General features: G+C 45.4%; 2 protein-coding genes across 2 annotated transcripts in view; one reads left to right on the top strand and one right to left on the bottom strand.

Moving 5' to 3' along the window:
* Positions 1 to 27829: 27829 nt before the first annotated feature.
* On the top strand, positions 27830 to 44694 carry ramp1 (receptor activity modifying protein 1). The gene is made up of 3 exons (XM_041200060.1): positions 27830 to 27927; positions 42492 to 42630; positions 44123 to 44694. Exons 1-3 carry the CDS (start codon positions 27885 to 27887, stop codon positions 44376 to 44378), a joined length of 438 nt encoding a protein of 145 aa, XP_041055994.1. The 5' UTR covers positions 27830 to 27884; the 3' UTR covers positions 44379 to 44694.
* A 20424-nt stretch (positions 44695 to 65118) lies between these two features.
* Positions 65119 to 70305, bottom strand: part of ube2f (ubiquitin-conjugating enzyme E2F (putative)) — a 179205-nt gene continuing 174018 nt past the window's right edge. The window contains exons 8-10 of the mRNA XM_041200601.1: positions 67981 to 68013; positions 67071 to 67133; positions 65119 to 65433 (exon numbers count right to left, since the gene is read on the bottom strand). Of these exons, the coding sequence (XP_041056535.1) occupies positions 65383 to 65433; positions 67071 to 67133; positions 67981 to 68013 (147 nt within the window). The 3' untranslated portion in view covers positions 65119 to 65382. The remainder of the gene's footprint in view (positions 65434 to 67070; positions 67134 to 67980; positions 68014 to 70305) is intronic.

The raw sequence follows: 70305 nt of genomic DNA on the forward strand, positions 1-70305 counted from the left end.
CATTTGGTCCTTTGTTCACTGCAGAACTCCTGCAGCTGTCAAACTGCTCAGTCCACCTTGCCCTGCATCCCAATAAAACCTGTACTTGCTCCCGCCCTGGACATCGCCCCAATCTTTGTTTCTTTAGGACAGAGGGACACAGACTAGACAGTGTCAGCTGGTTTAGCCACTCATCGCTAGACCTGGCCGGACTACTCAAGCACTCTCAGGTCCTGCTTTCCTCTGCCAAAGTTGTTCATTACTCTGGGATCATCCTGGAGAATGAGGATAACTGCCCAGCTGCTTGATTCCCTTTACTGTTTCCCTTGCCCCTTCCACCTTCACCTCCAGTAACAAATATAAGAAGCTCATGGGCTTTCCACTAGGATGGAGATTATCTGTTTAACTGCCTCTGCCACTTCCTTCCCCTTTCCCATGAAGATATGGCTTCCCCACCCTCACCCTGAACCCACATCACTATTTTATTTGTCCTCTCTCCCCTCACTGTTTCTCCGAGCTGACTGCGCCCTTGAGACCAGTCTTCAACTCCTTTAATGCCATCCCACCAAGCAGCTGATAACTCCACCTCCCCAAGCCATTTGACATTGTATGTGGTTCCCTCTCCTCGGGTACTGACCACACGCCCCTCCGCCCACCCACCCCCACCAACTCCTCTTCAAATCTGCCTTAACTCCCCCCACTTCTCAAAAAAATCCACCCTTAACCTCTCTTTCTTTACAAACCACCACCCCCATCTCCAGCCTCCCTTTCCTCTCCAAAGTCCTTGAATGTGCCGTCGCCTCCTCCCAGGTCTGTTCCCATCTTTCCCACGACTCCATGTTTGGATACCTCCAGTTGCGTTTCCACCCCAGCCACACCACTTACTATCCTCAGTGACTGGCATGTACCCTTCTTGACTCTTCATCCACCTTTGACAAGATTGACCGCACTACTCTCCTCTAACGTGACTCCTCTGTTGTCCAGCTCAGTGGGGCTAACCTTTGCCTGGTTCCAACCTGCTGTTACAGTTTATTTAGTGCTTCAACAACATCTTGGTATGTAATCGGAGTTCCAACTGGAACTGAGCACAGGGCAGTGAGCTTAATTGTCCCAGAAACCCCGGTCCATTTGGTTGTTAATGGGCTCCCATTCAAAATGAGCACTGCAGCCTCTGTCCCAAGGCTGTCAGTGTTATTCTCGTAATTAAGGTGCGTACTTGGATGGATCCCCAAGCCGAGTATTCATCAACCTGCAGCCAACACTGTCCATCAGCCTATCAAATCGGGAAGATGAGCAGTTGCTGTGGCGATAATTTAGCCAATCACTCATGCTAACTGGAAAGTGTTGGCCCCCAGGGATGATTTGTGCACTGAGTGAAGTGATACCTGGATAGGAATCAGAATGGTTACCCAATCGCGGCCCCTCACAATGCATTTTGTGCCACAGCACATATTAAAGAGGAGATAACATTCTGTTTCTGACAGCCGTCTGGAGTTAATTTATTGCCCTGCTGTTGTCGAGGCACCATTCAAGGTTAACTCGATGTTCCCGGTGACAGCTGACTGACTCATGTTTCCCCAGCGCCCAGTTATAAAAAGTGACCAGCTGCATTTTAACAAGGCCTTCCAGGCTCTAATCTCCTGGGCCAATGCCCGTCATGAGCAGCTGATCTCTTTGCTCTGGGAGACGGTGAGTGGGGTGACGTGGGCTCGTCTGAGTACAGACTGTGAATTGTATAAATATCACTAGCCCCTGGAGCACAGATCCACCGCAGTACACAAAAACAGTTCTGCCACATCATGTCCATATGGTCACTTGGTTGGAGCAGCCCCTCTTCCCTGGTATCTCCTCATAAGCCTATACCTTCCTCTTCTTAAAATGTTTATCCAAGTTCCTTTTAAAAATGCAACGGTCTCTGCCTCAGCCGCTCACCCAGGACAAAGCAGCCTCTGCTCCAGCGACACTGCATGAATAGATTGCTGCAAACTTCTCTGCTCATCACAGTTTATAATTGATTCCCACACCCACCCCATCACTAACTCTCCAAACAGAGGAAATTGTCTTTCCATATTTAGCCTGCTCTGCTCCAGTGAAAGTATCACCAGTTGTATAGAGTCTACAGCACAGGACCAGGCCATTCAGCTCAACCCAGCATTTACACCACACCTGAGCCTCCTCCCACCTCAGCCTTTCTTCCTCATGTTTTTTTTTAAATCATTGGGTGTCACTGGCTAGGCCCAGTATTTATTACCCATCCCTAATTCCCTTTGCCCAGAGGGCAGTTACAAGTTGACCACATTTGCAGTGGGTCTGGAGTCACATGTAGGCCAGACCAGGTAAGGACAACAGATTTCCTTCCTGAAAGGGGATTAGTGAGCTAGATGAGTTTTTAACAACAATTGCTTCCCTTGGTCATCATTAGACTTATATTTTTATTGAATTCAAACTCCACCAGTTACCATGGCAGGATTTGAATCCAGGTCCCCAGAGCATTATCTTGGGTCGCTGGAATACTAGTCCAGTGACAATACCACCACACCATCTCATCCCCTATAATGCATCAATGCCATCTGCCTCAATATATGAATCTCTCCTCATAACCAGAGTCTCCCAATCCTGGAAAATCTGCAGTGTACATTCTCCATGGTTTAAAGTCCTTTGATGCACTTTGGGGACAAAAATTGCACACAGACCTCAAACTGTAGCCTCACCGGTGTTTTATATCAATTGATAATTGGTTGAAAAAGTAAGTTTTATAGAGTTTTTAGATTCAAAGTTGTTACTGTCAGCAGTTTGAGTAGCTGTCCTTCTACATCTCTACCTGGAGATGGTGGCGTAGTGGTACTGTTGCTAACCTAACAATCCAGAGGTACCAGTGCTAATCCTCTGGGGACATGGGTTCAAATCCCACCACACCTTAAATTCAACTAACAATCTGGAATTGAAAGCTAGTCTCAGTGGTAACTGTGAAACCATCATTGTTGTTAAAAACCCATCTAGTTCATTCATACCCTTTAAGGAAGGAAATCTACTGTCCCTTACTTGGTCTGGCCTACATGTGACTCCAGACCCACAGCAATGTGGTTGACTCTGAAATGGCCAAGCAAGCCACTCAGTTCAAGTGCAATTAGGGATGGGTGACAAATACTGGTCCTTGCCAGTGACAACCACATCCCATGAAAAAATTATAGGATTTTGTCTACAGTAATTATCTTGTGCTGTTGGACCATTGGTTGAATGTATCTATCTTGGAATGTGTGGGGAGCAGTTAGGAAGTCCCTTGGCTTGACACACAGGAAATAAAGCAAGCTGAAGTTCACCATCATGTAATAAGCGATTAATGTACTTTGGAAAAAAAGGAAATAAAAGGGGCGAAGAGAGTTTATGAGAATAAATTATTGTGTAATATAAAAGAAAACACATATAGACATATACATATTTTATATATGCATATATATCTATATATATGTATACATGTGTATATATATATGCATGTGTGTGCATATATTTGTTTATATATATATATGTGTGTGTGTGTGTGTATCTATATATGGTAAAAATTAGTCAAACACTGGTGAGAGCGTTTAGGGATCAAAAAGAGATCTTGTGGAGACAAATGATGTACTAAACAACAACATTGCATCTGTCTTCACAACAAAAACTGTCAACCATTTGCAGAATCATTGATGGAATTATTAAAAGATATATTGACAGATCCATTGACAGAAGCATGACAGGGCGATTTACAGCAGAATTGACTGATCCAATGACAGAACCAAGGACAGGTCCGTGTCAGGTAGATATTACTCTGGTGAGGGTGTTAAAGAGAGTCATGGACAGAACCATGGCCAGCTCCACGAAAGGATCCATTGACCGGATGATGGAAAAATCCATTGGCAAAACTAAGTTGTGGACAGATCCATGAACAAAGCTACAGAGAAACATTGGCAGAAGCATGGATGTAATTATTGATAATTCCATAGACAGAATCATTGCAGATCTATTGGCAGAAAATTACCCTGGTTAACAGCACATGAGAGAGAGACATGGGTAGAACAATGGACTAGACTATTGACAGAACCATGGACAGTTACATGGACAAAACAAATAATAGGCCAATGGACAAAGAGTCAAGAGAAAAAACTGACAGAATCATTGACAAATCCATGTATAAATTCACGTCTGAACTGGAAACCACTGGGCAATTTTGACTACACTATGTCCAAAATGCATGTCATCATCATGAAGGATGAGGATACGCTTCACAGGGAGCTACAGGGTTGAAGCAAAGGAGAGCTAACCAGCATTCAAGGAGAATTAGCTCTAGCACTTTAACCCAGCCCCCACCACACCTATAGACTGAGCCATTAACAACCACATGGGCAGACCCTGGAAGACAACAGTAAACAGTGCCAGGTGTAGAACCAGAGAGACACAGACAGAGCTAAAGACTGCATTAGATACAACAATGCACACAAGAGGAAGTCTTTCTACAAAGTCACAGATAAAGATATAGACAGGATCAAGGATAAAACCATAGATACAGGCAGGGCTACATACGAAGTCTTAGACAACGCAGTGGTCAGAGCTGAAAGTGACAGATAAAGTCAAGGCAATACAAATAGTGGAATATTCAAAGGACAGAAATGGTGTGATACAAAATCAGCATATACCCCGACAAGCCAAAGCTTCCAATTGTGTAGCTCATCAACAATGGCCAACAAATGAGGCAAGTGACAGTAAACAAAAACACAAACTCAAGGTAAATTGAAAATCTAGCATGCTGAGGGAGTCATAAAACTCAAATGTGAATGGGCACATGGGGAACTCTAGGGAACATGTGGCAGAGATTAAGTGATACATGTGGTCGTCATAAACAAAGGACAGGCAGAAGGTAATTGGAAACTGTTCAAGTCTGAGAGTGAGAGTCCAGGCAGAAGACCACGTACAGACAGCATAGGGTAAACATGGAGTAGCCGCTAACCAATGAGCAGCTACGGAGTCAGTAGCATAGAATGGGTAGGAGAAGAATAATACTAGGAGTATTGTCCAATGGATTGAATATAAGAAACAGGAGCAGGTGTAGGCCACATCCTCCTTCAAGTCTGGCTGAACTTTTACCCCAACTCCACTTTCCTGTCCTATCCTCATATCTCTTGATTCCCAAAGTGTCCAAAAAAATCGGTCAATCAATCAATTGAACCCCCAGAATTCCAAAGATTGATAAACCTCCAAGTGAAGGAATTTCTCCTCATCTCAGTCCTGAGATTGTGACCCCTAGTTCTAGACTCTCCAGCCAGGGGAAACAGATTCTCAACATCTAACCCTGAAAAGCCCTTGAAGAATTTTATAGGTTTCAAAGAGATCGCCTCTCATTCTTCTAAACACCACAGAATAAAGGCCCATTTTACACAACCTGCCTCACAGGATAGCCCTCTCAGCCCAGGAATCAATCTAGTGAAAGTTCGTTACACCCGCCTCTAAGACACCAGCCTTAGGCAGGGAGACCAAAATTACACACAGTTTCCAGGTGTGGTCTCACTAAAGCCCCAAATAAATTTTTTTAATTCATTCACAGGATATGGGCTTCACTGGCTAGGACAGCATTTATTGCCCATCCCTAGTTGCCCTTGAGAAGGTGGTGGTGAGCTGCCTTCTTGAACCGCTGCAGTCCATGTGGTGTAGGTACACCCATGCTGCTGTTAGGGAGGGAGTTCCAGGATTTTGACCCAACGACAGTGAGGGAATGGCGATATATTTCCAAGTCAGGGTGGGGAGTGACTTGGAGGGGAACTTCCAGGTGGTGGGGTTCCCATGTGTCTGCTGCCCTTGTCCTTCTAGATGGTAGTTGTCGTCAGGAGTTCCTTACTCTAATACTGCAACCCCCTTGCAGTGAAGGCTAATGTTCCATTTTCCTTCCTAATTGGTTGTTGTACCCGCATGTTAATTTTCCGTGATTTGTGTACATGGACACCCAAATACCTCTGAATCCCAACATCCCCTAACATTTCACTTTAAAAAAATATTTGCACTTCCCACCAAAGTGAATAATTTCACCTTTGCCCACATTATGCTCCGTTTGCCATCTTCTCCCCCAATCGCTTAACCTGTCCATATCTCTTCACAGCTGCGTTACAACTTTCTCACAGCCTATTTTCTCACTTAACTTTCCATTGTCCACAGACAAGGATATATTACACTCAGTCCCTCATCCAAGACATTGATTTAGGTGGGCTCAAACACTGATCTTTCCAAAGTCCACTAGATACATGCTGCCATTTCAAAAATGACCCATTTCTTCCTGCTCTCTGCATCCTGTCCTATAACCAATCCTCAGTCCATGCCGTTATCCCCAATCTCTTGAGCCCTTATCTTGTGTTACAACCTGTTGTACTTTAGCAATTGCTTTCTGAAAATCCAAATATACGACACTCTCTGGTCCCACCTCATCTACTCTGCGAGTTACAACCCCATAAAAACGTGGTTAGATTTGTTAAACACGATTTCCCTTTCATAAAATCATGTTGACACTGTTTAATGATATTGTGATTTTACAAGTGCCTTGTTACCATATCCTCAATAATACATTCTAACATTTCCTCCACTACTGATATCAAGTTAAGAAGGTCTTGTGGGGCAGTGGGTAGTGACCCTGCCTCTGAGCCAGAAGCTTTAGGCTCAAGTCCCACTCCAGGACTCGATGGTCAAGGAAGGGGTGTTCACAATGTTGACAAACAGGTTGATTATCATAATGGCTCCAACACATGCCAGTGGCAGGTGATAAGAGTAGGAGAGATTCCTGGTCAGCCACGTGATGGAAGGAACATTGGAGCCTCTACCATCACGAGCCATAGCTCCAGACTACAACATGCATGTGTAAAAGTGTGTGTTGCTACTGCAGCTGGGACGACTACTCAGCTCAGATGGTTGGTGTGGATCAGGTTGGTGCCCACAGCATGGGATGTGGTCCGCGTTCTGGCGGGGGGTGGATTCGGGACCCGCTTCCTTGCCCTACCCGTGGTGGAGGTTGCAGTGCTCTGGGTTGGACCTGCTGTCAGGCAGAGAACAGAGGGAGAAGATGATGTCAAGTTAGTTGGTTTATAATCTCTGTTTTTCTTTCTCCCTCCTTTCCTGAACAGCAGAGTAACATGTGCTACCTTCCCATCCCCAGAGGCTTGTTCCAGGATTGAGGGAATTCTGGAAATTCAAAATCAATGCATCCACTGTCCACCGCCTACTCCTTTAGAATCCTATGATGTAGACCATAAGGATGAGGGGATTTGGTGGCTCTTAGTCCCCTTAATTTCTACAGTACGTTTTCTTTACGAACATGAATTACTCTAAGTTTCTCACTCTTATTAGGCCCTTGGTTCCCTACAGTATCCAATATGTTCTTTGTCTCTGCTGCTGTGAAGACAGACACAAACATTTCCCTACCACTTCCCTATTCCCCATTATAATTTCTCCAGTCTCTTCCTCTAACTGACCCAGGTTTACTTTAATTATTCTCTTTCTAATGCCCGCAAAAGCTCTTACAACCTATTTTTATATTTCTTGCTAGTTTATTCTTATATTCTACATTCTCCCTCTCTTACCAATTTCCTGGTCACCCTTTGCTGATTCTTAAAACCTTCCCAATCTTTAGACTTACTACTCTTTTTGGCAACATTGTAAACCTCCTCTCTAGTTAGTCATTGTTGGATAACTCATCCAGCGGAGTTCTTATCCTTCAAGGGACGAATGTATGTTGAAAATTATGAATTATTTCTTCAACTGTTTGCCATTGCTTATGTACCGTCATACCTTTTAATCTAATTTCCAAATCTACCTGAGCCAGATTGTCTCTCATACCACCATAATTAGCTTTTTGAAATTTTAAGATCTAACGGCAGGATTTTCCGATCCTGCCAAAGTCAATGGACTTTCGGCTGGCTCACCACATCTGCCCTAGCCCGTCCTGCTGTGGCGAGGCCGGAGAATCCCAGCCTGAGTTTCAGGTGTAACCATGTCACTCTCAACCTTAATATGAATCCCATCATATTAGGATCACTCTTTCCCAGAGGATCCTTTACCATAAGATTCCCACCCTATCTTATCACTAATACCAGATCCAAAACAGCCTGCTCCCTGGTCGGTTTCTCCTTGTTATTGTTCTCAAACGCATTCCATGAACTCATCCTCCAAGCTACTTTTGCCAATTTGGTTTGGAAAGTGGAACATCACGTGATCTGACTGTACCAAATATGAGCTCAGATATTCGCACCATGGGTATTTTAGGGGCTAGGCTAGAGGAGGTGTCCTCAGGTGGTGAATCACTGAGTGCAAGTGGGCAGGGTGTTAGAATGCCATAGGTGTCTGCTGCCATTTTATCTTTAGGGGACCACTATTGGCAGGAGCTTTCAGAGTGTCGTGTCACTTCTGCACTCTGCTTTCACACAGAGGTGCAGGGATGCTGAATCGCAGTCCCAGGAGAGTGACCTTGGATGCCATGAGAGAGGTACCTGTGCTCCTGTCTCAGGATGACAGCGTTCCTGGTCCCCCACCACCCGCACCACATTGCCCTTGCTAGTGCCGCACAGCTAACTGGGCTAGCCTGCCCCGGCCCACTCTAGGCTATAGCTGCATCCACAAGGTCCAGAGCTGCTCAAGGAGAAACCTATAGAGGGCACAATGAGAGACAGGAGAGAAATTATGGCCAGGGTCAAGTTGAGGTCTACAGCAAGAGGGCAGCTTTTGCTCGGTGGGTTAGGGGAAGGGGCATAAGGGGCAGAAGCAGCTGAACAAGGGAAGTGCAGGAGCTTCTTGCACATGTTGTTGGAGGTGAAGGTGAAGGAAGCAGAGAAGAGGGGTTTAATGAGATGTTTGGCGATGGAGAAACTGGGGGACATCTTTGCATTCCATCATGGTCACGGGTTAAGTGATCAGTTTTGGCAGAGCAGAGCGGGACACAATAGTGTTCGATGTAGCCCAGCCAGATCTGGTGAAGAATGGTTAAAGCAGCTGTGCATCACAACTGTTTGAATCTGCATCCCTTGGACTTGTGTGAACGGAGAGTGAGACTGGACCAAGGAGATCAATCGGTGTGGACAATATTAAAGGTATTGCCACTGAGGGGTGACATCAAAGGTGGAGGTGTGGGTGTGATTGAATAGTTCAGTAACGTTGGGGGCAAATGAAGAGCCAAAGGTTAGGTAGTGGGGAGTTTGAAATTACAGTGGGGAGTGAAGAACATTAGGGGAGAGATTTCTGTTTGTGAGAGACAGATGCAGGAGGAAGTGGAGTTGGAAGGGCAAAGAGGGATATGGGTGGTGGAGGAGACAGTGAAGTGATCAGAGATAGCCTGGTCTCGGATTTGGGGTTAGCCTATTGGATTTGGGGTCACTAGGATTTTCCAGTGAACCACGTGTCCCATGAACCCATGGAAATAAAGGCTCACTCTAAGTTCAGGGTCACAATGCACATCGCAATGTAACCATGTGTTTCAGGATTTACCCATGGGGTTCAAACTCACCATGTGTGTTTTAGAGTGTCGTTGTGCACTTTGAGGTCACACTGGGGGTCTTGTGGGGCTCAAGAGTCAGTCTGTTGGTTTACGAGGTCAGTCTGATGGTTTCAGTGTCAGTCTGGAGGTGGTTTTAGGGTCAGTCTGTTTGTATTAGAGTCAGTCTGGGGGTTTAGGGTCAGTCTATGGTTTTTTGGGATCAGTCCGTTGCTTTTAGGCTCAATCTGTTGATTTAGGGGTGATCTGTTGGTTTTGGGAATCAGTCTGTTGGTGTCAGTGTCAGTCTGAGTTTCAGGGTCAGACTGTTGGTGGTAGGGTCGTACTGAGTGGTTTAGGGTCAGTCTGTCAGTGTTAGGGTAGGCTTGAGAGTTTTAGGGTCAGTCTGTTGGTGTTAGGGTCAGCCTGAGAGTTTTGGGTCAATTTGTTAGTATTAGGGTCAGTGTGGTGTGTGGTTTAGGGTCAGCCTGAGAGGTTTAGGGTCAGACTGTGGATTTAGAGTCAATCTGGGAAGTTTAGGATCAGCTTGTGGGTTTAGGGCCAGCCTGTGGGTTAGGGTCAGTCTGGGAGGCTTAGGGTCAGTCTGTGAGTTAGGCTCAGTCTGTGGGTTTTGGGTCAGTCTGAGGGTTTAGGGTGAGTCTGGGAGTTGTAGGGTCAGTGTGTGGGTTTAGGGTCAGCCTGAGAGGTTTGGGTCAGTATGGGAATTTTAGGGTCAGTCTGTGGGCTTAGGGTCAGTCTGAGAGGTTTAGGGTCAGTCTGGGAGTTTAGGGTCAGTCAGCAGGTTTAGGGTCAGCCTGGGAGGTTTAGGGTCAGTCCGTGGGTGTAGGGTCAGTCTGGGAGGCTTAGGGTCAGTCTGTGGATTTAGGGTCAGTCTGGGAGGTTTAGGGTCAGTCTGTGAGTTAGGGTCAGTTTTCGGGTTTAGGGTCAGTCTGTGAGTTAGGGTCAGTCTGTGGGTTTAGGTTCAGTCTGTGAGTTTAGGGTGAGTCTGGGAGTTGTAGGGTCAGTATGCGAGTTTTAGGGTCATTCTGAGAGGTTTCGGGTCAGTCTGTAGGTTTAGGGTCAGTCTGGGAGGTTTAGGGTCAGTCTGAGAGATTTCGGGTCAGTCTGTAGGTTTAGGGTCAGCCTGTGGGTTTAGGTCAGTCCGTGAGTTTAGGGTCAGTCTGGGAGTTTAAGGGTCAGTCTGTGTGTTTAGGGTCGGTCTGGGAGGTTTAGGGTCAGTCTCTGGGTTTAGGGCCAATCTGGGAGTTTTAAGGTCAGTCTGGATGTTTTCGGGTCAGCCTGTGGGTTTAGGGTCAGACTGGGAGTTTTAGGGTCAATCAGGGAGTTTTAGGGTCAGTCTGGGAGTTTAGGGTCAGTTTGGGTGTTTTATGGTCAGTCTGTAAGTTTAAGGTCAGTCTGTGGGTTTAGGGTCAATCTGAGAAGTTTAGGTTCAGTCTAGGAGTTTAAGGGTCAGTCTGGGAGGCTTAGGGTCAGTTTGGGAGGTTTAGGGTCAGTCTGTGGGCTTAGGGTAAGTATGGGAGGTTAGGATCAATCTGTGTGTTTAGGATCACTCTGGGAGTTCAGGGTCAGTCTGGGAGGTTTAGGGTCGGTCTGGAAGTCATAGGGTCAGTCTGGGAGGTTTAGGGTCAGTCTGTGGATGTAGGGTCAGTCTGGGAGGTTTAGGGTCAGTCAGCAGGTTTAGGGTTAGTCTGCAACATTTAGGGTCAGGGTCAGTCTGTGGGTTTAGGGTCAGTCAGTGCGTTTTGGTTCAGTCTGGAAAGTTTAGGGTCAGTCTAGGAGTTTAAGGGTCAGTCTGGGAGGTTTAGGGTCAATCTGTGGGTTTAGGGTCAGTCTGGGAGGTTTATGGTCAGTCTGTAGGTTTAGGGTCAGTCTGTGTGTTTTGGATCAGTCTGGGAAGTTTAGGGTCAGTCTGCGAGTCAGAGGGTAAGTCTGGGAGTTTTAGGGTCAGTCTGTGGGTTTAGGGTAAGTATGGAAGGTTGGGATCAGTCTATGTGTATAGGGTCATTCTGGGAGGTCAGGGTCAGTCTGGGAGGTTTAGGGTCAGTCTGGGAGTCAGAGGGTAAGTCTGGGAGTTTTAGGATCAGTCTGTGGGTTTAGGGTCAGTCTGGGAAGTTTAGGGTCGGTCTGGGAGTCAGAGGGTCAGTTTGGGAGGTTTAGGGTCAGTCTGTGGGTTTAGGGTCAGTCTGTGGGTTTAGGGTCAGTCTGGGAAGTTTAGGGTCAGTCTGGGAGTCAGAGGGTAAGCCTGGGAGTTTTAGGGTCAGTCTGTGGGTTTAGGGTAATATGGGAGGTTAGGATCAATGTGTGTGTTTAAGGTCACTCTGGGAGTTCAGGGTCAGTCTAGGAGATTTAGGGTCAGTCCGTGGGCGTAGCGTCAGTCTGGGAGGTTTAGGGTCAATCTGTGGGTTTAGGGTCAGCCTGTGGGTTTAGGGTCAGCCTGTGCGTTTAGATTCAGTCTGTCGATTTAGGGTCATTCTGGGAGTTCGGGGTCAGTCTGGGAGTGTAGGGCCAGTCTGAGAGTTTTAGAGTCAGTCTGTGGGTTTAGGGTTAGTCTGTGTGTTTTTGTTCCATCTGAGGTATTTAGCACCAGTCTGAGGGTTTAGGTTCAGTCTCTGGGTTTAGGGTCAGCCTGGGAGTTCAAGTGTCAGTCTGGGAGTTTGAGAGTCAGTGTGTCAGTTTAGGGATGGTCTTTGGGTTTAGGGTCAGTCTCTGGGTTTAGGGTCAGTCTGAGTATTTTCGGGTCACTCTGTGAGTTTAAGGGTCAGTCTGTGGGTTTAGGGTCATTCTGGGAGTTGTAGGGTCAGTCTGGGAGTTGTAGGGTCAGTCTGGGAGTTGCAGGGTCAGTGTGTAGGTTTAGGGTCGGTCTGTGGGATCAGGTTCGGTCTGTGGGTTTAGCATCAATCTGTGGGATTAGGGTCAGTCTGTGGGATTAGGATCAGTCAGTGGGTTCAGGGTCAGTGAGTGGTTTAGGGTCAGTCTGTGGGATTAGGATCAATCTGTGAGTTTAGGGTCAGTCTGGGAGATTGAAGATCAGTCAGTGGGTTCAGGGTCAGTCTGAGTGGTTTAGGGTCAGTCTGTGGGATTAGGATCAATCTGCGAGTTGTAGTGTTAGTCTGGGAGATTTAGGCGCGGTCTGTGGGTTTAGGGCCAGTCTGGAAGGCTTAGGGCCAGGCTTGGAGGTTTAGCTTCAGTCTGTGGGTTTAATGTCATTATTAGAGGTTTAGGGTCAGTCTGTGGATTTAGTGGCAGCCTATGCATATAGGGTCAGTCTGCGAGTTTTAGCGTCAGTCAGGGAGTTATAATTTCAGTGTGTGTGTTTAGCGTCAGTCTGAGAGGTTTAGGGTCAGTCTGTGGGTTTGGGGTCAGTCTGTGAGTTTTAAGGTCAATCAGTGAGTTTAGGGCCTGTCCGTGAGTTTTAGGGTCAGTCTGTGGGTTTAGGGTCAGTCTGGGAGTTTCGGGTCATTCTTGGAGTTTAAGGGTCAGTCTGTGGGTTTAGGTTCAGTCTAGGAGTTTAAGGGTCAGTCTGGGAGGCTTAGTGTCAGTTTGGGAGGTTTAGGGTCAGTCTGTGGGCTTAGGGTATGTATGGGAGGTTTATGGTCAGTCTGTAGCTTTATGGTCAGTCTGTGTGTTTTGGATCAGTCTGGGAAGTTTAGTGTCAGTCTGCGAGTCAGAGGGTAAGTCTGGGAGTTTTAGGGTCAGTCTGTGGGTTTAGGGTAAGTATGGAAGGTTGGGATCAGTCTGTGTGTTTAGGATCACTCTGGGAGTTCAGGGTCAGTCTGGGAGGTTTAGGGTCAATCTGTGGGTTTAAGGTCAGCCTGTGCGTTTAGGGTCAGCCTGTGCGTTTAGGGTCAGCTTGTGGTTTTAGGTTCAGTCTGTCGATTTAGGGTCATTCTGGGAGTGTAGGGCCAGTCTGAGAGTTTTAGAGTCAGTCTGTGGGTTTAGGGTTAGTCTGTGTGTTTTTGTTCCATCTGAGGTATTTAGCACCAGTCTGAGGGTTTAGGTTCCGTCTCTGGGTTTAGGTTCAGTCTGGGAGTTCAAGTGTCAGTCTGGGAGTTCAAGTATCAGTTTGGGAGTTCAAGTATCAGTCTCGGAGTTCGAGTATCAGTTTCGGAGTTTGAGTGTCAGTCTAGGAGTTCGAGTGTCAGTCTAGGAGTTCGAGTATCAGTCTAGGAGTTCGAGAGTCAGTCTGGGAGTTCAAGAGTCAGTCTGGGAGTTCGAGTGTCAGTCTGGGAGTTCGAGTGTCAGTGTGTCAGTTTAGGGCCGGTCTGTGGGTTTAGGGTCAGTCTGAGTATTTTCGGGTCACTCTGTGAGTTTAAGGGTCAGTCTGTGGGTTTAGGGTCATTCTGGGAGTTGTAGGGTCAGTCTGGGAGTTGCAGGGTCAGTATGTAGGTTTAGGGTCGGTCTGTGAGATCAGGTTCGGTCTGTGGGTTTAGCATCAATCTGTGGGATTAGGGTCAGTCTGTGGGATTAGGATCAGTCTGTGAGTTTAGGGTCAGTCTGAGAGATTGAAGATCTGTCTGTGGGTTCAGGGTCAGTCTGAGTGGTTTAGGGTCAGTCTGTGGGATTAGGATCAATCTGCGAGTTGTAGTGTTAGTCTGGGAGATTTAGGCACGGTCTGTGGGTTTAGGGCCAGTCTGGGAGTCAGAGGGTAAGTCTGGGAGTTTTAGGGTCAGTCTGTGGGTTTAGGGTAAGTATGGGAGGTTAGGATCAATGTGTGTGTTTAGGGTCACTCTGGGAGTTCAGGGTCAGTCTAGGAGATTTAGGGTCAGTCCGTGGGCGTAGCGTCAGTCTGGGAGGTTTAGGGTCAATCTGTGGGTTTAAGGTCAGCCTGTGCGTTTAAGGTCAGCCTGTGCGTTTAGGGTCAGCCTGTGGGTTTAGGGTCAGCCTGTGCGTTTAGGTTCAGTCTGTCGATTTAGGGTCATTCTGGGAGTTCGGGGTCAGTCTGGGAGTGTAGGGCCAGTCTGGGAGTTTGAGTGTCAGTCTGGGAGTTCAAGAGTCAGTCTGGGAGTTCAAGAGTCAGTCTGGGAGTTCGAGTGTCAGTCTAGGAGTTCGAGTGTCAGTCTGGGAGTTCAAGAGTCAGTCTAGGAGTTCAAGAGTCAGTCTGGGAGTTCGAGTGTCAGTCTAGGAGTTCAAGAGTCAGTCTAGGAGTTCGACTGTCAGTCTAGGAGTTCGAGTGTCAGTCTAGGAGTTCGAGTGTCAGTCTGGGAGTTCAAGAGTCAGTCTAGGAGTTCAAGAGTCAGTCTGGGAGTTCAAGAGTCAGTCTAGGAGTTCAAGAGTCAGTCTGGGAGTTCGAGTGTCAGTCTGGGAGTTCAAGAGTCAGTCTGGGAGTTCAAGAGTCAGTCTAGGAGTTCAAGAGTCAGTCTGGGAGTTCAAGAGTCAGTCTAGGAGTTCAAGAGTCAGTCTGGGAGTTCAAGAGTCAGTCTAGGAGTTCAAGAGTCAGTCTAGGAGTTCAAGAGTCAGTCTGGGAGTTCGAGTGTCAGTGTGTCAGTTTAGGGCTGGTCTGTGGGTTTAGGGTCAGTCTGAGTATTTTCGGGTCACTCTGTGAGTTTAAGGGTCAGTCTGTGGGTTTAGGGTCATTCTGGGAGTTGTAGGGTCAGTCTGGGAGTTGTAGGGTCAGTCTGGGAGTTGCAGGGTCAGTGTGTAGGTTTAGAGTCGGTCTGTGGGATCAGGTTCGGTCTGTGGGTTTAGCATCAATCTGTGGGATTAGGGTCAGTCTGTGGGATTAGGATCAGTCTGTGAGTTTAGGGTCAGTCTGAGAGATTGAAGATCTGTCTGTGGGTTCAGGGTCAGTCTGAGTGGTTTAGGGTCAGTCTGTGGGATTAGGATCAATCTGCGAGTTGTAGTGTTAGTCTGGGAGATTTAGGCGCGGTCTGTGGGCTTAGGGTCAGTCTGGGAGTCAGAGGGTAAGTCTGTGAGTTTAGGGTCAGTCTGAGAGATTGAAGATCAGTCAGTGGGTTCAGTGTCAGTCTGAGTGGTTTAGGGTCAGTCTGTGGGATTAGGATCAATCTGCGAGTTGTAGTTTTAGTCTGGGAGATTTAGGCGCGGTCTGGGTTTAGGGTCAGCCTGGGAGGCCTAGGGCCAGGCTTGGAGGTTTAGCTTCAGTCTGTGGGTTTAATGTCATTATTAGAGGTTTAGGGTCAGTCTGTGGATTTAGTGGCAGCCTATGCATATAGGGTCAGTCTGCGAGTTTTAGCGTCAGTCAGGGAGTTATAATTTCAGTGTGTGTGTTTAGGGTCAGTCTGTGGGTTTAGGGTCAGTCTGTGGGTTTAGCATCAGTCAGGGAGTTATAATTTCAGTGTGTGTGTTTAGGTTCAGTCTGTGGGTTTAGGGTCAGTCTGTGGGTTTAGGGTCAGTCTGGGAGTTTAGGGTCATTCTTGGAGTTTAAGGGCTAGTCTGTGGGTTTAGGGTCAGTCTGTGGGTTTAGGGTCAGTCAGGGAGTTATAATTTCAGTGTGTGTGTTTAGGGTCAGTCTGAGAGGTTTAGGGTCAGTCTGTGGGTTTAGGGTCAGTCTGGGAGTTTAGGGTCATTCTTGGAGTTTAAGAGTCAGTCTGTGGGTTTAAGGTCAGTCAGGGAGTTATAATTTCAGCGTGTGTGTTTAGGGTCAGTCTGTGGGTTTAGGGACAGTCTGGGAGTTTAGGGTCATTCTGGGAGTTTAAGGGTTACTCTGTGGGTTTAGGGTCAGTCTGAGAGTTTTAGGGCCAGTCGGCACGTTTAAGGGGTCAGTCTGTGGGTTTAGGGTCAGTCTGTGGGTTTAGAGTCACTCTGTGGGTTTAGGGTCAGATTGGGAGTTTTAAGGTCAATGTGAGTTTAGGGTCAGTCTGGGAGATTTAGGCTGAGTCTGCAGGTTTATAGTCAGTCTGGGAGTTTAGGGTCAGTCTGAGAGGTTTAGGGTCAATCTATGGGTTTAGAGTCAGCCTGGGAGTTTAGGGTTATTCTGGGAGTTTAGGGTCGGTCTGCAGGTTTAGGGTTAGTCTGCAACATTTAGGGTCAGCCTTTGGGTTTAGGGTCAGTCTATGGGTTTAGGGTCAGCCTGTGGGTTTAGGGTCAGTCTGTGGGTTTATGGTCAGCCTGTGGGTTTAGGGTCAGTCTTGGAGGTTTAGGGTCGGTCTGTGAGGTTAGGGTTAGTCTGCAATTTTTAGGGTCAATCTAAATGTTTAAGGTCCGTCTGTGCGTTTTGGATCAGTCTGGGAAGTTTAGGGTCAGGCTAGGAGTTTAAGGGTCAGTCTGTGGGCTTAGGGTCAGTCTAGGAGTTGTAGGGTCAGCGTGTGGGTTTCGGATCAGTGTTTGGGTTTAGGGTCAGTGTGTGGGTTTAGGGTCAGCCTGTGGGTTTAGGGTCAGTCTGTGGGTTTATGGTCAGCCTGTGCGTTTAGGGTCAGTCTTGGAGGTTTAGGGTCGGTCTGCGAGGTTAGGGTTAGTCTGCAATTTTTAGGGTCAATCTAAATGTTTAAGGTCCGTCTGTGCGTTTTGGATCAGTCTGGGAAGTTTAGGGTCAGTCTAGGAGTTTAAGGGTCAGTCTGTGGACTTAGGGTCAGTCTAGGAGTTGTAGGGTCAGCGTGTGGGTTTCGGATCAGTGTTTGGGTTTAGGGTCAGTGTGTGGGTTTAGGCTCAGTCTGTGGGTTTAGGGTCAGTGTGGGAGTTTAGGGTCAGTCTGTGGGTTTAGGCTCAGTCTGTGGGTTTAGGGTCAGTGTGGGAGTTTAGGGTCAGTCTGTGGGTTTAGGGTCAGTCTGTGGGTTTAGGGTCAGTCTGGGAGTTTAGGGTCAATGTGGGAGTTTAGGGTCAGTCTGTGGGTTTAGGGTCAGTCTGTGGGTTTAGGGTCAGTCTGGGAGTTTCGGGTCATTCTTGGAGTTTAAGGGTCAGTCTGTGGGTTTAGGTTCAGTCTAGGAGTTTAAGGGTCAGTCTGGGAGGCTTAGTGTCAGTTTGGGAGGTTTAGGGTCAGTCTGTGGGCTTAGGGTATGTATGGGAGGTTTATGGTCAGTCTGTAGCTTTATGGTCAGTCTGTGTGTTTTGGATCAGTCTGGGAAGTTTAGTGTCAGTCTGCGAGTCAGAGGGTAAGTCTGGGAGTTTTAGGGTCAGTCTGTGGGTTTAGGGTAAGTATGGAAGGTTGGGATCAGTCTGTGTGTTTAGGATCACTCTGGGAGTTCAGGGTCAGTCTGGGAGGTTTAGGGTCAATCTGTGGGTTTAAGGTCAGCCTGTGCGTTTAGGGTCAGCCTGTGCGTTTAGGGTCAGCTTGTGGTTTTAGGTTCAGTCTGTCGATTTAGGGTCATTCTGGGAGTGTAGGGCCAGTCTGAGAGTTTTAGAGTCAGTCTGTGGGTTTAGGGTTAGTCTGTGTGTTTTTGTTCCATCTGAGGTATTTAGCACCAGTCTGAGGGTTTAGGTTCCGTCTCTGGGTTTAGGTTCAGTCTGGGAGTTCAAGTGTCAGTCTGGGAGTTCAAGTATCAGTTTGGGAGTTCAAGTATCAGTCTCGGAGTTCGAGTATCAGTTTCGGAGTTTGAGTGTCAGTCTAGGAGTTCGAGTGTCAGTCTAGGAGTTCGAGTATCAGTCTAGGAGTTCGAGAGTCAGTCTGGGAGTTCAAGAGTCAGTCTGGGAGTTCGAGTGTCAGTCTGGGAGTTCGAGTGTCAGTGTGTCAGTTTAGGGCCGGTCTGTGGGTTTAGGGTCAGTCTGAGTATTTTCGGGTCACTCTGTGAGTTTAAGGGTCAGTCTGTGGGTTTAGGGTCATTCTGGGAGTTGTAGGGTCAGTCTGGGAGTTGCAGGGTCAGTATGTAGGTTTAGGGTCGGTCTGTGAGATCAGGTTCGGTCTGTGGGTTTAGCATCAATCTGTGGGATTAGGGTCAGTCTGTGGGATTAGGATCAGTCTGTGAGTTTAGGGTCAGTCTGAGAGATTGAAGATCTGTCTGTGGGTTCAGGGTCAGTCTGAGTGGTTTAGGGTCAGTCTGTGGGATTAGGATCAATCTGCGAGTTGTAGTGTTAGTCTGGGAGATTTAGGCACGGTCTGTGGGTTTAGGGCCAGTCTGGGAGTCAGAGGGTAAGTCTGGGAGTTTTAGGGTCAGTCTGTGGGTTTAGGGTAAGTATGGGAGGTTAGGATCAATGTGTGTGTTTAGGGTCACTCTGGGAGTTCAGGGTCAGTCTAGGAGATTTAGGGTCAGTCCGTGGGCGTAGCGTCAGTCTGGGAGGTTTAGGGTCAATCTGTGGGTTTAAGGTCAGCCTGTGCGTTTAAGGTCAGCCTGTGCGTTTAGGGTCAGCCTGTGGGTTTAGGGTCAGCCTGTGCGTTTAGGTTCAGTCTGTCGATTTAGGGTCATTCTGGGAGTTCGGGGTCAGTCTGGGAGTGTAGGGCCAGTCTGGGAGTTTGAGTGTCAGTCTGGGAGTTCAAGAGTCAGTCTGGGAGTTCAAGAGTCAGTCTGGGAGTTCGAGTGTCAGTCTAGGAGTTCGAGTGTCAGTCTGGGAGTTCAAGAGTCAGTCTAGGAGTTCAAGAGTCAGTCTGGGAGTTAGAGTGTCAGTCTAGGAGTTCAAGAGTCAGTCTAGGAGTTCGACTGTCAGTCTAGGAGTTCGAGTGTCAGTCTAGGAGTTCGAGTGTCAGTCTGGGAGTTCAAGAGTCAGTCTAGGAGTTCAAGAGTCAGTCTGGGAGTTCAAGAGTCAGTCTAGGAGTTCAAGAGTCAGTCTGGGAGTTCGAGTGTCAGTCTGGGAGTTCAAGAGTCAGTCTGGGAGTTCAAGAGTCAGTCTAGGAGTTCAAGAGTCAGTCTGGGAGTTCAAGAGTCAGTCTAGGAGTTCAAGAGTCAGTCTGGGAGTTCAAGAGTCAGTCTAGGAGTTCAAGAGTCAGTCTAGGAGTTCAAGAGTCAGTCTGGGAGTTCGAGTGTCAGTGTGTCAGTTTAGGGCTGGTCTGTGGGTTTAGGGTCAGTCTGAGTATTTTCGGGTCACTCTGTGAGTTTAAGGGTCAGTCTGTGGGTTTAGGGTCATTCTGGGAGTTGTAGGGTCAGTCTGGGAGTTGTAGGGTCAGTCTGGGAGTTGCAGGGTCAGTGTGTAGGTTTAGAGTCGGTCTGTGGGATCAGGTTCGGTCTGTGGGTTTAGCATCAATCTGTGGGATTAGGGTCAGTCTGTGGGATTAGGATCAGTCTGTGAGTTTAGGGTCAGTCTGAGAGATTGAAGATCTGTCTGTGGGTTCAGGGTCAGTCTGAGTGGTTTAGGGTCAGTCTGTGGGATTAGGATCAATCTGCGAGTTGTAGTGTTAGTCTGGGAGATTTAGGCGCGGTCTGTGGGCTTAGGGTCAGTCTGGGAGTCAGAGGGTAAGTCTGTGAGTTTAGGGTCAGTCTGAGAGATTGAAGATCAGTCAGTGGGTTCAGTGTCAGTCTGAGTGGTTTAGGGTCAATCTGTGGGATTAGGATCAATCTGCGAGTTGTAGTTTTAGTCTGGGAGATTTAGGCGCGGTCTGGGTTTAGGGTCAGCCTGGGAGGCCTAGGGCCAGGCTTGGAGGTTTAGCTTCAGTCTGTGGGTTTAATGTCATTATTAGAGGTTTAGGGTCAGTCTGTGGATTTAGTGGCAGCCTATGCATATAGGGTCAGTCTGCGAGTTTTAGCGTCAGTCAGGGAGTTATAATTTCAGTGTGTGTGTTTAGGGTCAGTCTGTGGGTTTAGGGTCAGTCTGTGGGTTTAGCATCAGTCAGGGAGTTATAATTTCAGTGTGTGTGTTTAGGTTCAGTCTGTGGGTTTAGGGTCAGTCTGTGGGTTTAGGGTCAGTCTGGGAGTTTAGGGTCATTCTTGGAGTTTAAGGGCTAGTCTGTGGGTTTAGGGTCAGTCTGTGGGTTTAGGGTCAGTCAGGGAGTTATAATTTCAGTGTGTGTGTTTAGGGTCAGTCTGAGAGGTTTAGGGTCAGTCTGTGGGTTTAGGGTCAGTCTGGGAGTTTAGGGTCATTCTTGGAGTTTAAGAGTCAGTCTGTGGGTTTAAGGTCAGTCAGGGAGTTATAATTTCAGCGTGTGTGTTTAGGGTCAGTCTGTGGGTTTAGGGACAGTCTGGGAGTTTAGGGTCATTCTGGGAGTTTAAGGGTTACTCTGTGGGTTTAGGGTCAGTCTGAGAGTTTTAGGGCCAGTCGGCACGTTTAAGGGGTCAGTCTGTGGGTTTAGGGTCAGTCTGTGGGTTTAGAGTCACTCTGTGGGTTTAGGGTCAGATTGGGAGTTTTAAGGTCAATGTGAGTTTAGGGTCAGTCTGGGAGATTTAGGCTGAGTCTGCAGGTTTATAGTCAGTCTGGGAGTTTAGGGTCAGTCTGAGAGGTTTAGGGTCAATCTATGGGTTTAGAGTCAGCCTGGGAGTTTAGGGTTATTCTGGGAGTTTAGGGTCGGTCTGCAGGTTTAGGGTTAGTCTGCAACATTTAGGGTCAGCCTTTGGGTTTAGGGTCAGTCTATGGGTTTAGGGTCAGCCTGTGGGTTTAGGGTCAGTCTGTGGGTTTATGGTCAGCCTGTGGGTTTAGGGTCAGTCTTGGAGGTTTAGGGTCGGTCTGTGAGGTTAGGGTTAGTCTGCAATTTTTAGGGTCAATCTAAATGTTTAAGGTCCGTCTGTGCGTTTTGGATCAGTCTGGGAAGTTTAGGGTCAGGCTAGGAGTTTAAGGGTCAGTCTGTGGGCTTAGGGTCAGTCTAGGAGTTGTAGGGTCAGCGTGTGGGTTTCGGATCAGTGTTTGGGTTTAGGGTCAGTGTGTGGGTTTAGGGTCAGCCTGTGGGTTTAGGGTCAGTCTGTGGGTTTATGGTCAGCCTGTGCGTTTAGGGTCAGTCTTGGAGGTTTAGGGTCGGTCTGCGAGGTTAGGGTTAGTCTGCAATTTTTAGGGTCAATCTAAATGTTTAAGGTCCGTCTGTGCGTTTTGGATCAGTCTGGGAAGTTTAGGGTCAGTCTAGGAGTTTAAGGGTCAGTCTGTGGACTTAGGGTCAGTCTAGGAGTTGTAGGGTCAGCGTGTGGGTTTCGGATCAGTGTTTGGGTTTAGGGTCAGTGTGTGGGTTTAGGCTCAGTCTGTGGGTTTAGGGTCAGTGTGGGAGTTTAGGGTCAGTCTGTGGGTTTAGGCTCAGTCTGTGGGTTTAGGGTCAGTGTGGGAGTTTAGGGTCAGTCTGTGGGTTTAGGGTCAGTCTGTGGGTTTAGGGTCAGTCTGGGAGTTTAGGGTCAATGTGGGAGTTTAGGGTCAGTCTGTGGGTTTAGGGTCAGTCTGTGGGTTTAGGGTCAGTGTGGGAGTTTAGGGTCAGTGGGAGTTTAGGGTCAGTCTGTGGGTTTAGGGTCAGATTGTGGGTTTAGGGTCAGTCTCTGGGTTTAGGGTCAGTCTGGGAGTTTAGGGTCAGTCTGTGGGTTTAGAGTCAGTCTGTGGGTTTAGGGTCAGTGTGGGAGTTTAGGGTCAGTCTGTGGGTTTAGGGTCAGTCTGTGGGTTTAGGGTCAGTGTGGGAGTTTAGGGTCAGTCTGTGGGTTTAGGGTCAGTCTGTGGGTTTAGGGTCAGTGTGGGAGTTTAGGGTCAGTCTGTGGGTTTAGGGTCAGTGTGGGAGTTTAGGGTCAGTCTGTGGGTTTAGGGTCAGTCTGTGGGTTTAGGGTCAGTGTGGGAGTTTAGGGTCAGTCTGTGGGTTTAGGGTCAGTCTGGGAGTTTAGGGCCAGTCTGTGGGTTTAGGGTCAGTCTGTGGGTTTAGGGTCAGTCTGGGAGTTTAGGGTCAGTCTGTGGATTTAGGGTCAGTGTGGGAGTTTAGGGTCAGTCTGTGGGTTTAGGGTCAGTGTGGGAGTTTAGGATCTGTCTGTGGGTTTAGGGTCAGTGTGGGAGTTTAGGGTCAGTCTGTAGGTTTAGGCTCAGACTGTGGGTTTAGGGTCAGTCTGCGGGTTTAGGGTCAGTCTGGGAGTTTAGGGTCCATCTGTGGGTTTAGGGTCAGTCTGTGGGTTTAGGGTCAGTCTGGGAGTTTAGGGTCCTTCTGTGGGTTTAGGGTCAGTGTTGGAGTTTAGGGTCTGTCTGGGAGTTTAGGGTCAGTGTGTGAGTTTAGGGTCAGTCTGGGAGTTTAGGGTCTGTCTGTGGGTTTAGGGTCAGTTTGTAGGTTGAGGGTCAGTCTGGGAGGTTTAGATTCAGTGTGGGAGTTTAGGGTCAGTCTGTGGGTTTAGGCTCAATCTGTGGGTTTGGGGTCACTCTGGGAGTTTAGGGTCAGCTGTAGGTTTAGGCTCAGTCTGTGGGTTTAGGGTTAGTCTGGGAGGTTTAGGGTCAGTGTGGTAGTTTTGGGTCAGTCTGTGGGAGTTTAGGTTCAGTCTGTGGGTTTAGGGTCAGTCTGTGGGAGTTTAGGGTCAGTCTGTGGGTTTAGGGTCAGTGTGGGAGTTTAGGGTCAGTCAGTGGGAGTTTAGGGTCAGTCTGTGGGTTTAGGGTCAGTGTGGGAGTTTAGGGTCAGTCTGGGAGTTTAGGGTCTGTCTGTGGGTTTAGGGTCAGTCTGGGAGTTTAGGCTCAGTCTGTGGGTTTAGGGTCTGTCTGGGAGTTTAGTGTCAGTCTGTGGGTTTAGGGTCAGTCTGGGAGTTTAGGGTCAGTGTGTGGGTTTAGGCTCAGTCTGTGGGTTTAGTGTCAGTCTGGGAGTTTAGGGTCAGTCTGGGGCTTTAGGGTCAGTCTGTGGGTTTAGGGTCTGTGTGGGAGTTTAGGATCAGTCTGGGAGGTTTACGGTCAGTGTGGGAGTTTAGGCTCAGTCTGGGAGTTTAGGCTCAGTCTGTTGGTTTAGGCTCAGTCTGGGAGTTTAGGCTCAGTCTGTGGGTTTAGGCTCAGTCTGTGGGTTTAGGCTCAGTCTGTGGGTTTAGGGTCAGTGTGGGAGTTTAGGGTCAGTGTGGGAGTTTAGGTTCAGTCTGTGGGTTTAGGGTCAGGCTGTGGGTTTAGGGCCAGTCTGGGAGTTTAGGGTCAGTCTGTGGGTTTAGGGTCAGTCTGGGAGTTTAGGTTCAGTCTGTGGGTTTAGGGTCAGGCTGTGGGTTTAGGGTCAGTGTGGGAGTTTAGGGTCAGTGTGAGAGTTTAGGGTCAGTCTGGGAGTTTAGGATCAGTCTGTGGGTTTAGGGTCAGTCTGGGAGTTTAGGGTCAGTCTGGGAGTTTAGGGTCAGGCTGTGGGTTCAGGGTCAGTCTGTGAGTTTAGGCTCAGTCTGGGAGTTTAGGGTCAGTGTGGGAGTTTAGGGTCAGTGTGGGAGTTTAGGCTCAATCTGGGAGTTTAGGGTCAGTCTGTGGGTTTAGGGTCAGTGTGGGAGTTTAGGGTCAGTCTGTGGGCTTAGGCTCAGTCTGGGAGTTTAAGGTCAGTCTGTAGGATTTTAGGCTCAGTCTGGGGGTTTAGGCTCAGTCTGGGAGTTTAGGCTCAGTCTGGGAGTTTAGGCTCAGTCTGTGGGTTTAGGGTCAGTCTGGGAGTTTAGGGTCAGTCTGTAGGATTTTAGGCTCAGTCTGGGGGTTTAGGCTCAGTCTGGGAGTTTAGGGTCAGTCTGGGAGTTTAGGGTCAGTCTGTGGGTTTAGGCTCAGTCTGAGGGTTTAGGGTCAGTCTGTGGTTTTAGGCTCAGTCTGTGGGTTTAGGGTCTGTCTGTGGGTTTAGGGTCAGTCTGTGGGTTTAGGGTCAGTCTGTGGGTTTAGTGTCAGTCTGGGAGTTTAGGCTCAGTCTGGGAGTTTAGGGTCAGTCTGGGAGGTTTAGGGTCAGTCTGGGAGTTTAGGCTCAGTCTGGGAGTTTAGGGTCAGTCTGGGAGGTTTAGGGTCAGACTGGGAGTTTAGGCTCAGTCTGTGGGTTTAGGGTCAGTCTGGGAGTTTAGGGTCAGTCTGGGAGTTTAGGGTCAGTCTGTGGGTTTAGGCTCAGTCTGGGAGTTTAGGCTCAGTCTGGGAGTTTAGGCTCAGTCTGCGAGTTTAGGGTCAGTGTGGGAGGTTTAGGGTCAGTCTGTGGGTTTAGGCTCAGTCTGGGAGTTTAGGCTCAGTCTGCGAGTTTAGGGTCAGTCTGGGAGTTTAGGGTCAGTCTGGGAGGTTTAGGGTCAGTGTGGGAGGTTTAGGGTCAGTCTGGGAGTTTAGGGTCTGTCTGTGGGTTTAGGCTCAGTCTGGGAGTTTCGGGTCAGTCTGTGGGTTTAGGCTCAGTCTGGGAGTTTGGGGTCAGTCTGTGGGGGTTTAGGCTCAGTCTGTGGGATTAGGCTCAGTCTGGGAGTTTAGGATCAGTCTGGGAGTTTAGGCTCAGTCTGGGAGTTTAGTGTCAGTCTGGGAGTTTAGGCTCAGTCTGGGAGTTTAGGATCAGTCTGTGGGTTTAGGCTCAGTCTGGGAGTTTAGGATCAGTCTGGGAGTTTAGGCTCAGTCTGTGGGTTTAGGGTCAGTGTGGGAGTTTAGGATCAGTCTGGGAGTTTAGGCTCAGTCTGGGAGTTTAGTGTCAGTCTGGGAGTTTAGGCTCAGTCTGGGAGTTTAGGCTCAGTCTTGGAGTTTAGGCTCAGTCTGTGGGTTTAGGGTCAGTGTGGGAGTTTAGGATCAGTCTGGGAGTTTAGGCTCAGTCTGTGGGTTTAGGGTCAGTGTGGGAGTTTAGGATCAGTCTGGGAGTTTAGGCTCAGTCTGGGAGTTTAGTGTCAGTCTGGGAGTTTAGGCTCAGTCTGGGAGTTTAGGCTCAGTCTGGGAGTTTAGGCTCAGTCTGTGGGTTTAGGGTCAGTGTGGGAGTTTAGGATCAGTCTGGGAGTTTAGGCTCAGTCTGGGAGGTTTAGGGTCAGTGTGGGAGTTTAGGATCAGTCTGGGAGTTTAGGATCAGTCTGGGAGGTTTAGGGTCAGTGTGGGAGTTTAGGATCAGTCTGGGAGTTTAGGATCAGTCTGGGAGGTTTAGGGTCAGTGTGGGAGTTTAGGATCAGTCTGGGAGTTTAGGGTCAGTCTGGGAGTTTAGGGTCAGGCTGTGGGTTCAGGGTCAGTCTGTGAGTTTAGGCTCAGTCTGGGAGTTTAGGGTCAGTGTGGGAGTTTAGGGTCAGTCTGTGGGTTTAGGCTCAGTCTGTGGGTTTAGGGTCAGTGTGGGAGTTTAGGGTCAGTGTGGGAGTTTAGGCTCAGTCTGTGGGTTTAGGGTCAGTCTGTGGGTTTAGGGTCAGTGTGGGAGTTTAGGCTCAGTCTGGGAGTTTAGGGTCAGTCTGTGGGTTTAGGGTCAGTGTGGGAGTTTAGGGTCAGTCTGTGGGTTTAGGGTCAGTCTGGGAGTTTAGGGTCAGTCTGTAGGATTTTAGGCTCAGTCTGGGGGTTTAGGCTCAGTCTGGGAGTTTAGGGTCAGTCTGGGAGTTTAGGGTCAGTCTGTGGGTTTAGGCTCAGTCTGAGGGTTTAGGGTCAGTCTGTGGGTTTAGGCTCAGTCTGTGGGTTTAGGGTCTGTCTGTGGGTTTAGTGTCAGTCTGGGAGTTTAGGCTCAGTCTGGGAGTTTAGGGTCAGTCTGGGAGGTTTAGGGTCAGTCTGGGAGTTTAGGCTCAGTCTGGGAGTTTAGGGTCAGTCTGGGAGGTTTAGGGTCAGTCTGGGAGTTTAGGCTCAGTCTGTGGGTTTAGGGTCAGTCTGGGAGTTTAGGGTCAGTCTGGGAGTTTAGGGTTAGTCTGTGGGTTTAGGCTCAGTCTGGGAGTTTAGGCTCAGTCTGGGAGTTTAGGCTCAGTCTGGGAGTTTAGGGTCAGTGTGGGAGGTTTAGGGTCAGTCTGTGGGTTTAGGCTCAGTCTGGGAGTTTAGGCTCAGTCTGGGAGTTTAGGGTCAGTCTGGGAGCTTAGGGTCAGTCTGGGAGGTTTAGGGTCAGTGTGGGAGGTTTAGGGTCAGTGTGGGAGTTTAGGCTCAGTCTGGGAGGTTTAGGATCAGTCTGGGAGTTTAGGGTCTGTCTGTGGGTTTAGGCTCAGTCTGGGAGTTTCGGGTCAGTCTGTGGGTTTAGGCTCAGTCTGGGAGTTTAGGGTCAGTGTGGGAGTTTAGGATCAGTCTGGGAGTTTAGGCTCAGTCTGTGGGTTTAGTGTCAGTCTGGGAGTTTAGGCTCAGTCTGGGAGTTTAGTGTCAGTCTGGGAGTTTAGGCTCAGTCTGGGAGTTTAGGCTCAGTCTGGGAGTTTAGTGTCAGTCTGTGGGTTTAGGCTCAGTCTGGGAGTTTAGTGTCAGTCTGGGAGTTTAGGCTCAGTCTGGGAGTTTAGGCTCAGTCTGGGAGTTTAGTGTCAGTCTGTGGGTTTAGGCTCAGTCTGGGAGTTTAGTGTCAGTCTGGGAGTTTAGGATCAGTCTGGGAGTTTAGGCTCAGTCTGGGAGTTTAGTGTCAGTCTGGGAGTTTAGGATCAGTCTGGGAGTTTAGGCTCAGTCTGGGAGTTTAGTGTCAGTCTGTGGGTTTAGGCTCAGTCTGGGAGTTTAGGATCAGTCTGGGAGTTTAGGCTCAGTCTGTGGGTTTAGGGTCAGTGTGGGAGTTTAGGATCAGTCTGGGAGTTTAGGCTCAGTCTGGGAGTTTAGGCTCAGTCTGGGAGTTTAGGCTCAGTCTGTGGGTTTAGGGTCAGTGTGGGAGTTTAGGATCAGTCTGGGAGTTTAGGCTCAGTCTGTGGGTTTAGGGTCAGTGTGGGAGTTTAGGATCAGTCTGGGAGTTTAGGCTCAGTCTGGGAGTTTAGTGTCAGTCTGGGAGTTTAGGCTCAGTCTGGGAGTTTAGGCTCAGTCTGGGAGTTTAGGCTCAGTCTGGGAGGTTTAGGGTCAGTGTGGGAGTTTAGGATCAGTCTCGGAGTTTAGGATCAGTCTGGGAGTTTAGGATCAGTCTGGGAGGTTTAGGGTCAGTGTGGGAGTTTAGGATCAGTCTGGGTGGTTTAGGGTCAGTGTGGGAGTTTAGGATCAGTCTGGGAGGTTTAGGGTCAGTGTGGGAGTTTAGGATCAGTCTGGGAGGTTTAGGGTCAGTGTGGGAGTTTAGGCTCAGTCTGGGAGGTTTAGGGTCAGTGTGGGAGTTTAGGATCAGTCTGGGAGTTTAGGATCAGTCTGGGAGTTTAGGATCAGTCTGGGAGGTTTAGGGTCAGTGTGGGAGTTTAGGATCAGTCTGGGAGGTTTAGGGTCAGTGTGGGAGTTTAGGATCAGTCTGTGAGTTTAGGCTCAGTCTGGGAGGTTTAGGGTCAGTGTGGGAGTTTAGGATCAGTCTGGGAGTTTAGGATCAGTCTGGGAGGTTTAGGGTCAGTGTGGGAGTTTGGGGTCAGTCTGGGAGGTTTATGGTCAGTGTGGGAGTTTGGGGTCAGTTGGTTTTTGGGGTTAGTTGAGGGTTTAACGTTAGAATTAGAGTTTTAGGGTCGGTGTCCATCAGTCGGAGGGCTGTGCCCTCTGGGTCGGGTAGTTTAGGGGAGTGAAGCTGGTTTTAAGCCGGGAGGAGGAGCCCTGTTGCGGGGCTGAGTTTAAGCGGCGAGTGGGAGGCGTCTTTGAAGATGCGGAATAGCAGCGACCGTGGGGGGGGCGGGGGGGTGAGATTCAGTCAGAGACTCCGGGAAGGGAGCGAGCGGAGCGGCTCCTGATGGCTCCCCGGACCGGCCGCTTGCTCGGCCTCTTGCTTCTCGGTAAGTCGCTGCTCCGGGGGCTGTCGCTTCCCCCTTTACCCTCCGGCCAGTCGGCAGGACTTGGAGGGGGTGGGGGGGGGGCGGTGGTGGCGGCGGTGAGGGTGACCCGCGGCTGGTGGGGTGGGGTGGGGGGGCACCAAGTCCCCGCTCCTGACAGGGGATCTCTCTCTCTCTCGGTGCCGAGGTTCCCCCCAGAAACTGCTGCCCGCGATTTTAACAAGGAGACACTGTAAATGTGGGAGCGATGTTGAGGTGTGAGAGGGGAAGAACCCGAGGTACAGAGAGAGAGACAAAGAGAAACATACAGAATGAGAGTGACTGTCACAGAGATACACACAGAGAGAGAGAGATACTTGGAGAGAGGGAGAGACAGATACACAGAGGGAGGGAAAGACAGATACACAGAGGGAGGGAGAGACGGATACGCAGAAAGAGACAACGAGAAACATGAATAGAGTGACACAGAGAAACAGATGCATAGAGAGAGAGATACTTGGAGAGAGGGAGAGACAGATACACAGAGGGAGGGAGAGACAGATACACAGAAAGAGACAACGAGAAACATATGAATAATGAGAGTGACACAGAGAAACAGAGAGATACATAGAGAGAGATACTTGGAGAGAGGGAGAAAGATACACAGAGAGAGGTTTCGAGAAATACAGAGAGCGAGGTATAGAGAGAGATACACAGAGGGAGGGAGAGTTACACGGAGAGAGAGACAAAGAGAAACATTTAGAATGACAGTGACAGTCACAGAGATACAGAGAGATGCATAAAAAGAGAGATACTTGGAGAGTCTGGGAGAGAGAGACACAGAGGTTTCGAGAGATACAGGGAGGTTTCGAGAGATTCATAGAGAGAGGTATTGAGAGATGGATACACAGAGGGAAGGAGAGATACACAGAGATAGTGGGAGAGACAGATACACAGTCTCAAAGCGAAACATAAAGAATAAGTGTGACAGTCACAGAGATACACAGGGATACATAGAGCGATACTTGGAGAGAGATACACAGAGGTTTCAAGAGATACATAGAGAGAGAGATACATAGAGGGATACACAGAAAGAGAGAGGGATACATAGAGAGAGGGATACAGAGAGAGATATACACCGAGAGAGAAAGATACAGAGAGAGATACAGAGAGAGAGATGCATAGAGAGAGAGATACGCAGAGAGGGAGAAATGCACAGTGTGTCACGGTCACAGGGATACAGAGTGAGCACAGAATGAGCTGGAGAGGGTCAAAGAGGGAGACACTGACACACACGGAGCGGACTGCAAGAGAGACAGAGACAGATAGAGTGAGGGAGACAGAGACTGATCGGAACGACACTGTCTGTCTCTCTCTCAAACACACACACACATTGAGCTGCATAGGCACAGACTGGGACACGGTGAACACAGAAAGAGAGATACAGCACTGGGTGATTCATCGTGATACATGGCCAGATACAGTGAGCTCCATAGTCACACAGAGCGAGTCAGCACTGAGAGCGAGTGGGACACAGAAATAGAATTAGACACACACTCAGGGAGACACGGGGAGAGTGTGCTGTAAAGTCATTGCATTGGTAGATCCCAGTTAGTCCATACACCCAGTGGCAGCGCGGACTCTCTGCTCTACTGTTGAACTTGCGGTTAAAAAAAAAATTGACAATGACAGAAACGAACGATTTGAGTCAAATGGCAGGAGATCAGTTATCGCTGCTGGTGGCCGCTTTCACTGTGCAGCCTCTGGACTTATGCCTGTGGGATGGATCGTATTAATCCTCCCACTCTCCAGCCAGCAATATGGAAAGTCAGCATGAACTGACCCCTGTATCCCCTTGCTCCAGTGCGTGCAGTTTCCCATAGCTACCCCCATTGCATCATTTATAACTGGAGCCCATATGCACCAGCAACCTCAGCAACACTGCGCTTGGAAACCTGACTTCAATTGTGGCAGCTGCCGAGGCCCCAAGCCCTGGAATGCCCTCCCTAAACATCTCCCTCTCTCCTGCTTTAAGAGGCTCCTTAAAATCTACTTCTCCGACCAAGCTTTTGGTCACCTAGCCATAATATCTCCTAATGTGGCTGGGTGTCATATTTGGTTTGATACAAACTCCTGTGAAGCCCCTTGGGAGGTTTTGTTTTTGAGGCGCCATTACAAATGCAAGTTGTTGTTGTTGATCAAAGTGTACGTTCACCAATTTCGTGGCACTGAAGCCCCGGTTGGGCACTACTTTTTCTCAAAGTCCCTTCAACGTCTGATATTAGCCCTTGCTTCAGTGAAATTCACGCACAAAAGAAAAGGACATTTCTCACCTGCCATTGAACATATAGGAATTGGGGGCAGGAGGAGGCCACTCGGCCCCTCGAACCTGCTCCGTCATTTAATGAGACCATGGCTGATCCGATTGTAACCTCCAATCCATCTTCTTGCCCATGACACCTCCCCACCCCCTCGGCCCCGATAACCTTTTAAGGAGGTGTCTGCAACTAAATGCTTGTTGCTTAGCCCATTTCCCTCTTTGTTCCAGGAGTGTCAACTTTGAAATTAAACCACAGAAAACATGTGGTTGACTCTTAAATGCTCTCAGGGCAAAATAATAATGCTGGCCTAGTCAGCGACGCCCACATCCCAAGAATAAATTAATTTAAAAAAAACACAAAGAATAATGAGTGTTGCCACATAGAGCAAAATACGAATTAACCTCTTTCCAAGGTTGGGGTAAAGTGATGGGTCATCTGGTTTGATTGACAGGAAATGTGCAGTTTTTGACATTGGTTACATTGGCAGTGCAGCAATCCACAATTACGCTGGAATACTATTGCTTTTGAATTCAGTTGCTGTGTAGGTAAAATATGGTAGCAATTTGGTCACTTGCAGTGTTGGATAATGATCTTTAGTTCATTAATTTTGTATAGACAAGAGTCCATGCTGATCTCTATATAGCAACATGCAGTAATATAAAACTATTTAATTAAATGCCAAACAGCTTCAGGATAATTTTAGACTCGGCGATGAACACAGACTGGTGTTAAGGCCAAGCATTTCGAATCAGAGAATCGTACAGCACAGAACAGGGTCTGTCGACCTGGTCATACTTGTGCCAGCCCTTTGAAAGAGCTGCCCAGTTTAATCCCAAAACCTAGCTTTCTCCTCATAACCTCCTCTTGTTTTGCTTTTTAAAAAAAGTTGATCCCTGCTTCATATCAATACTTTTCTTCAGTCTCATGGTTTTAACCGATACACTTCCTGCAGATTCAGAGAACTTGCACTCTCCCTATTGTGTTTTTTAAGATCTCAGGAATTGGCAGTGTAATGGAAATTAACTGTACAGTAATATAAACACTAATAGAACAACAATTGACATTAAAATACAATATTAAGTACTAATGCTATTTAATAAAATAGAATGTCACAGAATCGTTACAGTGCAGGAGGACATTTGGCCTATCATGTCTGCTCTGGCTCGCCAAAAAACAATTCACCTGGTTCCATTTCCCTGCCTTCTCCCCCTAACCCTGCACACTCTTCCTTTTCCAATAATAATCTAATTCCCTCTTAAATGAGGGACCTGCCTCCACCACACTCTCTGGCAGCGCATTCCAGAACTTAACCACTCGCTGTGTGAAAAAGTTTCTCTTCATGTTTCTGTTGCTTCTTTTGCCAATTACCTTAAACCTGTGCCCCCTCGTTCTCGATCCTTCCACCAATGGGAACAGTTTCTCCCTATCTACTCCATCCAGACCCCTCATGATTTTGAAAACCTCTATCATAGAAACATAGAAACTAGGAGCAGGAGTAGGCCATTCAGCCCTTTGAGCCTGCTCCACCATTCATTATGATCATGGCTGATCATCCAACTCAATAACCTGCTCCCGCTTTCTCCCCATATCCTTTGATCCCTTTCACCCCAAGAGCTATGTCTAACTCCTACTTGAAAACATACAATGTTTTGGCCTCAGCTACTTTCTGTGGTAGCGAATTCCACAGGCCCACCGCTCTCTGGGTGAAGAAATTTCTCCTATCAAATCTCCTCCCAACCTCCTCTTCTCAAGGAAAACAGTCCCAACTTCGCCAATCTTTCTATGTAACTGAAGTTCCTCATCCCTGCAACCATTCTTGTGAATCTCAGGTTATATTCATATTACTGTAAGTGGTGCTAATATTACAATAAACATTAATATTACAGTAATAAGCTTCATTAGGTTAGTCAATAGATGTCAGGTAAAATTTAATGCTGAGTAGTGTGAGTTGACACATATTTGGAAAATGAGTAAAGGGAGGAATTAGATACTAAATGGTAAAATGGTTAATAGGAGTACAGGAGTAAGACTGAGGAGCTCTGCTTTCTAAATCTTCAAAATTGGGGATGGGATTGATAAGTTAATAAAGCTATAGAAAGCACATGGGAATCTCAGCATTTCTCATTAGGAGCAAAGAGTTGATACTAAATCTTGACAAATGATTGGGGATATAGGAGATGGTGGCATAGTGGGAATGTCACTGAGCTAGTAATTCAGTAGGCCCAGGCTTATTGTCTGGGGACATGGGTTCAAATCCCACTATGGCAGCTGGTGGAATTTAAATTCAATTAATAAATCTGGAATTGAAAGCTATTCGCAGTAATCTGATCATGAAACTACAGGATTGCTGTTAAAAATCCATCTGGCTCACCAATGCCCTTTAGGGAAGGAAACTACTGTCCTTACTTGGTTTGGCCTACATGTGACGCCCGACTCTTAACTGCCCTCTGAAACGCTCTAGCAAGTTGAAGGGAAATTAGGGATGGGCAACAAATACCTTGTGAGCAACTCCCACATCCCATGAAAGAATAAACTTTTTAAAAAATGTTACTATATCAGGAGGAGGACCCTCGGCACAAAGGAATAAGATCCTCAGGTGTTTTGACAGGGTGGGTGTGGAGAGGATGTTTCAACTTATGGGAGAATCTAGAACTAAGGGTCACTGTTTAAAAATAAGGGGTCGCTCATTTAAGACAGAGATGAGGAGAAATTTTTTTTCTCAGAGGGTCGTGAGTCTTTGGAACTCTCTTCCTCAAAAGGTGGTGGAAGCAGAGCCTTTGAATATTTTTAAGGCACAGCTAGATGGATTAACAAGAGGGTGAAAGGTTATCGGGGTAGGCAGGAATGTGGGGCTGAGGCCACAATCAGATCAGCCATGGTCTTTTTGAATGGCGGAGCAGGCTCGAGGGGCTGAGTGGCCTACTCCTGCTCCTAATTCGCACGTCCGTATGTATGTTCGTATGAATAGCCAAATAATTAATGCTGTGCCGGTCTTTCATGAGACCTTATAAATTTTTATGTTTCACTCACCATTTGTCGGTCTCATTGTTCCTCCCTCCTTGAGATAAAGGGTAGCATTCCATTATCTTTTGTGCCTGTACATTACCTTTTAGTGATTTGTGAACATGGACATCCAAATCTCCTTGAACAACCAAAGCTCCCAGACTCTCGCCATTTACAAAATATCCCACTTCACCTTCATCAGGTGATACCTCCCCACATTAAGCCTCAGATACCACAATTTTGGCTTCTTGCTTAATCTGTCTGTCCCTTTGTAACCTCTTCTTCTTAGCTACACAACCTCCAAACCTAGTGCAAACTTTGATATACAACTCGCTATTCCTTCATCCTAGTTACTAATCAATATATATAGTGAAAAGCTGAAGCACAATTAAAGATCTTCAGCAAACGTTACTTGTCACATTTTGCCAATTAGAAACTGAATTCTTTATCCGTACTGCCTGTCTCCTACCAACCAACTGCTGACTAATGCCACAAGGTTACCGCTGTCAATGTTTTACCAATCACATTGTTAAGGTTTGTTAATGTCAATTACATGGTTAAGGTTAGAAGAAACAGGTGATGGGTATTAATATATATTAACATATAAATAGGGGATATCTGGGACACTGGGTTGAGTGGAAGGAGAGCTGTGAGACGGAACAAGTCAATAAACTCTGTCAATAAAGAAAAGCTCTGTGTCTTGGTTTTGGCTTCACCAACTGGCCTGGATCCTGTTAGCAATTGTTCACTCTTTTCATCCTTACCTTTGCTAATGATCTCTTATCAGGTTGCCTTCTGGAAGACCATCACAGGGCTATACTATCCTGGGGGTTGTGTTTAGAGAAAACGCATGTGCACAGGGTTAAGAAATCGGAAGGGAAATGGTGCAATCTTCGGTGTGCATTGCAGGCCAGAGGTGAGGGAGGGGGGAAGCTCTGGAGACAGTTCAGCAGGAGATGTAAGAACAACAATGATTCTAGGTGATTTTTAACTATCCTAAGTGAACCTGAAATGTAGAACATGTGAGTGGATATGGTGGGGCTGACACTAGATTAATCTGTTTCTAGTCCAATGAGGAATTAAGCATTACTCGATTTAGTACTGGAAATGAAGTGGGAAAAACACTGATGTAATACCAGGAGAGTAATTGTAAAATGGCAGCAATAAAAAAAAATATAGGATCAAAGCAGGGACTGAAAGTTAGAATGACAGGACAAAGGTAAGAATGCTGGACGAGAAAGAAAATCATAGTTCAGTCAGATCGGAAGGGGCCCAGGCCAAATTAGCCGGACAAAATAGTTAGTCAAAAATTTCATGACTTGGCAATGAAAAGCTTCAAATGAAGGACAAAGAGTGAAATAAATATATTCCCATAGGGAAGAAACAAGAAATAAATGGAGAAATTTAAACCAAACTGTTTGGACTAACTGAAGAAAATGATGAATGGAGGAAGGTTAGTGGGAACGACTGGAAAGGGAATATGGATAAAGCCCAGCAGCAGATAACATTAAAGGAAAATGTGAGTTTTTTTTATAAGCAAATAAAAAGTAATTGCCTTTAAATTTTTTTATGTGCATATATAAGCCCTCATTATTTCTTTTTACTTTATCAGCTAGCCTTTTTCACATTCCCTATTAATCCTATATCTCCCTCTCCTCCCATTAAATTTTTTACATTTATTGTAATTATCTATCAAATTATTAGCACTAACTTTATCATATGTCTCTAAGTTTCTGTCTGCAGGTCTTTTTATCCTTCAAGAGAGCCAGGGAGGAGGTCTTCTGGTGCAGTGGGTAGTGTCCCTGCCTTTGAACCAGAAGCACTGGGTTTGAATCCCACTCCAGACTCAATGGCTATGGAAGACACATCCATAATGTGGCCAGACAGGTTGATTGTAAACCTGCAAATCCTTCCAGTATGCCTATAGGAGATGGTAAGAGCAGGAGAGACTCCTGGTCAGCCATGCTTGATGTAGAGTGGTACTCCTCAAGCTTTAGCTTCTACCTTCAGGCTAGTGTCCTGTAGGGAGAAACAAGCTATAGACAAAGCACATAAGCATGTGCTCTGTGTGCATCAATAGATACAAGAAGCCTTCTAAGTCTAAAGCCTGGAGAAGGGCAGCAGCATTTAGAGTTTTACAAATAGGAGCAGAGAGTACAGGCAGTGGTGACACATTTATACAAATGTGGCTGAAGTTAGAGTATTGTGTGCAGATCTGGGAAGCCCATTATAAAAAGAAAAGTGGAGCCCTACACAGTGTCCACAGTGGGTTCACCAGGGTAATATAGTTATATGGGGAGATTTGAAAACCTGAGACTGTTTCCACTGGAGCCAAGAAGGCTAAGATGAGATTTAACAGTGGGCCTGAAATACTGTGAATGTGGAAGGACTATCTTCTGTGGCTGGGGAGTCAGTGGTGGGAGGTCACCTATTTTAATATTGACACCGAGATTAAAGATGGAGAAAATCCTTTACGTTTAAGGTTGTTGGTGCTTGGAATGCATTGCCAAAGCATTGATTGAAACATAGATTATTGTATCTTCCAAGGGGAATAGTTGAACAGAGGAAGATTCAGGGGATTGGAGACAGAGCAGGGCAATGGGATTAGTTTTATATCGCTCGAGAAATGACCTGGCACAGACACATTGGGCTGCATATGTTCCCCTGTTGTAACATCCGTGATCCTCCTCCAGCCCCTCCAACCCTCCGAGATCTCCACGCTCCTCTAGTGCAACCCTGATTTTAATCGCTTCACCATTGCCGGCCATGCCTTCAGCTGTCTTCGCCCAATTCTCTGGAATTTCCTTCCTAAACCTCTCCGTCTCTACATCTCTCAACCTCTTTAAGACATTCCTTAACACCTACCTTCGCGACTAAGCTTTTGACTATTTGTCCTAATACCTCTTTGTAACCCTGGTGTCAAATTTTGCTCCATGAGGGCACCTCGGGAGGTTTTCCTATGTTAAAGGTGCTATATAAATGCAAGTGGTTGTTGATTGTATTGCAGAGTTGCCTTTTATTTAATATCAGCTGCTGGCAACATGTGGACATTTTCACATTTTCATCAGGATCTCACAGGTTTATGTCACATGAGGTAAAGACTTAACAGCATTTTGATGATGTAGTGCCTCTTTGAGAGAAGCTAGTTTCTAACTGGGGTCTATTCTTGAGATATTGGTTGGTCTGAACACAACAGAATCTCCTAACGCATGATGTTGATCAATCTAATTCAAAAAGGATTTAAATTTCAATTCAACATGAAGGAATAGGCCATTCAGCCCTTCCAGCCTGCTCCACCATTCAATAAGATCATGGCTGATTTGACTGTAACCTCCCTGATAACCTTTCACCCCCTTGTTTATCAAGAATCTATCTGGCTCTGCCTTGAAAATATTCAAAGACTCTGCTTCCACTGTCTTTTGAGGAAGAGAGTTCCAAAGACTCACAAGCCTCTGAGAGAAAAAAATTCTCCTCATCTCTGTCTGAAATGAGCGACCCCTTATTTTTAAACAATGACCCCTAGTTCTAGATTCTCCCACAAGAGGAAACGCCCTCTCCACATCCACCCTGTCAAAACCCCTCAGGATCTTAAAGGTTTCAATCAAGTCGCCTCTTACTCTTCTAAATTCCAGCAGATACAAGCCTAACCTGTCCAACCTTTCCTCATAAAACAACCTGCTCACTCCTGGTATTAGTTTAATAAACCTTCTCTGAACTGCTTTGAATGCATTTACATCCTTAAACATGTTGTTTAAACATGGCAAACATGTTGCCAGGATGATTTCAAATCCAGAGTTGAGTCCTTCAGAGCGCTCTAAAATCATTTTATTAAGGAGACAGACTTCATTCCAGAGAGATAAACCAAGATCACTTGTTGACATTGGTGGGCTATAAGGAACTTGAGGAATACGTAGAACCATAGAAAGATAAAAAGCACAGAAAGAGGCCATCTGGCCCATTGTGTCAGTGCTGGCTGAAAAAGAGCTTTCCAGTCTAATCCCACCTTCCAGCTCTTGGTCCATAGCCCTATAGGTTGCAGCACCTCAAGTGCAGGTGTAAGTGTTTTTGAAACCTGATGAAGTTTTCTGCTTCTACCACCCTTTCAGGCAGCGAAGATCCTCCGGCTGGAATAATTACTCAACTCCCACTAACCCGTAAAACCGTGCCCCTGGTTATTTACCTTTCTGCTTTCCTTAAGATCATGTACTCCATCCGCTACATTTTCCTTAGTTACCACATCTGTTGCTTCTTCAAAGAACTCTGTGCGGTTTGTCAAGTGCAAACGTCCCCATGATGGCTTTTTCTAACCATTTCCTACTTACTAACCAACCTGTAATTAACTTGAATTACCCAATTACCCCTTTTGAAAAATAGGAAATACAATGGACACTCGCCAGACCACCAACACACATCTGCACATCCAGTGTAATTGCTAGAGTCTCTGCAATTTCTTCCTTTGCCTCCATCAGGATCCTCGTATGTATCCTGTCAGCCCCCAGGGCTTTGTCTCCCTTTACCTTAACTAATGTATTTACCATTTTTCCAAACATGAACAATAAGATGCATTGCTTGAAGAGTTATGCAATAAATTAAACTGGTTACAGATTTGGATCATACTTACGGAAATAAGGTGATAATGTGGAGTTAAGGTCAAAGCTTAGCCATGATGAGGGGATGGTTAATGTCACTGGACTAGTAATCCAGAGGTCCAGGTGAATCCTTCAGGACAGGATTCAAATCTCACTACAGCAGTTGGTGGAATCTGAATTCATAAATAAACCTGGAATTGAAAAATAATCTTGGTAATGGAGACCATGAAACCCATCATTGATTGTTCTAGATCACTAATAGAGAAGGAAATCTGCTGTCCTTACCCGGTCTGGCCTACGTGTGAATCCAGGCCCACAACTATGTGGTTGACTCTTAAATGAGCAAGCCACTCAGTTCAAAGGAAATTAGGGATGGGCAACAAATGCTGGCCTTGCCAGTGATACCCACATCCTATTAAAGAAAAGAAAATGATCTTATTGACAGAGCAGCCTCGAGGGGCTGGATTGGCCACCTCCTGTTCCTATTTCTTAAATCAAGAAGCAAGTTGAAGAAGTAAACACCAGCAGGAAAGAAACAAATGGGGGTAAAATCTGTTTTGCCCATCGCTGGTGATAAAGGGTAAGCCGCCTAACACTGAATCCAAGTTTCTTTCCAATTGAAGTCAATACCAATTTGCTGTCTCCTGATATTGCCAAGACAAAGATAAATTCTGCCCAGACAAAATGGAATGTGCTTATACTGGGGCCAGTGCGGATGGAGCGGAAAATAGGGATATATCCTCTGGCAGAGCAATAAAAAGCAACAAATGGAAACACAAAAAAAAATCCTGCAAATGACATCGCAGCTAACAACAGATGTTTTTGTAACTATATTAATAGGAAGAGAGTGACAAGGGGGTAATGTGAACTGGCGAAAGGCAGATGCAGGTTATAATTCCACAGTGAACAAGAGGAATAAGTATTGCTGGTGCATGGAATCTGGAAGTAAACTAAAGAGAGGAACTTCATGGAATTAATATAAGCTTTAAAAAAAAGAGCCAGTGTAGAGTATGGATTATATTGGCAGCTCTCCAGAACTTCAATACGCATCGACTCTCTGTAGATCTAAAATATAATTCTAAGACCTCAGCAATTTGCTCCCTCAGGACCTAGAGAGTATATAGTTGAGGCCCTGCTGTTCCATCTTCCTATCACTTAACTCATTTATTTAAAATTTTCCTTTTATCCATTAAATTATCTCTCATCTCTCACTCTCAACCATCCCCTTTCCAGCAGCCTTCACTTTAACCAAGACTGTTGCAAAAAATTTATTACACGCCCCTGCAATTGTTTTTTTTTATCATCCCCTCCTGTCAGGTCCCACCTCACTTTCAACAATTCCCTTCTCTACTGATCGATTTGTGAAATATTTCAATGCTCCCCAATGACGTTTATTGGATTTTCTCTCATGTTCCCTCACCGTGTCCCAGTTGGTATCACTCTTGCCTCTTAGTCACAAGGTTCCGGGTTCCACAAGTCCCATTCCAGGAGCTGAACACACACACACACACACACACACACACACAAAAAAAAATCAAAGCTGACACGCTAATGCATTACAGAGGGAGTGCTGCACAGTCCGACGTGCCTCCTTTCAGGTGAGATGTTAAACCAGGCCCCATCTGCCTACTCTGGTGGATGTAAAAGATGGTGTTATTCTGAAGAAGAGCAGGGGGGTTATTCTGTGCCCAGGACCAATATTTATCCCTCAGTCAACAACACAAACAAATTATTTGTTTATTATCACATTGTAGGAATTTGTTGTTTGCAAAATTGGCTGCCATGTTTCTTACATTACAACAGTGACTACACTTCAAAAAGTACTTCAATGATGCACAAAAAACATTATATAAATGCAAGTCTTTCTTTCTTTGATTTCCTTATTTTGTTCTTAACATCTTCTTATTTTCTCACCTCACCTTTTTCATTTGTTCATTAGACAGTTTTCTTTTCAATATTAATTATTTTCAAACATCCTCATTTGTCTGTGGTATCTCGATGCTAGTAGTAACTTACTTTCTTTTGATGGACTGTAGGTGGTCTGTACCTTGCAAACTTCTTCATCCCCATGGTCCTGCACCTATTTCTCTTCATCTCACCTCAGCTTGCTCATTCATCTTTCTAAATTCTACCCTAATCCAATATGCTTTTCTAGTTTTAGTACTGGTCTTATCATTCCTTGCTGGGTCTTAAACCAGTGACAACTCCCAAGGTGCTTGCCTACATTTGCCCTTATCTACCTGATCTGTTCCACTGCTTACAACCAGATCTAACAACACCTGTCCTCTCGATTATCTAACACATTGCTTGAGGAAGGAATCCTCCACAGATTAGGAATTCCATTCACCTATCTCCATTTACCCCCTCAGGTCTCAATCAATAATTAAAATCTTTCAGAACATTAATTTTATAATTCATTCTCACCTGTCTTTAATCTGACTGCAAATTCCTCTTCTAAATCTTTTCTCACAATTTGACGACCTTCTCCAATAATTATTCCTTTCCTTTTTTTTTGGCTATGTTTAAACCCTATCTTTATTCCAATCTTTTCCCCATTAATAATTTGTCAATTTGATTTGATTTTTCTACCAGAAATTCCTTCTGGAAAATTGTTTCTCTGAATGCATTTTATCATCACTTAATTCTCCCTTCATCATTGGATGGTTCTGATTGATTTTAGTTTCCCAGCTTCTTGCCTTTGCACTCATCAGGACAAATACAAGAATGCCAAATTTCAAATGATCACAACAATTTATAGTTGTTTAATAGTACAAAACTTTCGTATTGCTGAAATAAAAGACAAGCTATCTAAACGTTTTGCCTTGCATTCATCAGGACAAACACAAGAATACCAAATTACAAACGGTCACACCATACATTGTTGTGTTGCTGAACAAAAAGACATGCTATCTAAATGTTTTGTCTTGCACTCATCAGGATAACTTGCAAGAAATTACCAAATTGTAATGGAGAAACAACAATTCAACACTCTCTTCTCATGCAGTATAAATTGTTGTTCCCCCATTACAGTTTGGTAATTTCTTGCAAGCGATCCTGATGAGTGAAAAATGAAAAGCTTAGATAGCCCGTCTCTTTTTACAGCAATGCAACAATTTAGGTTGTGATCATTTGAAATTTGGCATTCTTGCATTTGTCTTGATGGGTATAAGATGAGAAGCTTCAGCAACATGTCTCTCTTTTCAGCAATATTCAAATTCTCTACTACCAAGTGACTGTTTTCCAGCTCCCTTATTCATACCTGATTTTATTGTGAGTGCGTTGGTCATCTCCCTGCCCAGATGTAGCCCACACTTACGGAATAGATCCTATGTCCCAGAACTAGTGCCAAAGCCCTACAAAGTAGAATCTCTCTTTTTGACCTGACTCCTTTTAGCCAGGCATTGATTTTGCTAATGGTACTGTCACCCCCTAGTCTATGACATGGCCAAGGAGTTAATCCTGAGATTACCATTTCATGGAAAGGGAGATTTTAATTCTATGTGAATCACCATCTGTGAAGTTCGACTCCTAAAATCATTTGCTAATCTTCTAAATTGATTTTTGTGGAATTCCAGCGGTGGACATTTGTTCTAGATGTTCCAGCTGTGGACATTTGTTCTAGATGTTCCGGTTCTGGACGTTTGTTCTAGATGTTCCAGTTTTGTACATTTGTTCTAGACGTTCCAGTTCTGGACATTTGTTCTAGATGTTCCAGCTGTGGACATTTGTTCTAGATGTTCCAGTTTTGTACATTTGTTCTAGACGTTCCAGTTCTGGACATTTGTTCTAGATGTTCCAGCTGTGGACATTTGTTCTAGATGTTCCAGTTTTGTACATTTGTTCTAGACATTCCCGTTCTGGACATTTGTTCTAGATGTTCCAGCTCTGGACATTTGTTCTAGACTCAGGCAGGCCCATCATATAAGAACAATTTTCCACATAGGAACTGAGAGCTGCAAATCTGTTCGCCAAGAGTAAATTGCTTTGGCTAGTTTTGTTGTAACCTTTCATTCCTGCCTTTTCCCACCTCTTGGTCAGTCACCCATCTGATCTCCTTCATTGTCTGTGCCTTATCTCTCATTAGTGTGACTACCCTCTCAAACTCTCACTCTAGAAGCTGCTCTCTTTCCCTGGTGCATCAGACTGACTCCGTCTCCTGCTCAGCTTCTGAGATTTTGAGCTGGGATAATGTGGGCTGCTGGTGCTTCACCTTGATGTGTCTGTCAGAGCCTGGTGTCCTGAACTCCCAAACCTTGAAGGAACGACACCTTGTTGTCCCTTCCTGTGCTGTCATGGGGTCTTTGACATTCATCTGAGGGGACAGGTGGGGCCTCGGTTTAATATTACATTCAAAAAGATGACACCTCTGGCAATCCAGCTCTCCCACACTACTGCACTGAAATGTCAGCCTAGATTATGTGGTCAAATAAAACTAGAAAACTGTAAATACTCAGCTGGTCGGGCAGGGTCTTTAGAGAGAGAAACAGTTAACGTTGATAACTGAGTATTTACAGCACTTTCTGTTATTTCAGATTTCCAGCACCCACAGTATTTTGCTTTTGTTTTATGTGGTTGTCTCTGGAATAAGACTTTAACCCACAACCTTCTGTCTCCGTAGTGAGAGTTATAAGTCTATTAACGTTCTACTAAAATTGTTATCAATGTCTCTTTGCAGCAGATCACCTAATTCTGCTCACTGCCTGCAATGAAGCCTATTACTCCTATCTTATCCAACACATTTGCTTGGAGGCCTACAGATTTCAGATGACTGACATTGGACAGAAGTTCTGGTGTGACTGGGAAGCTACATTAAGGTACTTTAGGATTTCTTTTTAAAGCTTGGTAAGAAATAAGAAATCGATTGGAACCTCTTTTTACTTACACTGTTTTCATTATTGTGGTGTTGTCAAATCTTCCCAGGCTTGCTGCTTGAGCACTGAAGCTTAGGGATCTATTGGGTAAATGCACTGTCGTGTTGTACATAGAGTTCTGCAGGATAAGTAGCTCTCAGCTTTTGTTCCTGGTCTGTGCTGAGTTAATCAGTGCAGCACTACACATGTCTCAGGTCCCAATAGGGAAGCAAATTAAGAAAAAAAAATCAATCAACATTCTGACTCCTGATTATGGTTCAATTATTCATCAAGGAAAGTATTTGTGCACATCTGTGTACTTGTGCATAAGCATGTGTGCATGTATCTGCATGCATGCATGTACGTGTATCTGCATGCATGTACATCTGCATACATGTGCACGTATATCTGCGCGTGTATCCACATGCATTTTTAACAGGATCCAGGCCAGTTGGTGAAACCGAAATCAAGACACAGAGCTTTTCTTTACTGAGAGATTTTACTGACTTGTTAAATCTCACAGCTTTCCTCCTACATGCCCAGTGTCCCAGCTATCCCCATGTATATGTGCTCAAAGACAATTAATACCCATCACCTGTTTCTCTTAACCGTAACAATGTAATTAACATTAACAAGCTTTAACAATGTAATTGATAAACATTGGCATGCATGTTCATTTAACCCTAACCATTTTCCTGGTTGAGATTGGTAAACTCAACATAAGGAGAGACGTTCCTGCTCTGTGTAGTTTGGTGATGTGAAATTGAGACACTTTTGGGTTGAAGCTTGGGATCTGGAGTGAGAAGGAGCACCAACAATAAAACAATTTCTTCCTATAATATTTTGTCAGTCACTGGCTGCAGTTAAACAGAGTGAATTAGGCCTGTGACTATCATTACTTCAAATTAACACTGACAATAAAGAATATTTCTATAGCACAACCTCAGGGTGACCTTATGGCCAATGAACTACTTTTGCGATTGTAGTCGCTGTTGTAATGTAGGAAAGGTAGATTGAAAATCCAGCCCCTTATGTTTACTTTATCCCATTCAATATCATAAAGCCCTTTATAAAGTCCCTTCTTGCTTTTGGGTATCTGATAGTATTGTTTGATGTTTATTTTCACTGTGTTGCACAGTCTTTCTCTCTTTGCATTGTTCACCTCCAGTTTTTAATAAGACATACAAAGGTTACTGGGAAAAAGTCAGAAATACACAGGCTCACGAGTTCTTGAAAGATACTCATTAAAGTTTCAGGTGTATACACGCCTGAACAGGTAGCCAAACTAATTTTTCTCTTTTAGATTCTTATGGGCCCGCTCTTCATTCTTGTCTTTGTCAATTCCATTTGGTGGATCATTCATTTAATGAGCTTTATTTTCCATTGCACCATATCATTTTTCAGCATTGACCATTGTACCTGGCCTTGCTAATGAATGCTCTCTCTTTATTTGCAGTTCCTATGGGGATCTCACCAACTGCACGTTCTTGATTGCCAACAAGATGGACTGTTTTTGGCCAAATCAGGTGGTGGACCAATTCTTTGTCACCATCCATAGGGAATACTTTGCAAACTGTTCTGTCTCTGGGAGAGCCCTGGGGGATCCCCCAAATAACATCATAGGGCCCTTCATTGTTGTCCCAGTGATGATCACACTGCTTATGACAGCACTTGTGGTCTGGAGAAGCAAACGGAATGAAGGCATTGTCTAAAAGGCTTCACAACCCCTTCCAGTGGTAGAAGACATCACGGGTTTTAGGCTTGATCTGGTAAAGCAGTGATACCATTTCAGCCAACTTTACATTGGAGAACATCAACAGAAAGTTGAACCACAGAGTCTAAAGTTGAATCCAAACTCACTGTTGAATGGTCCTCCGGTGTCTTAAGAGCAAGTGGAAAACTTAAGACATTATAGGCATCCACTGGTCCTATTCAGAGATTTTGCTCATGTTTATCAAATTGCTCTGCAACATCTGTATTCACTTTCAAACTTTAATACAGTACAGTAAAGACACAGTAAAGTTTAAATCATCTGGACCTGGCCATTAAATGTTTGCGACTTAAGTGTTGATGAGTTTGACGGGCTTTATAAAGTATATGTTGGGTCAAACTGTGCTAAGGACTGATATCACGTATGGAAACAATAGCAGGTGCTCAGTGCATGTGCTGAGTTTCATGCCATTTTTTCCCTAAGTAATGCATTTGTGTAAAGCCCATTGATGCACCCATGAAAACTTCTGTCCACACTGCTACACATGAATTTTCCTTATCAATGAATGAATGAATGAATTGGCCAAATATTGTATAAACATTCTAACGTAATGACTAATGTAATCAACCTACTGGTGCCCATGCAAGAGCCGGAGGAGGGTAGAAAGTTGGCTGAGAAAAGTATGGACGAGGAACCACCAAAATGTAACTTTAATTTCAATCCAGAAAGTTTGTTAATCTTGTTATCTATGGCTTTTCGTTATTTGGGGTGTTTGAACTGCCCTTGTAAACCCAACCTGTTGAGCAGTCTGCACTGCTTTTTGAAAGCAAAACATGGATTGTTAGGCATCAAGAGAGTTGGTAGGTGAGGTTCTGGGATGGTATTGGAGCCATTCAAACCAGGAGCAGGCAAGGGTCGGTGGAAGCAGACTCAGTAATAACTTTCAGAAGGAAATTAAATATATAGTTGGAGGGGAAAAGTTTAATGAGCCATGGTGAAAGACCAGGCGGCCAGGACTAACAGACAGCTCTTTCGTGCCTGTGCTAGCTCTTTGATGGGCCAAATGACCATCTCCTAAACTGTATCGCTCTATGACTGCTTTCATTTTGATCCATGCTAAAATTGGCTCCTGAGCAGGGTGATAATGGGAGCTACAATTGCTTCCAAATGCCCTTAAGCAGGCGAGGAAAGTTGATTGTGGTTTTTGCTGCGATTGACTATCCATTATCCCTGCAAGAAAGTGCAAGTTTAGATGTTCATTGAGGTCAGAATTGGATTAGGCTGCTTCTGCTGTCAAATTCTTCCAGCACTCACTGTGTGGACCGTCCCATAAGGAAAGGAGCTGCTTTCCAAAAAGATTCAGCACCTCCAAGAGCAGAGGGAGGAGGGAAGAGGGAGAGAAAATCGGAAAAATTGGCTCATTGAGTAAAATCTTGAGCGGTGATTAAAGATACAGAATGCAACAGAGCCTCAGAAATATTAAACAGCGGATAGCGAATAAGAACAGAAAATGCTGGAAATGCTCCTCAGGGTCAGGCAGCTTCTCTGGAGAGAGGAATCGAGTGAGCATTTCAGGTCCATGATTTTTCGCGAGAACTGGAAAAGGTTAGAGGGTTAACAGGATTTAAGCAAAGCCAGGGAAAAGGATGGAGGGTGGGGAGGATGTCAGGGGGTTGAGAAGGCCGGCTGAGGGGGTGGTGGGGGAGGACGGGGGGTGGGGTGTGAGGACGGCAGTGGTTGGGGGGGGGGGCGTGGTTGGAAGAACGAAAGGGAAGGTCTGTGAACTGGTGGAAGGCAGGAGAGATTAACTCACAAATGGGACGATGATGCGAGGCAAAATAGAGTGGTAATTCGATAATTAAACAAAAGATGTGGCCAGCGGAGGTGTGAATGGTTACCGCAGAATAATGGAAGGTACAGGAGGCAGGGAAAAGCTTGTAAAGAGGGCAGGGTTGCCTGGGAATGTGGTGGTGGGTAGGCCTCATGTGCCTGGGACAGCCCCTACCTGTACTGATAGGAGATCCCCACCCTAAGCACCAGTGGCTCTGCTGCAGCCATCCTGGAGCTGCGCCTGCTGTCTGAGAAAAAGGAAGCAGCGGTGAAGATCTAAAGTTGTTAACCTCAGTGTGAAGGCCAGTAGGCTGTTAAGCACCTAAGGGAAAGATGAGGCTCTGTCTCTAAAGCCTCCACTGAACTTCACTGGAACTGTGCAGGAAGCTTAAGTACAGAGAGGTCGGAGTGGAAGTGGAAGAGAGAATTAAAGCAGCAAGGGGCCAGAAGGTCAGGTCACGCTTACAGACTGAATGGAAGTGCTCCACAAAGGGATCACGCATCTACATTTGGTCTCTTCAAAGTACAGGAGACTGCAACATGAGCAACAAATACAGTACACCAAGCTTGAAGAAGTACAATAGATCACCTGGAGGGAAAGGGAAAGGCTTTTCTCCTACATTTGCATGGGTAGGTGTTGGAGGAAGGACAGAAGATGCTGCTGGGGTTAATGGAAGATTCAGCCAGGGTATTGGATGGGTGGGGGTTGGGGTGGCAATGGTCCCTCGGGAATGTTAAGAGAGGAGAAGATATGTTTGGTGGTGGCATCATGCTGGAGGTGGCAGTAATGTCAGATGATGGAGTATCATATGTCATGGACTAGTAACTGGACATATAATATTCACCTATCATGCATGGATCAGTAAATGGACACCTTATCATGTATTACTTGTCATGGGCTTGTAACTGAAAATCAACTTTTCTGGCAAGCTTTTATGTGGCACTTATCAAATGTCTTTTGGAAGTCCATATACACTACATCAACCACATTACCCTCATTAACCCTTCCTGTTACCTCATCAAACCCTTCCTGTTACCTCATCAAAAGCTCAAACATGTTAAAAAAGCAAAATGCTGTGGATGCTGGAGGTCCCTAATAAAAACAGTGCATGAAAAACTCAGTGGGTCTGGCAGCATCTGTGGAGAGAGCAACATTGTTAACATTTCGAGTCCAATAGCACTTTCTGTTTTTATCTTAGTTTAACACGATTTGCCTGTAACAAATCTGTGCTGGCTTTCCTTAATTAATCCACACTTGTCCAAGCGATGGTTAATTTTGTCCCAGATTATTGTTTCTAAAAGATTTCCCCACCAAGATTAAACTGATTGGCCTGGACTTGCTGGGCTTGAACAATTTACCAGTCCTCTGGCATCAGCCCTATATCTAAGAAGGATTGGAAGATAATGGCCAGTGCCTCTGTAATTTCCACCCAAATTTCCCTCAGTACCCTCGGATGCACTCCATTTGGTCCTAGTGACTTGTCAACTTTAAGTACTGCCAGTCTTTTGAATACATCCTCTTCATCAATTTTTAGCCCAGTGTCACACTTACCTCCTCTTCCACTATGACTTTGGAAGTAACTTCTTCCTTGGCAAAGACAGAAGCAAACTACCCATCTGGGGGATACCTCATCCATGCCTTCTGCCTCCATGCGTAGATCATATTTTTTGGTCCCTGATTGGCTCTACCTATCCTCTTACTATCCTTTTACTATTTATGTGCCTATAGAAGACTTTTGGATTCCCTTTTATGCTGGCTGCCAGTCTCTTCTCATACACTCTCTTTGCCTCTATCACGGAATAGTCACTTGACATGCAGTATCATGTGTTAGATTCCCTGTGATTGGGAATGCAGAATTACTTGCCCTGGACTCATACTGGACATGCACTATCACATGTCACGGACCAATAACTGGACATGCAGTATAAAGAGGTGAGAAATAGGAGACAGAAGGCCATCATTCAATAATATTATGGCCGATCTTCAACCTCAACTCCACTTTCCCTCACACTCCCAATATCCCTTGATTCCACTAGAGTTGAAAATCTATCTATCTCAGCTTTGAATATACTCAGTGACCAAGCATTCAGGGGTAGAGAATGCCAAGATTCACACCTCTCTGATTGAAGAAATTCTTCCTCATCTCAACGTTAAATTATCAACCCTTATTCCTGAGACTACATCCCTTAGCTCTGCCAGGAAGCAACCTCTCAGCATTTACCATCCAGCTCTCTCAGAATCTAATATATTCCAATGAGATCACCTCTCTAAACTCCACAGTATAAGCTCACTCAACTCAATTTCTCTTCAAAGGACAATGCTCCCTCCCTGGGAATCAATCCAGTGAACATTCTCTAAGGTAAATGTGCCCTTCATGAGATAAGGAGATGAAAACTGTGCTCTGTACTCCAGGCCTGGTCTCACCAAAACCCTGTATAACTGTGGCAAGACTTCCTTACTCTTGTACTCCAACCCCCTTGCAATAATGACCAACATGCCATTTACTTTCTTAATTGCTTACTGCACTTGCATGTTAACTTCCTGTGTTTCTTCTAGGATCTCTGAATCTCTCTGAAAACTAGTTTCTTGCTATTTTAAAGTATTTTGATTTTCCTTCTGCTTATCAGAGTGAATAGCCTCACATTTCTCAACATTATACTCCATATTACTCACTCACTTAACCTGTCTATATCCCTTTGCTTACCATCCCACCTAGCTTTTCAGCATGAACAAATTCAGATACATTACTTTCAATCCCTTCATCTAATTCATTAATATAGATTGTAAATACCTGAGGCCCCAGTACAGATCTTTGTGGCACCCACTAGTTACAGGCTGTCAACTCAAAAATCCCTTGATATCCCTACTCTCTGCTTTCTGTCCGTTAACCAATCCTCTATCCATGCTATATATTATCTGCAACTCCATGAGCCTTATCTTATGTAATAACCGTTTAACGCGGCACATAGCAAATACCTTTTGAAAATATAAATACACCGCATCAACTGGTTTTCCTTTACCCTGCTTGTTACATCCTCAAAGAACTCTGATAAATCTGTCAAACACAGTTTTCTTTTCATAAAACCATGTTGACTCTGTCTAATCATATTATGATTTTCTAAGTGCCTTGTTAACACCTTCTTAATAATGAATTCCAGCAATAGCTGATATCATGTTAACACATTTGCAGGCCTCTGTTTTTCTCTCTTCCCTCCTTTCTTGAATAGTGGTGTTACATTTGCTAGGACCATTCTAAACTGGAGGGAATCTTAGAACATCATGGCCAATGCATTCATGATCCCTACAACCACCTCTTTTAGAACCATTGGATGTAGTCCATCAGGTCCAGGGGATTTGTAGGCTTTTAGTCCTATTAGTTTTTTTACATTTTCTCTACTAATATTAATTACTTTAAGTTCCTCACTCTCACTACTCTCTTGGTTTCCTACTATTTTTGTCTTTTTTAAGTCTCCTACTGCAAAGACAAACATAAAATACTTGTTTGCCATCTCTTATTCTCCATTATAATTTCTCTCATCTCAACCTCTAAGCAACCAATATAGATAAAAACAAAAAACTGTGGATGCTGGAAATCCAAAACAAAAACAGAATTACCTGGAAAAACTCAGCAGGTCTGGCAGCATCGGCAGAGAAGAAAAGAGTTGACGTTTCGAGTCCTCATGACCCTTCGACAGAACTAGGTGAATCCCAGGGAGGGTTGAAATATAAGCTGGTTTAAAGTGGTGGTGGTGGTGTGGGGGGGGGGGGGCGGTGTGTGGGCGGTGGGGGTGGTTTGGGTTGGGGGAGAGAAGTTGCATTTCCCCCAACTTAGTCTACTGCATTCGTTGCTCCCAATGCGGTCTCCTCTACATTGGAGAGACCAAACGTAAACTGGGTGACCGCTTTGCAGAACACCTGCGGTCTGTCCGCAAGAATGACCCAAACCTCCCTGTCGCTTGCCATTTTAACACTCCACCCTGCTCTCTTGCCCACACGTCTGTCCTTGGCTTGCTGCATTGTTTCAGTGAAGCCCAACGCAAACTGGAGGAATAACACCTCATCTTCCGACTAGGCACTTTACAGCCTTCCGGACTGAATATTGAATTCAACAACTTTAGGTCTTGACCTCCCCCCTCCATCCCCACCCCCCTTCTGTTTCTTCCCCCTTCCTTTTGTTTTTTTCCAATAAATTATATAGATTTTTCTTTTTCCCTCCTATTTCCATTATTTTTAAATATTTTTAAATTTTTGATGCTCCCCCCACCCCCACTAGAGCTATACCTTGAGTGCCCTACCATCCATTCTTAACTAGCACATTCGTTTAGATAATGTCAGCAACTTCGACACCGATGTGTTCTTTTGTTCTGCCGTCTGTAACATCTTTTGATGATCTGCTTCTATCACTGCTTTTGCCTACAACCACACCAACCCCCTCCACTTCTCTCCCCCCACCCAACACCTCCACCACCACCACCCCCCCCACCTTAAACCAGCTTATATTTCAACCCTCCTTGGGATTCACCTAGTTCTGTCGAAGGGTCATGAGGACTCGAAACATCAATTCCTTTCTTCTCCGCCGATGCTGCCAGACCTGCTGAGTTTTTCCAGGTAATTCTGTTTTTGTTTTCTAAGCAACCAATGTTTATTTTCATCACTTTTTTCCTTTTAACATATACAAATTACATATTTACGTATTGTATCCTTTATGATCAGGGCTACCTCATCTCAGAAACATAGAAACTAGGAGCAGGAGTAGGCTATTCGGCCCTTCGAGCCTGCTCCGCCATTCAATATGATCATGGCTGATCCTCTATCTCAACACCATATTCCCGCCTTCTCCCCTTACCCCTTGATGCCCCTGATATCCAAATATTTATCAATTTCTTTCTTGAATATACCCAATGACCCGGCCTCCACAACTTTCTGTGGTAGAGAATTCCACAGGTTGACCACCCTCTGAGTGAAGAAATATTTCCTCAACTCAGTCCTAAATGGCCTGCCCTGCATCCTGAGACTGTGGGCCCTGGTTCTAGGCTTCCTAACCAGGGGGAACATCCTCTTTGCATCCAGTCTGTCCAGACCTGTTAGAATTTTATACATTTCAATCAGATCCCCTCTCATTCTTCTAAAGTCTAGTGAACACAGGCCCAGTCGAACCAATCTCTCCTCAAATGACAGTCCTGCCATCCCCAGTATCAGCCTAGTGAATCTTCGCTGCACCCCCTCTATGGTAATTATATCCTTTCTTAGATAGGGAAACCAAAACTCCATGCAATACTCCAGGTGTGGTCTCAGCAAGGCCCTGTATAACTGCAGTAAGACATTCCTGAACTCAAATCCTCTTGCATTGTAGGCCAACATACCATTTGCCTTCCCAATTGCTTGCTGCACCTGCCTATTTACTTTCATCGGCTGCTGTACAAGGACACCCAGATCCCTTTGGACATCCACATTTCCCAATATATCACCATTTCAATAATACTCTGACTTTCTGTTTTACACATCGAACTGTATAACTTCACATTTATCCACGTTATACTGCATCCACCATGTGTTTGCCCACACACACAACTTCTCTAAATTGCCCTGAAGCTTCCTTGCATCCTTCTCACAACCCTGCCCAGATTTCTGTCATCATCGAGCTTGGAAATACTGCATTTGGTTCCCTCACCCAAGTTATTTATATATATCGTGAATAGTTGGGGCCCAAGCACTGATCCCTGCGGTACACCACTAGTCGCCGCCTGCACCCGGAAAAAGACCCATTTATTCCCACTCTCTGAGTGGAATTTTCTGCACCCGCCCATTGGGATCATCCGGTCCCGCCGCAAGTCAATGGACTTCTGGCCGGGGCACCGCCTCGCCCGTGGTGGTCCTGCCCACGACGGGGCTGGAAAATCCCGGCCTCAGTTTCTGGTCTGTCAACCAATTCTCAGTCCATGCCAGTATATTACCCCCAATCCCATGTGCTTTAATTTTGCCCACTGGCCTCTTATGTGGGACCTTATCAAAAGCCTTCTTGAAATCCAAATACACCACATCCACTGGTTCTCCCTTATCTATTATACTAGCTACATCCTCAAAAAACTCCAGTAGATCAGTTAAGCATGATTTTCCTTTCATAAATCCATGTTGACTTTGTCTAATCCTGTTAATGCTTTCCAAGTGTTTTGTTACAACATCTTTTATAATAGAATCTAGCATTTTCCCCACCACTGATGTTAGGCTAACTGGTCTTAATATTCTGTTTTTTCTCTCTCTCCTTTTTTAAATAGTGGGGTTACATTTGCCACCCTCCAATCTGTAGGAACTGCTCCAGAATCTATAGAATTTTGAAAGATGACCACCAAAGCATCCAATATTTCCAGGGCCACTTCCTTTAGTACTCTGGGATGTAGATTATCAGGACCTGAGGATTTTTCATCCTTTAACCCCGTTAATTTCTCTAGCACCATTTTTTTTTACTAATACTGATTTTCTTCAATTCCTCTCTCTCACTAGACCCTTGGTTCCCTAACATTTCTGGGAAATTATTTGTGTCCTCTTTTGTGAAGGCAGAGCTAAAATATGTGTTCAATTCTTCTGCCATTTCTTTGTTCCCCATTATAATTTCCTCTGTTTCTGACCGTAAGGGACGTACATTTGTCTTCACTAATCTTTTTCTCTTCAGATATTTATAGAAGCTTTTACGGTGCATTTTTATGTTCCTTGCAACTTTACTTTCATACTCCATTTTCTCATTTTTGATCAATCGTTTTGTCCACTTTTGCTGAATTCTAAACTGCTCCCAATCCTCAGGCTTGCTGCTTTTTCTGGCAATTTTAAATGTCTCCTCTTTGGATCTAATACTATCCCTAATTTCTTTTGTGAGCCACAGTTAAGCCACTTTCCTGTTTTATTTTTGCGCCAGACAGGGATGCATAATTGTTGCAATACATACATACATACCTTAAATATTATCCATTGTCTATCCACTGTCAACCCTTTTAGTAAGGTTCTCCAATCCAACTCGCTCCTCATACCCTCGTAGTTCCCTTTATTTAGATTCAGGACCCTAGTTTTGGATTCAACTTCTTCGCTCTCCATCTTAATGAACAATTCTATCATTTTATGGTCGCTCTTCCCCAAGGGACCCCACAGAACAAGATTGTTAATTAATCCTTTCTCATTGCACAGTACCCAGTCTAGGATAGCCTGCTCTCTATTTAGCTCATCAACACATTGGTCTAAATAAACCATCATGTACACATTCCATGAAATCCTCCTCCACAGTATTATTGCTAGTTTGCTTTGTCCAATCTATATGTAGATTAAAGTCACTCATGATTACAGTTGTACCCTTACTGCATGCATCTATAATTTCCTGTTTAATTCCCTTACATCTCTATTACTGTTTGGGGGCCTATAGACAACCACCACCAATGTTTTCTGCCCCTTGGTGTTTCTTATCTCCAGCCAAACAGATTCCACCTCATGATTTTCCGAGCCAATATCCTTCCTCACTATTGCATTGATTTCCTCCTTTACTAACAATGCTACCCCACCTCCTTTCCCTATTTGTCTGACCTTCCTAAATATTGAATACCCCTAGATGTTCAGTTCCCATCTATGGTTGTCCTGCAGCCATGTCTCCATAATCACAACTATATCATAACCGTTTATATCTATTTGCGCTGTTAATTCATCTACCTTATTGCGAATGTTCCATGCATTAAAGTACAATGCCTTTAGACTGGTCTTCTTAACCTTGTTAGTCATCTTAGCTTTATTTTACACTATGACCCCATTTGTTTCTCGCCCTTGTTTTTTCTGCCTTCCACTTTTGCTTCTTACTTTTCTGTCTTTTGTTTCCACCCATGTTCCCCCCTCCTCTGTGTCCCTGCTCAGGTTGCCATCCCTCTGTCATTTTAGTTTAAACCCTCCCAAAGAGCACTAACAAACACCCCCCGGCACCACCCCCGAGGACATTGGTCCCGGTCCTGCCCAGATGTAACCCGTCCTGTTTGTACTGGTCTCATCTTCCCCAGAGTCTGTCCCAATGTCCCAGGAATCTGAATCCCTCCCCCCTACACCATTCCTTCAGCCACGTGTTCATCTGATATATCCTGTTGCTTCGACTCTTGCTAGCATGTGGCACTAGTAGTAATCTTGAGTTTACTACCTTTGAGGTTCTACTTTCAAATTTACATTCTAACTCCCTATATTCAGCTTGTAGGACCTCATCCCTTTTTTTACCTATGTGATTGGTACCAATATGTACCACCACCGCTGGCTGTTCACCCTCCCCCTTCAGAATGCCCTGCAGCTTTGCTGGGACATCCTTGACCCTGGCACCAGGGAGGCAACACACCATCCTGGAGTCTCTTTTGCGGCTGCAGAAATGCCTGTTTGTTCCCCTTACAATTCAATCCCCTATAACTATAACCCTGCCACTCTACTTCCTCCCCTATTGTGCAGCAGAGCCACCCCTGGTACCACAGACTTGGCTCCTGCTACTTTCCCCTGAGAAGTCATCTCCCCCAATAGTGTCCAAAACGGTAGATATGTTAGAGAGGGGGGGCAGCCACAGGGGACTCCTGTACTTCCTCTACGCTGCCTGATGGTCACCCCTCCCCTTTCTGCCTGTTCAGTCTTTACCTGCAGTGTGCCAACCTCACTGAACGTGTTCACAATAATCCCAGCATTGCAGGTGCTCCACAATGAATCCACCCGCAGCTCCAGCTCTGAAATGCTGTTAGCCAGAAGCTGCAGCTGGTCACATTTCCTGCACACATGGTCGCCAGGGACACTGGAAGTGTCCATGACTTCCCACATAGCACAGGAGGAGCATATCACAGGTGCAAGATCTGCTGCCATGACTTACCTTTAGATCAAGCTCATTAGTTACTCCCTTAAAGAATACTAATTAGGCTAGGAGCCTTATTCCACTCCAAACACTCCCAATACAGTCCAAAGTCCTCACCCTTTTTTGCTTAAGCTGATGGACTGCAGCAGTTTAATTAGTAGAAAAAGCAGAGGTAAAAGTACTCACCTGACCCTACTTACCAATTGGCTGCCCTCCACTGCGCGTGTCACTTTTTGAATCGTGATGTCCTCACGCTGCTTTCAGCCCCGAGTCTCCCTAGAACTCTCACTCTGTGCTCACGCTGCTCTCAGCCCCGAGTCTCCCTGGAACTCTCACTCAGTGCTCACGCCGCTTTCAGCCCTGAGTCTCCCTGGAACTCTCACTCTGTGCTCACGCCGCTTTCAGCCCCGAGTCTCCCTGGAACTCTCACTCTGTGCTCACGCCGCTTTCAGCCCCGAGTCTCCCTGGAACTCTCACTCTGTGCTCACGCCGCTTTCAGCCCCGAGTCTCCCTGGAACTCTCACTCTGTGCTCATGCCACTTTCAGCCCTGAGTCTCCATGGAACTCTCACTCTATGCTCACGCCGCTTTCAGCCCTGAGCTCAGCTCCCACTCTTTTTAAATCTCTGCTCTGACTCTCAGCTCCCACTCTTTTTAAATCTCTGCTCTGATTCTCAGCTCCCGCTCTTTTTAAATCTCTGCTCTGACTCTCAGCTCCCGCTCTTTTTAAATCTCTGCTCTGACTCTCAGCTCCTGCTCTTTTTAAATCTCTGCTCTCTCAGCTCCCGCTCTTTATAAACCTCTGCTCTGACTCTCAGCTCCTGCTCTTTTTAAATCTTTGCTCTGACTCTCAGCTCCTGCTCTTTATAAACCTCTGCTCTGACTCTCAGCTCCTGCTCTTTTTAAATCTCTGTTCTCTCAGCTCCCGCTCTTTATAAAGCTCTGTTCTGACTCTCAGCTCCTGCTCTTTTTAAATCTCTGTTCTCTCAGCTCCCGCTCTTTATAAAGCTCTGCTCTGACTCTCAGCTCCTGCTCTTTATAAACCTCTGCTCTGACTCTCAGCTCCTGCTCTTTTTAAATCTCTGCTCTCTCAGCTCCCGCTCTTTATAAACCTCCGCTCTGACTCTCAGCTCCTGCTCTTTTTAAATCTCTGCTCTCTCAGCTCCCGCTCTTTATAAACCTCCGCTCTGACTCTCAGCTCCCGCTCTTTTTAAACCTCTGCTTTGACTCTCAGCTCCTGCTCTTTTTAAATCTCTGCTCTCTCAGCTCCCGCTCTTTATAAACCTCTGCTCTGACTCTCAGCTCCTGCTCTTTATAAACCTCTGCTCTGACTCTCAGCTCCTGCTCTTTTTAAATCTCTGTTCTCTCAGCTCCCGCTCTTTATAAAGCTCTGCTCTGACTCTCAGCTCCTGCTCTTTATAAACCTCTGCTCTGACTCTCAGCTCCTGCTCTTTTTAAATCTCTGCTCTGACTTTCAGCTCCTGCTCTTTATAAACCTCTGCTCTGACTCTCAGCTCCTGCTCTTTTTAAATCTCTGCTCTCTCGGCTCCCGCTCTTTATAAACCTCCGCTCTGACTCTCAGCTCCTGCTCTTTTTAAATCTCTGCTCTCTCAGCTCCCGCTCTTTATAAACCTCCGCTCTGACTCTCAGCTCCTGTTCTTTATAAACCTCCGCTCTGACTCTCAGCTCCCGTTCTTTATAAACCTCCACTCTGACTCTCAGCTCCCGCTCTTTATAAACCTCTGCTCTGACTCTCAGCTCCTGCTCTTTCTAAACCTCTGCTCTGACTCTCAGCTCCTGCTCTTTTTAAATCTCTGCTCTGACTCTCAGCTCCTGCTCTTTATAAACCTCTGCTCTGACTCTCAGCTCCTGCTCTTTTTAAATCTCTGCTCTGACTCTCAGCTCTCGCTCTTTTTAAATCTCTGCTCTGACTCTCAGCTCCCGCTCTTTTTAAATCTCTGCTGACTCTCAGCTCCTGCTCTTTTTAAATCTCTGCTCTCTCAGCTCCCGCTCTTTATAAACCTCTGCTCTGACTCTCAGCTCCTGCTCTTTATAAACCTCTGCTCTGACTCTCAGCTCCTGCTCTTTTTAAATCTCTGCTCTGACTCTCAGCTCCCGCTCTTTTTAAATCTCTGCTCTGACTCTCAGCTCCCGCTCTTTTTAAATCTCTGCTCTGACTCTCAGCTCCTGCTCTTTTTAAATCTCTGCTCTCTCAGCTCCCGCTCTTTATAAACCTCTGCTCTGACTCTCAGCTCCTGCTCTTTTTAAATCTCTGCTCTCTCAGCTCCTGCTCTTTTTAAATCTCTGCTCTCTCAGCTCCCGCTCTTTATAAACCTCTGCTCTGACTCTCAGCTCCCGCTCTTTATAAACCTCTGCTCTGACTCTCAGCTCCTGCTCTTTTTAAATCTCTGCTCTCTCAGCTCCCGCTCTTTATAAACCTCCGCTCTGACTCTCAGCTCCCGCTCTTTTTAAATCTCTGCTCTGACTCTCAGCTCCTGCTCTTTTTAAATCTCTGCTCTCTCAGCTCCCGCTCTTTATAAACCTCTGCTCTGACTCTCAGCTCCTGCTCTTTTTAAATCTCTGTTCTCTCAGCTCCCGCTCTTTATAAACCTCTGCTCTGACTCTCAGCTCCTGCTCTTTACAAACCTCTGCTCTGACTCTCAGCTCCTGCTCTTTATAAACCTCTGCTCTGACTCTCAGCTCCTGCTCTTTTTAAATCTCTGCTCTGACTCTCAGCTCCTGCTCTTTATAAACCTCTGCTCTGACTCTCAGCTCCTGCTCTTTTTAAATCTCTGCTCTGACTCTCAGCTCCCGCTCTTTATAAACCTCTGCTCTGACTCTCAGCTCCTGCTCTTTTTAAATCTCTGCTCTCTCAGCTCCCGCTCTTTATAAACCTCCGCTCTGACTCTCAGCTCCTGCTCTTTTTAAATCTCTGCTCTCTCAGCTCCCGCTCTTTATAAATCTCCGCTCTGACTCTCAGCTCCTGCTCTTTTTAAATCTCTGCTCTCTCAGCTCCCGCTCTTTATAAACCTCTGCTCTGACTCTCAGCTCCTGCTCTTTTTAAATCTCTGCTCTCTCAGCTCCCGCTCTTTATAAACCTCCGCTCTGACTCTCAGCTCCTGCTCTTTTTAAATCTCTGCTCTCTCAGCTCCCGCTCTTTATAAATCTCCGCTCTGACTCTCAGCTCCTGCTCTTTTTAAATCTCTGCTCTCTCAGCTCCCGCTCTTTATAAACCTCCGCTCTGACTCTCAGCTCCCGTTCTTTATAAACCTCCGCTCTGACTCTCAGCTCCCGCTCTTTATAAACCTCCGCTCTGACTCTCAGCTCCCGCTCTTTTTAAATCTCCTTTTCCACTCTGTCTGTCTCCAAAATATCAATACAGTGAATATTTAGTTCTGGACATGTGGCACCATTTGACATGGTCTCATAACTGCCATGTCATAGACTACTAGCTGAACATGTAGCATCATGTGTCATAGAATAGTAACTAAAATGCAGAGTCACGTCTTGGTCTAGTAACTGGGGATGCTATCATTTTTCATGGACTCATAACTGGATACACAGTATCACATGTCATGGGCTAACAACTGGGCATACAGTATCATGTATTATTTCCTGAGTGTGCAAACAGCTAGAGTAACAACCAATTTAAGATAATCAGTTGCGCTCGTAATGTGGCTCGCTTACACTTGCTGGAAGTGACATATATTCATATATATAACGGGACCCATTCTCTGCAAAAAGGAATATGTCCAAGTCTTATGCCTTTTTTGAATTATCCGGGAGCCTGGGTAGCCTATAGTTCCCCATTGCTTTCGCCATGGCAACACCTCAGCCAGAGTTCACTTGCCAACCAATCAGTACCCTTTTTGCCATAGCATAAATTGTCATGATCGTTTGAAATTTGGCATTCTTATGTTTGTCCTGATCAGAGCGATACGAAAAGCTTCGGCAACATATCTCCCCTTTCAACAATATTATTCCTCTATTCATTCTTGGGCTGTGAACATTGCCTTCAAATCTGGAATTTATTCCTCATCCATAGTTTCCGTTGAGAAGGATCTGGTGTGCAGTCTTGAACCACTGCAGTCCATTTGGTGAAGGTAATAATAGTGATGTTACGTAGGGAGTTCCAGGTCTGACTCAGCGGCAATGATAATGAAACATGTCCAGGTCAGGATGGTGTGTGACCTGGCTGGGAAAATGGAGCTAATGGTGTTCCCATACACTTACTGTCCTTATTGTTCTAAGTAGTAAAGGTTGATGATTTGGAGGGCCCTGCTGAAAAATCCTTGGCGAGTTGCTGCAATGCATCCTGTAGATAATACACACTGCAACACACCATTGGTGAAGGGAGTGGGTGTTTAAGGTGGGCTGATCAAATGGGCTGCTTTGTTCTGAATGGTGTCGAGCTTCTTGAATTTTATTTAAATTCTCAACATTGATCATGAACCTTCACAGATCTCTGCACAACATTGCCTAGATCTTCTTTCTGTTTCAACCTCTTTATTGTATTCTTGCAAATGATATTTATGTTTGGCGTTGGTCCTACCAACATGCCTGGCACTACATTTATCTAAAGTAACCTTTACCATTGTATAGTGCATTTTCCTAGTATAGCTAAACCTTTTTCAATTTGGTTGCACTCTTGTCACCTGCTTGTGTGGTGCAAATGTCACATGCCACTTATCAGCCAAGCCTGCTGCAAGCAGACATGGTCTAGTTTATGATCTGAGGAGATAGGAGTAGAGCTGAACACTGCATTCACCAGTGAATAGCCCTACTTCTGACCTTAAGACGGATGAAAGGTCATTGATGAAGCAGCTGAAGGTAGTTGGGCATAGAATACTCCGCTGCAGTGATGGCCCAAGTCTGAGATGGTTGTCCACATTGATGGGTAGATGCACTGGACCAGCTTGGCTAGAAGAATGGCTAATTCTGGAGCATAGGTACATCCACTACACGCACCTATTTCTTGCTAGCCCCTAGAATGATTCATATTGGCTGAAGACTGGCATCTGTGTTTGTGGAAACATCAGATCAAGCTGAGAAGGATCAACGACTTGGCTCCTCTGGCTTAAGAGAGTTATGAATGTTACAACCTTGCCTTTGCATGCATATGCTAATATTGAGGATAGGGCTGGTTTCCTCTTCCCGTTATATGTTTAACTGTCCTCTGTCCCTCATGACTGGATGCAGCAGGGCTGCAGAGCTTTGACCTGATCTATTGGTTGTGAGAATTGCTTTGCTTTATGGGAGCGGCGGGGGGCATGCTACAAGTGAGACAGCTAATATGCACAGTGCGTGATCAAAATGAAATGAAGAATGGGTCCTTGTCATGAGTAGTCACACTGACAAGGATATAACATAGCATGGCAAATGTGGTTCAAAGGAGAGAGAATGAATATTGTATTTCAATCAATTTGAACACTTTCACTCACTGTGATGTCCCCTAAGGAAACAAGCCATCTGTATCTACATTAAAGAAACAGCTAAGATAGGTTGAAACACACTGGTACTTAGCTGAGGGATGGAGATACTACTGGAGTAAGATACAAAATTGGAAATTCCAAAATGAAGGTGGATTTCCCCAAGTTGATACTAGAATTGGAACAGCTAACGGTCACAAAAAAGTATAACATCTGCAACATGAATAAGCATAGGAGAATACTGGAGGATCTTTTCAGTCCAGATGACAACTTTTCGGTAGGGAGGAATAGATTTTGAGCCTCACTCACCATTCAATGCACAACAATATAGTCAGAATATCTTTGCTGATATGTAAAACAAATTGGTGGAAATTTGAGTGACAGTAGATTGATGAAATAATGTTCAGAATTGGCCTTAAACATATCCAGACCAACAAGATGGAAGATACTAAGAAATGGTTAACCAGATGGCACTACCATTTGCTTTCTAATTTTTCACTTGTAGCTGATCTTATTAGCAATGTGGTTATCCCTCTGATATAAACAAGTCCTGCAACCAATTTGTAACAAGCCTTTCAGCATTTAGGGCCCGAATGGGTGCGTCGACCCCATGGCATCTTTTAGGTCATTCATCTTTCAACTTCACAGGGATTTCTGAGACATTCTTATGATAGATGAAAGTGGCAGGAAGAGAAAGACTGATCAGGCATAAATAGCTGCAGGCAAAGACAACCTTGGACAGCTCCATCTGTCAGAGTGACAGGGTTTAGGATGATTGCAGACAGTTAGGAAGCTGCTGTTAACTTGAATATTCCTGTAACTGTTTTCAGCCTAAAGATTTGATTGATAGACCTATCAGGATGTGTAAAACTGATAAGGAGCATGAACGGATGATTAGGTAATGCTGAAATACCAGGATTGAAGAATTAATAAAAAAAAGTGAGTGCTGATTGAAGGGTTGGGGGGGGGGGGGGGGGGGGGGGGTGGTCTACAATATATCTCAGGATTTAATCAGGTATGCTTAACCTTGAAATTTTTCAAGTTCAAACTGTTAACGTGGGTCAACACTCAAGGTTTTGCCATAAATGCTGTTCTTCAGTGCACTTATTCTCAGTAGTATTTATTACAAGCTTAATACCACTGTGGACATCACCCCCAATACTGTGAACCATATTATTTTGAGGAGAAGCTTATAACGAAGAACTCCCGGCCTTTTACAGTAGGACCTCGTCAGGCTGTTTCCTGACCCCGTCCGACAGACCCACTCTCACAGCTTTGGCACCAGTCCCCAAACGTCAGTGAGGAAAACTCTGTGGGCTGGGCTGTCCCTTCATTGTGTCCTGCTTCAAACCCAAGGTCACAGCTGAGTGGTCTGGCAAATTTTATTGTTAATGATAATTGTGTAACGGCTCGATAGATTGGAGTTGCTCACTAGGTCATTTCAGAGGGAAGTTAAGAGTCATCCGCTTGGATGTGGGACTGGAGTTACATATAGGCCAGGCCAGGTAAGGTTTATTTGCCTAAAGGACAAGTTGGTTAAAGTGAAACAATTGGGTTTTTTTTGCAACAAACTGACAGCTTCATGATTACTTTGCTGATACCAACCTTTTATTCCAGATTTATTTAAGTTTGTTTAAAAAAAAAAATATTCCAAACTGCCATGGTGGGGTTTGAACTCATGCTCTCTGGATTGCTGGTCCAGTAATATAACCACTTTGACAGGATCCCTGTCTCATGCACTAGCAACTGAACATGCAGCATCACATTTAGCAAATTAAAATTCATATCACATGTCATGGACTAGTAATTAGACATGGCGCATCATTGGAAGTGTTTTAGCCCATGTTGCTGTATTAGCATGCATTGGAGATGTTTACAGCGTTCACTGGAGATAGTTTAGTGCATAATCTGAGATACTTTACAGTGTAGACTGGAGATTTTGTAATCCATGTTATTTCCTTTACAGTGTACATTGGTGATATTTACAGCATAAATTGGAGTTATTTCAAGCCATGTTGGTGGTTGTTTTAGTGCACATTGGAGTTCAATAGTTCACATAAGAGGTTTTAGTGTACATTGGAAATGTTGAGTGCATATTGTAATTTTAGTATACATTGGAGTAATTTGTGTACATCAGCATGGTTTTACAGTGTACACTGGAGTTGCTTTAGCCCATGCTGCTGCTTGTTCGAAATTGGAGATGGCCAGTGTATATTGGAGATGTTATTTTACAGTGAATATTGGGGCTGTTTCAACTGTCAGTTGCTATTTAATACATATTGAAGCTTCTTTTGCTGCATATTGTTTATTATACCTTTGATTATTTGTCCAGTTATTAGGTTGATTTAAGCGGAAAGCAGTTTCAGCCAGTTAAAATTCAGCAAAGCTGCAGCACCAGGGAATGACTTTCTGAACATACGGGAGTACTTGGGGGAGATATGGTCTTTAAGCCTTGCTCACCCTTCACCCTTGTGAAGCTTCACTGCACAATGATAATGTATCAGCAAATTCTCACAATCACAATCATCACTATGCAAAACAAATGAGTAGAAAATTGCATGATAACAGATTGAGATAGAGGATGACACATGAAATAATGCTTAGAGTTGTTGGTGGGGGGAGGGGGGAGAGAGCTGTTAGCAAATGGTAGGCCTGGTGGGATAGCTATTGATTTCTGACTTTTCAAATGTAGCTGATCTCGCTATCGGTGTGATTAGTCCTTTGATATAACTATTTTGTAGCAAGCCCTTGAGGTCCAAATAGGTGTATAAACAACACAGCATCTTTTAGCCATTCACCTTCTAACTTTAGAGGGATGCAGGGTTTGTGTGTCCTTTTTATGACGGTTAGATGAAAGGGACAGGAAAAAGTTGTATTAATCAGGCATAAACAACTGCAAGCAGACATCAACTTGGAAAGCTACATCTGTCAGAGGGATAGAGTTTGGGATGATCGTAGGTGGTTATGATGCCTCTTAGCTTAACTGTCTTCTAGTTGGCACATTTAAATCTCATTTACACACATCAGTGGTATCTTGCTGCTTGGTCATTTGGGACCATCTTTCCCATTAGCCTGTAAAGTATCTGGAACACCACCAGCATCCAGTAACAGATCTCTCTCTCCCTATAAATGAGCTTAGAGGATTCAGGCTGGCTGTTTCTGAAGCTGGATACAGATTAGGAGTCTTCATTTACAATCAAAAAGTTTACACAGTAGGTTACATGACTTAGAGGGCACTTACCAGGGATATGGACAAGAGTAAGCCACTCAGTCCATTGAGCCCACCTCTGTCATCCTATTTGAAATTATGGCTCTTTGATCCTGATTTTGATCATGTTTCCATATCTAACATCATCCTTATTTTTCAAACCTGTGGTAATACGCCTGCAAACAGCAGCCTAAAAGTGAGGGGGAGCTGGATTATCAATAGAGATACAGTCAGTGACACAGGACATTGGGGGAGAGTGATCATTGAGTGACAGTATGAGGGAGCTGGATTAACAACAATAGAGAGTACTGTTAGAAGGTCCTGTGGCACAGCTGTAGTGTTCCCTAGCTCTGAGCCAGATGCTCCAGGTTCAAGACCCACTTCAGGGCTTGATGGCCACAGAAGATGTGTTCATAACCTGGCCAATCAGGTTGATTATCAACCTGCAAGGGTTTGCAACACGCCTATGGCAGGTGGTAAGAGCAGGAGAGTTTCCTGGTCAGCAATAACGCAGAAGGCCCAAGCATGTTCATGGACCAATCCAATGAAAGTCCATGGTTGCCAATACCCTCTTAGGGCATGGTAACTGAAGGAGAAATATGGTCAGTAGCGTGGTGGGGGAGGGGCTACTGATTGACAGTGTGAGGGAGCAGGCTTAACATCAGTAGCGATACAATCGGTGACAGAGGGTGCTGGCTGAATATTTGGGCGGGGGGGGGGGTGATCATTGCTGTCTGTAGGTGGGGTGGGGGTGCTCATTACCCTGTGGGGAAGGATTCAGTGGGCATTTTTCGGTAGATGTGAGAAGTCACTTGAACGGTGGAGTAGACAGTCACCAGCTGTTAGAGAAGAACCTCCACTGCTCAACACTTCAGCCAGTGATTGGGAGAGAGAGATACACACTTACAGGAGTACTGTATACACTACACATGGTAATATATGCATATACACAAGTACATTATATAAAACACACAGCAATATATATGAATGCATACAAGTACACAACATATTTTTCACATTTAGTAACATATGTACTTATAGGTATGCCATATATATTACACGCATATAAATCTTAGTTTCAGCTGGGGGGATTACAATTCTCAAACAGATTTGATTCACACATCTGCACCAACAGACTTACTTTATCCATTAATTGACCAAGTAGGAGCTGTGGGGCCAGGTAATGTGTCCAATTTATTTAAGGCAGTGCCCCACCCGAGGATAGAGACTCTGGCTCAAGTGTTTGCTCACTGGGTTTTTCTACACACAGTCGTTTAATATTTGCAAGCCACATGCTGTTAATGCTTCAATCAAACACTTCTGTCATAAGACATTTTGTTGCAAAATATTGTGGTTTCCAAACCACATCAGATTACACTAGAAAAACTGTCCTTTGTGATTCAACCAGTAAAGAGACAGACTCCAGATGCTCTGTACAATCCTTATAATTGAAGAAAACTCGACTATTTTGTCACAATAAGAGTAATTATTCTTGAATCTTAGCCCAAAGTTGCCCATCACTTGCTGTACTGTACTGACGCTGAATTCAAAGTAGCACCAACAGCCTCTTCTTCATAACAACACTGTTACTGGACTGCCTCAATCCAGTGTTTAATGGATGGTCGACATCAGAAGACTGAAGACTCGGCTTCTACAGCTTGAAGTAAGGTGTCCCATAAGGCAGCTCATGTGATCATCTCGCAAAATGCTTAATATAATCCTGCACTTTACTCCGAAAGTCCTCCTGCAGGAACAATACAGAAAACAGTCAGTCAGACATCCAGGACATCAGGTGCTCGTTCTTAAGTAAGTCAGGCCCATTGTAAAATGGAAGGGGGATAAACTGAGCAACGACAGGGTCATCAGCCTAACGTCAGTGGTGGAGAAACTTTGAGGCAATAATCCTGGAAAAATGAATTGGTATTTAACAAACTATTTGCTAATAAATGAAAGTCAATATGGATTTGTTAAAGGGTGTGTTTGACTAACTTGATCCAGTTTCTTGATAAAGTAATGGAGAGGTTTGACGAGGGCATTGCAGTTGATATTGTGAGTATGGACTTTCAAAGGCATTTGACAAAGTGCCACATGTTAGGCTTGTTAGCAAAATTAAAGCACAAGGGATTAAAGGGACAGTGATAGCATGGATACAAAATTGGCTAAGGGACAGAAGACAGTAATAGTGAATGGTTGTGTTTCAGACTAGAGGGAAGTATACAGTGATATTCCCCAGGGATTGATATTAGGACCACTACTGTTTTTTAATGTGCATTAATGACCTGGATTTAGATACAATTTCAAAGCTTGCAGATGATCCAAAACTTGGAAATGTAATAAACATTGAGGAGGAGAGTTCAGGAGGACATAGACAGACTAGTGAAATGGGCAGAGAGAGCAGATGAAAATTAATGCAGTATTTAATGCAGTAAAGCATGAAATGATACATATTGGCAAGAAGAACAAGGAAAGGCAATAGAGACTAAATATTAGAATTTGAAAGAGGGCATTGGATATAGAGATCCAGTGATTAATGTACACAACTCTTTGAAGATGGCAGAACAGGTTGATGAGGCTGTTAAAAGAACATGCGGGACCCTTGGCTTTACAAATAGGGGCATACAGTACAAATGCAAGGAAATTCTGGTAGGCCTACAGAAAGGCTGGCTAGGCCTCTGCTGGGGGATCGCGTCCAACTCTGTGCACCACACTTTGGGAAGGACATCAAGGCCTTGGAGGGATTGCAGAAGAGATTTACCAGATTGGTACCAGGGATGAGGAACTTCAGTTATGTACAGAGACTGGAGAAGCTGGGGTTGTTCTCCTTAGAGCAGAGAAGGCTAGGAGACTTGAGAGAGGTATTCAAAATCATGAATGGTCTAGAGAGAGTAAATAAGAAGCTGCTTTTGGTGGCAGAAGGATCAGTAGCCAGAGGTCACAGATGTAAGGTGACTGGCAAAATAAAACCAGAAGTGATATGAAAAGCACTGTGAGTTGTTGTGAACAGAAATGCACTACCTTATAGAAGGATCTCTTTAATAGTAACATCCCAAAGCAAATTGAATAAATACTTGAAGAAAAAAACATAACAGTTATGAGGAAAGAGCCAGGAAGTGTGATTAATTGTTTAACTTTACCAAAGAGACAGCACAGGCAGGATGGGTTAATGGTGGCCTTCTGTGCTATATCATTATATGATTTTATGCTCCAAGTAACACTACACATAGTAACCTCCCACCATTACAAGACATCCATAACAATACACCCGGCTCCCTTCCCCACCATGACACTACATCTCTTCATGCCCTTGCAGAAGAGATTGACAATTTGCAGGCCTTGGTGTCATGTGCAGAACGTGTCCCGTTAGCATGCGAACTGACCCACCTTGTCACGCAGATGTTGCTCCGCAGCTTCAATATTCAGGGGATCATCGAAATTCAAGAGATCCTGTGACAGAGGGAGAGAGGAATGTTCAAAGCTAGCAGCTCTTTAAGGCCATTCATAAATCCTAGACTAAACAGGGGGAGCTGTGTTCCGACAGCAGGGCGTTCTTGTGAGTTAGTGGTGCGATGTTGAACGACGTAGAGCAGGGGGGCTTCATTCAATGCTGCCCCAGACCCCCCCCCACCCCCCACCCCCCCACACACCCCGTGCTGAGTCAGCTGCTCTCAGCTGGAGAGCTAACAGGGGCTAGACCTAGATCCAACACCATCGGTTATTGAGGGCTACTTGCCCAGGGATGATGGAAAGCATACATGGTGGGTTAAGATGGGATCAGGCTCAGATGTGATGTTGCCACTGTCCGGTAGCCAGTCCACACTCATTCACTGGGTTGACACATCCAGAATTACCATTGGTGTGATGTACCAGGGGTACCTGTGGAACCACATCTTAGCAATCTATCCCAGCCAACCCTTGATTCGATTTCAGACTGTAACTCACTTCCAGGCATCTATTATTCCACGCATTAACAACTGCCAATCCCCCGGAATCCTCTGATTAGATTACAAGCTGTAACTCACACATGGGTGTCTGTTATGTCACATAGGGAGATCTGCGTGAATTACATCTTTGAATTGGTTTTAGTGGGGGTGGTTTAGCAGTTGGTACTGTTCACTCAGTTACGAACTGTTTCATACTAATTGCCGCTGAATAGGTTAATGATACATGAAACAGAAGGAATCACTTACTGCTCTGCTCCACTTACACAGACACCACACAAATGACCCAAAGCAGAGCAAATCCTTGTTTAAAACTTTAAGTGTACCTAATTTTGGTCAGCTTAGATACTTACAGTAAATAATGAATTCAATCCCCAGACCACATCCTACGAGGAAAAACAGAGGAGGTGAAATACATTGTAATTTAACTGTGCATCAAGTTGGAGAAAGCTAGCTCCTCAGGTAAACAGTTCTGCAGCTCTGAACATTTCATTAGCTGTCCCCTTATACTTTTACCTCTATATCTCAGAGAAACCTGCCCACCACTGCAAGTATCTCAGAGAAAATGTGTCCCTCACTGTCAGTATATCTCTGCGCTCTGTCAGCACGGTGCTTAATACAGTCAATACCTTGTCACCACAGTGACCATTACACGTTGTGACTATTACAAGTTGTACACTAACAATTTTTCATCTGCAGAACTTGTGAGCATGCAGGACAAGAAAACTAATTGCTATTGGAAAAATAATTACAATAATCATTGCAGTCAGAATCAAATCGGAAAGATCTTCAAACTAGCCCCCACCATCTCTCTACAACTTCCTCAACCTCCCCTCATCTCCAACCCTGGCCTCTTGTACACCCCTCCCTCATTTCACCCCACCAATGGCAGCCGTGCCTTCAGCGGCCAGGCTTTCCGTTCTGCAAGTCCCTCCCAAAGCACATCCACTTCTCTACCTCCCTCGCTTCTTTGACCCATCTCTCTCCAGTTTTGGCTCAGTCTCCAGTTTTGTCTGATTATTCTTCAAGGAAACATCCTACATCAAATGTGCTGTATAAATAACAAGTTATTGTTGCTGCCAACAGTTGACTCCTGCTTATACTCCTAAGTTGCATTTTCTGCTGCATATCATTTGTGGCAGCCATGGCCGGATAGCTGGTTCTCAGGGCTAAGGGGAGAGAGAGAAAACCAAGTACAAAATTGGTTCATTCGAGCATTTGATTTATTATCTGACAGACAGGTTATTGGGTTTCTGAATCTGCCTCATTTTTCACCCCCTTGCCCAAGGGCACTATGATTATCTAACTCAATACAGACTGGACATCAAACCTCGAACATTTTGGCATGTTTAGCTCAGGACTTGATGACAGGATAGGTATCAATGACTCACGCCATCATTTCGCCCGTTTTAGAAAGCACTCGGGGTTATGGGGAAGAATAAACACTTACGCTACTCCATACCACATGCTACAAAGCAGCCTGTTCCACAAAATGCAAAGTCATCACTGAAACAAATTCAGCCTTAATCACTGGGGCGGGGATAGAAAGAGGGAGAGGGGTCAGTACATGGGTGAGAGCTGCCAAGTGTATGGGACAAGGAAAGGGGTGGATAAGAGAGAGAGCAGGGGAACGAGAGAGAACGAGAATGAGAGAGAGAGAGAGGGAGAGCGGGGGAGTGAGAGAGGGAGAGCGGGGGAGTGAGAGAGGGAGAGAGAGGGAGAGCGGGGGAGTGAAAGAGAGAGAGAGAGAGAGGGAGAGCGGGGGAGTGTGAGAGAGAGAGAGAGAGAGAGAGAGAGAGAGAGAGGGAGAGGGAGAGGGAGAGCAGGGGAGTGAGAGAGAGAGAGAGAGAGAGAGAGAGGGAGAGCGGGGGAGTGAGAGTGAGAGAGAGAGAGAGAGAGCGGGGGAGTGAGAGAAAGAGAGAGAGAGGGAGAGCGGGGGAGTGAGAGAGAGAGAGAGAGAGAGAGAGAGAGAGCGGGGGAGTGAGAGAGAGAGAGAGAGAGAGAGAGAGAGAGCGGGGGAGTGAGAGAGAGAGAGAGAAGGAGAGCGGGGGAGTGAGAGAGAGAGAGAGAGAGAGAGAGAGAGAGAGAGAGAGAGAGAGAGAGAGAGAGAGAGAGAGAGAGAGAGAGAACGAGAATGAGAGAGAGAGAGAGGGAGAGCGGGGGAGTGAGAGAGGGAGAGCGGGGGAGTGAGAGAGGGAGAGAGAGGGAGAGCGGGGGAGTGAAAGAGAGAGAGAGAGAGAGGGAGAGCAGGGGAGTGTGAGAGAGAGAGAGAGAGAGAGGGAGAGGGAGAGGGAGAGGGAGAGGGAGAGAGAGGGAGAGGGAGAGGGAGAGGGAGAGGGAGAGGGAGAGGGAGAGAGCGGGAGAGAGAGAGAGAGAGAGAGAGAGAGAGAGGGAGAGCGGGGGCAGAGTGAGAGAGAGAGAGAGAGAGAGAGAGAGCGGGGGAGTGAGAGAGAGAGAGAGAGAGAGAGAGAGAGCGGGGGAGTGAGAGAGAGAGAGAGAAGGAGAGCGGGGGAGTGAGAGAGAGAGAGAGAGAGAGAGAGAGAGAGAGAGAGAGAGAGAGAGAGAGAGAGAGAGAGAGGGAGAGCGGGGGAGTGAGAGAGGGAGAGCGGGGGAGTGAGAGAGGGAGAGAGAGGGAGAGCGGGGGAGTGAAAGAGAGAGAGAGAGAGAGGGAGAGCGGG

This window comes from Carcharodon carcharias, chromosome 12, assembly GCF_017639515.1.
Source record: "Carcharodon carcharias isolate sCarCar2 chromosome 12, sCarCar2.pri, whole genome shotgun sequence".
Taxonomy (NCBI): domain Eukaryota; kingdom Metazoa; phylum Chordata; class Chondrichthyes; order Lamniformes; family Lamnidae; genus Carcharodon; species Carcharodon carcharias.

What these genes read in the sequence shown, in the direction of transcription:
- ramp1 (XM_041200060.1), top strand. Translation starts at nt 27,885, where the DNA reads ATGGCTCCCCGGACCGGCCGCTTGCTCGGCCTCTTGCTTCTCG. An exon ending in GCTCGGCCTCTTGCTTCTCG is followed by an intron (nt 27,928 to 42,491) that starts GTAAGTCGCTGC and finishes GTCTCTTTGCAG; the next exon opens with CAGATCACCTAATTCTGCTC. An exon ending in GACTGGGAAGCTACATTAAG is followed by an intron (nt 42,631 to 44,122) that starts GTACTTTAGGAT and finishes CTTTATTTGCAG; the next exon opens with TTCCTATGGGGATCTCACCA.